This window comes from Diospyros lotus, chromosome 10, assembly GCF_014633365.1.
Source record: "Diospyros lotus cultivar Yz01 chromosome 10, ASM1463336v1, whole genome shotgun sequence".
In the NCBI taxonomy this organism is placed as follows: Eukaryota; Viridiplantae; Streptophyta; class Magnoliopsida; order Ericales; family Ebenaceae; genus Diospyros; species Diospyros lotus.
In genome coordinates this window covers 6,585,756-6,657,844 of record NC_068347.1, presented here as the reverse complement: position 1 = coordinate 6,657,844, position 72,089 = coordinate 6,585,756, and the positions used below count along the sequence as shown (strand labels likewise).

At 37.6% G+C, this 72,089-nt stretch overlaps 2 protein-coding genes across 2 annotated transcripts; one reads left to right on the top strand and one right to left on the bottom strand.

Annotated features, from left to right (window-relative positions):
• The first annotated feature begins 23,926 nt into the window (after nucleotides 1–23,926).
• Nucleotides 23,927–26,221, top strand: LOC127811053 (ABC transporter G family member 10). The gene is made up of 2 exons (XM_052350768.1): nucleotides 23,927–24,767; nucleotides 24,869–26,221. Exons 1-2 carry the CDS (start codon nucleotides 24,173–24,175, stop codon nucleotides 26,017–26,019), a joined length of 1,746 nt encoding a protein of 581 aa, XP_052206728.1. The 5' UTR covers nucleotides 23,927–24,172; the 3' UTR covers nucleotides 26,020–26,221.
• A 1,791-nt stretch (nucleotides 26,222–28,012) lies between these two features.
• LOC127811595 (uncharacterized) lies at nucleotides 28,013–48,078 on the bottom strand. Its single transcript, XM_052351597.1, has 8 exons — nucleotides 47,601–48,078; nucleotides 33,159–33,293; nucleotides 32,697–32,879; nucleotides 32,447–32,508; nucleotides 32,162–32,319; nucleotides 29,834–29,982; nucleotides 29,583–29,726; nucleotides 28,013–28,325 (listed from the first exon to the last, which is right to left on the bottom strand). The coding sequence occupies exons 1-8, from the start codon at nucleotides 47,994–47,996 to the stop codon at nucleotides 28,137–28,139; spliced, it is 1,416 nt and encodes a 471-aa protein (XP_052207557.1). The 5' UTR covers nucleotides 47,997–48,078; the 3' UTR covers nucleotides 28,013–28,136.
• Nucleotides 48,079–72,089: the final 24,011 nt, after the last annotated feature.

Genomic DNA, 72,089 nt, shown 5'->3' with positions numbered 1-72,089 from the left:
GTTGAATTGTAATTAAAAATTGAGGAAAATTTACGGATCGTCACACGGGATTAGACTCGTCACTAAATTTTAATTTTTTATTTTTTAGTGACCAGGTTGACCCCGTCGCTAAATTTTAATTTTTTTATTTAATTTTATTTAAATATTTTTAGGTTTTAGCAACGAGATGGACCCCGTCGCTAAATTTTAATTTTTTTAATTATTTTTTATTTTTTAGCGATAGGGCCTACCTAGTAGCTAAATTTTAGTTTTTTTATTTATTTATTTTTATTTTTTTGCGACGAGATTTCTGTCGCTAAATTTAGTGGCGGGTTTTCTGTCGCTAAAGTAAAAAAATATTTTAAAAAATTAGTGACGGGAATTCTGTTGGTAAAAATTATTTTTCTTGTAGTGCTCTCACTCTCTCTCTCCTCTCTTCTTCCCTTTATTGGCCTCCATATCTCTTGTGACTTGAATCCGGCAACAGAAAGACGCCGAGGCAAAGAAGCTGGTGGGTCGATGCACACCGACAAAGGGCAGAGTCGTGCCTGAGAGGGGCTGGTCCTCGTTGGCTGTTGTCAATAGATTCTATTTTTCCCTTACTCAATGCACATATCAAAACACCATAGAGTGCAAGCTTATCATTCATTTATCATCAAAACTAATAAACATAGAGAGTTTAAGAGATAGACATTTACCACCAAGATTGTAGTTAATAAACACTTTCTTACACTTGGTTGACGAAATGAGGAGTGATCTTCTTGTTCACTTCCTCTTTCCTTCATGCTTGATCCATCCATAAATATTTCTCTTTAAAGTACATTTGGATGACAAGCAACCTACACAAACAACTATCCACAAGCTTTTTGTAAGGCCCGCTTCTGAATATTCGAAATAAGGTCCTTACATAGATGATATAGAACAAAACCGAACTCAAATAACAACTCATTTCATTTCTAGCAACGAAAATTAAATTAAGGTTCAATTACATTCTCAATATCTCATAACTTTAGGCTCGATGGCCATACAAAATGATAAGAGGCTCAAATGCCAATAACATAATAAATTCTCATTATTATAGACCTCACCAAATCACTAACTAGGATCTTTAAAGTTAGGACGCGTCTCCGTACACCACTATTCCTGGGCTGCAGTCCTACTAGACTCACCCCCAATAACACTATTTCATTTACTTGGAATGACAAAGAATATCAAGTAAGCCACAAGGCTCAGCAAGTTTGAGAAACAATAAACAATATATAGGATCCAAGAACACGATGACACCGAGAAGAGTAATCAATGACTCCACAATTATATACAAGATTCATAATTCATGAATTTATCAATTCAATTTAATATATCATGTCACCATGTATCATTATGCAAATGTGCATAAAATTCCAATATCATTATCAATTCTCATAGGCTCGCAAGCCATCATTCAATACATGCAAGAGTGCATCATTTCATTATCAATATCAATTTTTCCGGCTCCCAAGCTATAACTCGATGCATGCAAAAGTGCATAAGTTCCATAAAACCTCACAAATAAATATGGAGTCAACCTGCCAGTTATGGCCACCTCTGTAACGACCCGTTAGGTGCTATCGGTGAGTTATTTTAGGTATTTGAATTTTTGTCATAAATTAAATGTTTGGGAAATATTTTCTTATGTGAATAAATTTTAAATGTTATTATCATAATTGATGATAAGATGAGAAATAAAGAAAATGAAGAAAGAAAATGAAAATGATTGAAAAGTCCAACTTAGTGGGTTAAAGTGAATTGGGGGCTATGAAATTGGGGTAAGCCCAAGTGTAAAATTTTTGTATAATAAATTTAGTGAAGTTGTAAAGTCCATTGGGGTTTATGATGGAGAATGGGCCATTATAATTAATTGGGCCAATGAGTTGGGCTTGGGCCCAAGTATTTATGTGAGTGGAAATGAAAGAAATGGAAAAGAAAAGAAAATGAAAATGAGAGGAGAAATGTCCATAAGGGGCTTGGATATTTAAGTTGTGTGTGTGTGCGCGGTGGAGGGCAATTTGGGAAAGGGTAATTGGAGGGGGTGGTTGGAGTTGGCGGCAGCCTACTCCCACCCCATTCCTTCTTGCTTCCCAATCACTCATTTTCTTCTTCTCTCTCTCCACTCTCCCTTCCTCTTCCTCTCGTTCTTCTTCTTCTTCTCCATTTTGATATCCATGGAAGCTTGAAGTGAAGTTGCAACTGAGTGCATTCTTCTCCTTGGGTTTTTTCTTCATCAAAGGCAAGTTCTCCTTGCACTCTTGTTTTCTTGTGTGTGCAAGTTTGTCATTTTTGTTTATTGTGATGTCAGAATGCCTCATGGCTCTTTACCTTCTCATGGTTAAAAGTATTTTTGGTATTGGATATATATTTTCTCTCAACCATTTGTTATTTCAAAACTTGTGTTGGGTCTTTGTGTTAGTCTCCATGGGGCTTGTTCACCCCATTTTTCATTTAAGGAATCGCATTTGTGGGTTAGGATGCTAGTGGGAATTGTTTTGGGATTGTTTTAGGGTGTTTATTGGCATTTTGAGGGTTTTTGGAGGCTTTTTGGGCGTTCTCGGCCAAGTCGACTCGCCCAGGTGGTCAAGTCGACTCGGGCCGAGTCAACTCAATTTTGGGCGAGTCAACTCGGGCAAAGTCGACTCGGATTTCTGCCGAGTCGACTCGGCCGCAGCTTTGACTACTCTACTCATGCTCGCTTTTTCGGCCATAACTTTTGACGTAAAACTCAGAATTACGATCCATTTGAAGTTTCATAAACTAGACTTCGAGGGATTCGATTTGATATATAATATCATATATTTTTTATATGATTTGAGCTGATTAAATCTTTTCTTAAACCAAATCAAGTGAGAGTGTTAAAGTAAAATTGTTTTTAAATGCTCCTTTAGATATCCCTCAATCCTCTAAATGATAAGATGTGTTTGAAGATATATATATATATATATGTAAATACATGGGATTTATAAGATAAAAATACAATTGACTTGCATAGGAGGTATAATAATAATCAATTGGGAGATTTTTAAGAAATATCCTTGGTTGGTATGTTCATGGAGTCTCATGGGGGAATGCATTGATAACTCCAGATAAATAATTACCTTAAATAAAATGGAGTGGCCATAAAAGGATGTGATTGAAGATATGCCTATGTGCATGCATGGGCTCATGAGTGAATATGTTATTGGCATGTTTAAATGTGCATGATGTGTACATTTCTATATCGGAGCATGTATGATTTACTTATGTGAGATTCCATGAACATTGCATGGCATTACGATTTGCACCCTATTGTTATTATTTTGGCGCAGCGGCTATGTTCCACAAATGGGGAAAGAAAAGGATAACCTTGTTTTTTTACCTTTGGGAGTACTATTCATACTTGTCGATTTTGGATTTTTTGCAATAAACACGAGTTTCCATAAAACAAAAACCAAATATTTTTACATAAACAAATTCTATTTAATTTCTTGTATTTTTCTAAAAAATTATAGGGAAAAGGTCCTCACACGCGCCCTGACGCACCTCGGGAAGGGAGCCCATGCGCTTGCACATGCAGGCAGAACTAGTGCGTGTGCTGCACGCACCGGCTATCTTATCCAGCTTTAGCGAACACGAATTGAACTATTTCTCGATTTTTTGGCCTTTTCTCCCTCGTTTTAACTACTATTCAACCCCCGTTTGTTCCTATGGCTTCCTTCCTTTCCTCTCTACTTGATTATAACCCAAGATTGCTAGTTTTTGATCGTTTTCTAGAAGTTTAAACCCAAATTTTAGCAAGGTGTGAAATTCCAATGAAACTCGACATTTCCTTCTCGTTTCTTCACCAAATTCCTTCTTTCTTCTTCCAAATTTTTTCCCTTACTCTCAAGAATCTTTTCCTTTCTTTTGAATCTCTCAAATTGGCTAAATCTTGGGCAATTTCTCACTTGTAAGCTTAAGTTTCACCCATGGCCTTTATTTATAGAAACTTTTGGCCAATAGTGTTCTTCCACCTTCCATCCCTCCTATTGCCTTGGTTTTAAACCTCATTATGACTCTTAACGGCCAAGGGCTCCCATTCATTCCTCCGGCGACCCCGTTGCAGGTTTTTAAAAATTACACTTTGGCCCAAAGTTTCATATATTTGCACTTTGACCCCATATCATTTAGGCCCTTGGCTATCCTTGAATCTCCCAAATGCCCCTAGGAAGATGTCCTTTGCATCTGATGTTTTTGGTAGATTACAATTGCCCCCTAAATTTTTTCAAAAACTGCACTTTTACCTTAGAACTTTCAAGAATTACACTTTTGCCCCTGAACTTCCATGATCCCTTGGACATATCCAATATCCTCAAATGTATTAATTTCATAAAATATTTTATTTCCTTAAATATATGAATTTTACAAAAATCTCGAGTATTACACTCAACCCTTATTCAAAAAAATTTCATCCTCGAAATTTTATGACTTTTGTATAGTCGAAAAGGTGTGGATATTTCCTGCGTGTTTCTTCCTTACTTTTCCAAGTAAATTCCTCAAAATCATGGTATCACCAGAACACCCTTTTCAAGGGATATTATCTCATTTCATCAAACCCTTATACATTTGGTAGTACCAAGGTAAATGGTATTTTTGGCTCAGTATGCCTCGTTCAGTATGGTTTGCCATAATTTCTTAGCTAAAACACATAAATTCAATTTAGAAATCGAAGTATTCCATCTGAATAAAAAATAAAGTCAGGGTTTTTGACCCATCCTCGATTGTCAACCTATGACCTCACCCTCGAGTCTTCTAGAGTAGCTTGCCAAATCTATTCATCACACGGGAGTAAATTGTTAGGCTAACCATGTAAACATATGTTCCCTTAGGAATCACCTCCATTGTTAACTTGTTAAAAGCCTCCAACAGTCCCCATTTTTGGGCCATCAAATTAACTATCAGAGCTAGGGATGACAATTGCAACCGAAATCGTGAGGAATTGAACTAAAACTGAACCAGTCAACACAGTTAAAAACTGTTTGACTGAGTAATGGTTTGGTTTAGGGAAAAACTAAACACTATTTCAATGGGTATGGTTTGGTTATGATTTTCACTAAATTCAAACTAAAACCCGAACCGAATGTGTGGGTAACCAAACCGAATATACATATATATAATATATATTCATTTATTTAAAATTGAATGTGTAGGTTTGGAGATGTGATTTTCTATCCAATAAGTTTGAAGTTAATTTGTAACTTTATTCAAGAAGAAGGTAACTTTATTAGAGTTTGTCTTTGTTTGTTGTGGAGTTATCAAAATTTTTTATGAATGCTATTTGCAAGAGTTTGTCTTTGTTTGTTGGTATGGATCAAACTAAAAAAACCATGGTTAGAACGAAATCGAATGGTTTGGTTATGGTTTTTAATTTTTAAAACTAATGGGTAATGGTTTGGTTTTGGTTTTAGTAGTTTAAGTTTGATTTGGTTATGGTTTTGGCAAAAATTGAAATCAAACTGAATCATTACCAACCCTAATTAGAGTAGGCTTTCCCTGCTTAACGCATTAACTACCACATTGGCCCTCTCGAGATGGTACTGGATCATACAATCGCAATCCTTCAAAAAATTCATTTACTGTTACTACCTCATATTCAAATCCCTAGAGAGAACAAGTACCTCAAGCTTTTATGATCTGCGAAGACTTCGAATTTCTCCCACATAAATAGTGCTGCCAATTTTTTATTTTTTTAAGGAAAGCACAACTACTGCAAATTTCAAATCATAGGTGGTATCATAGGAGTAGAGGTTAATTTTCTCTTCAATTCATTAAAGTTATAATGCCTCATCAAACTTTGCTCCTTTTCTCATTAATCGGGTAAACAACAAAGCAATGTTAGAAAATTTTCCAACATCTTCTATAATAACCTAATAAACCCATAAAACTTCATACCTCAATTATTGTTTTAGACTACTTCCAATTTTTATTTATTGCCTTGACCTTTGAAGGACTTACAAATAACTTGTCTTTCGATATAACATAACCTAGAAAACTTACCTGAGTTAGCCATAATTCACATTTTGAAAACTTGGCATAAGATTGGTATTCTTGCATTGCCCTTAAAACAATCCTCAAGTGTTGCTCATGTTCTTTCCCTGCTGGCTGAGTAAATCATAATATAATTCATAAATAAAATAATCAATTAATCCAAATATAGTTTGAACACCCTACTCATCAAATTCATAAAGGCTACAGGATATATCCCCGCGGATCTCGTTCGGTGTGTGCATCATATATATACCACATGCCTTCCAAAATCCTTTTCATGTATGCTCATGTATTAAGCACAATACCAAAGATGGGTGACTATTAGTACCAACTTTCCTGGCTAGTCACAACGATCGATAGCTGACGCTCATACATCCAACGATTGACTACCATGACTGATAAACTCATAATTTTATATTTTTATTCTCTTAACATTTAGTCTATTTAGCATGTTTTATGTCTTGAGGTGTTCATTTGTGATGATCTTTTATGTATAAGACATTGGTGACAAAGTTTAATAAATTATGTTTAAATAAATAAATAAATAATTTCTATTCGTATTGTTATATATATATTTTTTTATCTAATTTTATTTGTCCTTATTCATCTTACTTAAAATATGTGTTTATATAAATTTTATATATTAAATATTTTTTTTATAGGAAAGACAAAGGTGAAGCAGGGAGAAGCCTAAAATTGAAATTGCACTTGGAGTTGGAATTTAAGATTGTTAGAGTTATGCCTCACAAGCCAATTATATTTACATGTAATTGATCATACTTTACATTTTGATTCTTTAGGAACAATCAATTATTATTGCAAGGCATTATGTTTTTATTTGTCATTGATGCTTGTCATTATTTATTATAATCCATTCTTGACAAAGTCCATAGATCAAATAGGCTCATGGAATATGGTCGTGCATAGAGATGACGATCATGAAACATATTTCTTACAAGCCTTGATCTTAAATGTTCCTAGTCATAGAGTTATTAGGATTTGACACTAATAACTTGGATAGACTAGCACATATGATGCATGCTCAATTAGGAGAATGTCTCGTTTCATAGACATTGGTGTGGGGACACTAATCCATATATGTGGGTGCTTATTATAAGAATAAGTACACTGAATTGACCCGCTACAGAATTTCTAATGGTTATTTTAATGTTGAATTGGAATTCCTGTGTTGTAATAGTGTAGATTGATCCTTAGACTTGAGACATCATGGTAGTCTTATATTTGACTGGTTACGCTTTGGTTCTTTTTTGAAAACTTAACAAATCCTCATTTGATTCTTTTGAAAACAAGTTGAGATTAATTAAATGAGGATTTGTATTATATATTATATTATATTATTTATATATATAATAATGTGGCAGTGGCGTGAGATTAAAAAAGGAGAGATTAGGGCCGCCATATGCATCATATATATATATAAATAAAATAAGGGCACTTGGGGAGAAAAAGTGGAGGTCGCTGCGCGGCGGAAATTGGCGACAGTATCATACTTTATTATATATATTATATAATAATGGAGGAACATGGAATTGGAAGGAGAAGGCTGGTGCCGCACAAGAAATTGAAGATTTTGGTGAGACTCAGTGGCATAGTGGACACAATTGAAGAAATTGGAGGCGCACAGAAGGCGTTGAAGATTGGAGAAAGCCGCTGCGCACACAATATATATACATATTTTGTATTAAAGCAGCGCACAGGGAGCTCTTATTTTCTTTTCAACTACTGTTATTCTGGGTTTTCATTAATTTCATCATGAACTAATTTTATTTAACTAGGGTTTGAGATGAAGCTTGTTATTAATTCTTGATTTTTATTAATTGGGTTTCTTTCCATGATTTCAGTTATTATTACTTGTTCTTAATGTGATTAAGTGATTTAACTATTATTTAATTGATTTTGTATTATGATTTGAGATCGAGAGGTGATTTTTGTAATAGGTTGAAGTAATAAATTTCATAAGATAGATAGTTGATAAGGATTTGATACTTGAATCTTATGAGGGATAAAGAATTAGAACTTAACAATGAATTTCGATTTGTTATAACTATTGGGAAATAGGTTGATTATTAACAAATTGAGATTTAATTAGGTTAGTAAATCTTGGGAAAGAAACTAACCAATTTAGATATTCATCCCATTGAATTGATATAAACCCAATTGATTGAAAATTAAGACGGATTAATAAGTGGATTTGAAATACCCTAGTTGCCTCCATTTTATCCAAGTTAAGTTATTTTTAATTTGTGTTTAATTTTAGTTTTCATTATTTTAATTTATTCAAATTCATCTCTTTTTATAGTTTAAATAATATTAAAGTTAATCTAATTTTGGTAATTAATCCAATCCTCGTGGGATCGATACTCTACTCATTCATTATATTACTTGCGCGATTTGTACGCTTGCGAATTAGCCTAACACTAACCATCAATCCTAAGTCATTATCACCCAAATATTCTAGTACTTATATCCTCAAAAATTGTTTAAGGATTCCATGAACTAGACTTCCCTCAATTCTGTAACCTTGATTCAAAATTCTAAACTTCTTGCAAAACGTAGTAGTCTTCCAAATTTCATTAATCTTTCCTTATCTTGTAACATAATTAGGCATCTCCCAAACAATTATCACCTAAAATTCTCAAGATTCCAAATTTACAAATTCCTGCAAAATAGTTGTTAATACGAGATTCTAACGAACCATATACAAAAGTAACCCTAAAATCCAATTAGTCTCCCAAGGCTCCAAATTTATCAAATTTCTTCAAACAATTGTTAATGAGGAATTCTAACAAACCATATATGAAAATATCTCTAAAAATCCAGTGAGTCATTCAGGATTTAGCTAGGGGCCTTTAATTTCACCAAATAATTGAAATACACCATACCTCTTCTTACTTATCGGATTCTGCTGTGGTAACCGTTTACATTTTCCCAAACAATTTGTGAGTTATCCAGAGCTCAAAGATTAGTAACATCCGTTAAATGCCATAAACGCCACATATAACTATTTATCCTTATTTGTACATAGGTGTATATGTATATAGACTTCTTATTTCACTACTTTGTCCGTATGTGTACATATATATACAATCCTTAGTCTTGCAACAACAAGATTATTCCTCTTCGATTTTGAACACTGGCGGGGGTGTAAGGAGTCGTTATTCTGGCTCTTCGTCGGGCTCTATTATGCCTGGAGGTGTGTTTCCTATGCCCATATTTGCCTCAACCTCAAGCAAATGGGTAGTAAAAGCTATAAGATCATTGTAAATTCCTTGAGCGAGAGGTTGATTTCCAATATCCTACCATTCTGGGGTTAGTAAAAAAATCAAATAAACTATTTGAAGCTCTACAACATATAGAACCATCACACGGGGTGGAAACTATTCCAAAGCGGGGATAGCCAAGTCTAGAAAAACTCCTAATGCATCCCATGGGTGCATGTATCGTTCTTCTGACAGTGTTGTCCACCAACCCATGATGGTATGCTAAAGTTGGTTTTCTACTATATTTTGGTCTATCCCTGCCACAAATCAAGGTATCCTCAAAGTTAGTCAAATTTAAATCCAAATCAAAACTATATATTCTAGCTCGCTGATGCTCGATATTCGCTATATCTTGATTCATTCCTACCACGAACCCAAAATATTCTCAAAATTAGTCAAATCAAACCCAAATCAAAACCATTAAAATCTAGCTCTGATACCAATAGTAACACCCTGCTTTCTAAACACACACATCGATACTAATACATGTTAATATCACATATAGGAGTTATGGAAGTCTGTACCAACAGAAGCAAATTATCGAACCTGAAAGTTTAACTAAAAGCTAATTAAATGAGACTTCCACTATATATCCTCGGTACAAGTACAAAATACAACATATAATCCTGCAGAATAGGAATACTAAGGAAGGTAAAGTTAGGCCCAGACTCTATAGTGCTTTTGTTTACAAAGTGCTTGTAATACAACCTTTAAGGTATGAAAATATACAAACTTGGGATACATTTACAACGGGTAAGAGAGAAATCAAGCTAATCGTTAGCCACCTATTTGAAGCTCTACAACATATAGAACCATCACACGGGGTGGAAACTATTCCAAAGCGGGGATAGCCAAGTCTAGAAAAACTCCTAATGCATCCCATGGGTGCATGTATCGTTCTTCTGACAGTGTTGTCCACCAACCCATGATGGTATGCTAAAGTTGGTTTTCTACTATATTTTGGTCTATCCCTGCCACAAATCAAGGTATCCTCAAAGTTAGTCAAATTTAAATCCAAATCAAAACTATATATTCTAGCTCGCTGATGCTCGATATTCGCTATATCTTGATTCATTCCTACCACGAACCCAAAATATTCTCAAAATTAGTCAAATCAAACCCAAATCAAAACCATTAAAATCTAGCTCTGATACCAATAGTAACACCCTGCTTTCTAAACACACACATCGATACTAATACATGTTAATATCACATATAGGAGTTATGGAAGTCTGTACCAACAGAAGCAAATTATCGAACCTGAAAGTTTAACTAAAAGCTAATTAAATGAGACTTCCACTATATATCCTCGGTACAAGTACAAAATACAACATATAATCCTGCAGAATAGGAATACTAAGGAAGGTAAAGTTAGGCCCAGACTCTATAGTGCTTTTGTTTACAAAGTGCTTGTAATACAACCTTTAAGGTATGAAAATATACAAACTTGGGATACATTTACAACGGGTAAGAGAGAAATCAAGCTAATCGTTAGCCACCTCTTTTCGTTTTCTTTTTCTTGTCTCTGGGGTACCTAGCAGGTTTGAATATACCAATGTAAGATATGAAACATCTTAGTGAGTGATTCAGAATAAAAGTATGTGCATGCATATACAGTTATGAAACCCTTCTCCGTGGCAGTGACGCATTGATGTTGCAATCATCTTGTCAATCATCATGTCCAAACATCCTGCCCTTCAATGGGCTACGCAATCACTCCCTGATCACACATGATGGCCTTGATGTCAACTAGCCACAAAATGTTGTGATGCGTGCAAAATAGAAAGGATATGCTTTATTCAAAGGAAACATGATATGCAAGCCATCAATCACACACAAATGAAACCGAAGATGGTCGAGATGAAGCAAGACACATACAAGAACCACTCACCTTACTTTTTTACCTTTGGGAGTACTGTTAACACTTATCGGTTTTGGGTTTTCTACAGTAAACATGAGTTTCCATAAAACAAACATCAAATATTTTTACATAAACATATTTTATTTAATTTATTATATTTTTTTGAAAGATTATAGGGAAAAAAGTCATCACACGGGCCCTTACTCGCATCGAGAAGGGAGCCCGCGTGCCTGCACGCATAGATAGAACTGACGCGTGGGCTACACGCGTCGGCTGTCCTCTCCGACTCTGATGAACACGGATTGAACTACTTCTCGATTTTTTGGCATTTTGTCCCTTGTTTTAACTTCAATTCGACCCCTGTTTATTCCTATAGCTTCCTTTCTTTCCTCTCTACTTGATTATAACCCAAGATTGCCAATTTTTAGTTATTTTCTAGAAGTTTAAATCCAAATTTTGGCAAGGTGCAAAATTCTGGCAAAACTCGATATCTCCCTATTTTCTTCACCAAATTCTCTTTTTTTTCTTCCAAATTTTTTCCCTCACTCTCAAGAATCTTTTCCCCTCTTTTGAATCTCTCAAATTGGCCTAATTTTAGGCAATGTCTCATTGGTATGCTCAAGTTTCACCCATGGCCTTTATTTAAAAAAACTTTCGACCAATAGTGTTCTTCCACCTTCCATGCCACTTATTTCCTTGGTTTTTGAACCTCATTATGACTCCCAACGACCAGTTGCAACGATTTGTTCCTTCGGCGACCCTGTTGCAAGTTTTTAAAAATTACACTTTGGCCCGAATAATTACTCTTAATAATACATAATCACCGATAGCAAATTCTAGTTCACGTCGCCGTTTATCTACCTAACTTTTCTTTCCTGGACAATCTTCATACGTGCTAGAATAATTCGAATTTTCTCTATTGTTTGCTCAACCACCTTTGGTCCCAATATTACTATTTCTCTTGGTTCCTCCCAACACAATGGTGACCTACATGGTCGGTCATACAAAGCCTCATAAGGTGGCATCTTGATGCTAGAATGGTAGCTCTTATTATATGCAAATTTTGCCAAAGGTAGATGATCATCCCTGTTGCCACGAAAGTCTAGCACATAGGTTTTTAGCATATCTTCCAACGTTTGTATAGTCGGTTCTGTCTACCCGCCAATTTGTGGATGGAATGCCGTGCTAAACTGCAATTGAGTCCCTAGATTATCATGTAGGGCCTTCCAAAAATGAGAAGCGAACCGAGAGTCACGGTAAGACACAATAGTATATGGTACTCCATGTAATCTTACGATCTCTTTAATATATAATTCAACCAATCGATTTAGGGAATAAGTCTTTTTCATCAGTATAAAGTGTGATGTCTTTATTAACCTATCCATAATTACCCATATGGCGTTATGTCCTTTTGCAGTTCGTAGAAAACCTGTGAGAAAATTCATAGACACATCTCCCCATTTTCATTCTGGTATAGGCAAAGATTACAACTTATCTGCCAGTCTCTGGTGTTGTGCTTTCACTTGTTAGCATACAAGGCATCAAGATACAAACTTTGATACATCCATTTTCATGTTGTCCCACCAAAATTAATGCCGCAGTGTCTGATACATCTTGTTCGTCCCTAAGTGAATAGCATATCGTGCCCCATGAGCCTCAGTAAGAATTTCCTGTCTTGTATCCTCATTATTAAGCACACAAATCTAGTCTCGATACAAGAATAAACCATCATCCCGCTGGCTGTATCCCAAATGAGTAAATCTCTCCATATCTCCCAGAATCTTAGGCAATAGTCTTTCGTAGTGTTGTCACTCCTAAATCCGATCAGTTAACTCCGGTTGCACTTTTACATAAGCATAGAACATAACAAGTTTCTCCTCAGTAGGGATAATAGTTAACTCACTCATGTGTTTCAATAGTTCCCATCCGTGAACCATCATCGTAGCCATGGAGGCTGTGATCAGTTCAAGGCATCTGCCATAACATTAGCCTTTCCAGGGTGATACAAAATCTTGCAATCATAGTCTTTGAGCAACTCTATTAACGTCTTTGCCTCATATTCAGTTCTTTTTGAGATAAGTGGTATTTCAAACTCTTGTGATTGGTGTAGATTTCCACCTTCTTGGCAAAGAGATAATGCCTCCAAATTTTTTGGGCAAATACTACCGCAACCAACTCTAAATCGTGGGTAGGGTAGTTCATTTCATGCCTTATTAGTTTCCTAGAGGCATAAGCATTCACACGACCTTCCTACATTAAAACACAACCCAAACCCACATAGGAAGCATCACTATATATAGTAAACCCTACTCCACTCTTAGGAATATTCAATACTAACATAGTAGTCAGTCGTCGTTTCAACTCTTGGAAACATTCTTCACAAGCCTCGCCCCATTCAAATTTTTCCCATTTCCTAGTCAACTTAGTCATCAGCAAAGTTAAGCAAGCAAATCCCTCAATAAACCTTTGATAATAACCGACAAGTCTAAGAAAACTCCGAGTCTCGGTCACAATTTTAGGTCTCGACCATTCTACCACAGCCTTTGTCTTTTTTAGATCTAATAAAATACCTTCCCTGGAAACTATATGCCCCAGAAACCCAACTTGTGTCTGCAAAAAATCACATTTACTTAGCTTTGCATAACGTTGCTTCTCCCATAGCATTTGTAATACTGTTCTAAGGTGAACCTTGTGTTCCTCAAAACTAGGAGAATACATTAAAATATCATCAATGAATACAATCACAAAACAATCTAGGTACTCTCGAAACACTCGATGCATGAGATCCATGAAATAACCAGGGCATTAGTCAGTCCAAATGGGATCACCACAAATTCAAAGTGTCCATAACAAGTGCGGAAAGTAGTCTTTGAAATATCTTCGTCTCTTACCTGGACTTAATGATAACCCAATCTCAAATCAATTTTAGAGAATATAAGGCTCCCTGAACTTGATCTAATAAATCATCCACCCGAGGAAGATGATACTTGTTCTTTAAGGTTATTTGATTCAGTTGCCGATAATTAATACACAAGCTCATCAACCCATCCTTCTTCCACACAAACAACACTGGTGTACCCTATGATGAAGTACTAGGTTGAATAAAGCCCTTGTCAACTAGCTCCTATAATTGCATTTTCAATTCCTTCAACTCATTTGGGACCATTCTATATAGAGTTTTAGAGATGGGATGAGTCCTGGGTATTAAATCTATCAAGAAATCAATCTCTTGTCAGGGTGGTAAACCTGGTAAATCATTAGGGAAAACATCAGGAAAATCACGCACCATAGGTATCTCTATCAACCCTATTTTATGTACCCACTTGTAGTCACAAAGACTAGATATGCTTCACGACCATATCACACTAAATTTTCTACTTTCATTACATAAATCATAGAAGTGGAACTGACTGGCTTAACCCCGCTATACACAATCGAAGGTTATTGAGCTAACTCAGAATAAATGATCTTTTGTCGGTAATCAATTTTAGCACATTGATGGAATAGCCAATCCATACCCAGTATAAGATCGAAATCTTTAATATTCAATACCATTACATCACCAAGACACTCCCTATCACACACATTGATTTGACAATCCCTAAGGACTTCGCTGCTTAATAAAACCATGTCTCCCGGTCTAACTATTACTAAATGATACAAAAACTGAGTCTTAGGGATATGAACATGACACACAACATGTGGAGCAATAAATGAATGAGTGGAACCTATGTCAAAAAGCACACGTACATCTATTCCATATAAGAAAAGGATACCTTGCACCGTCTCATTACCCTTCTTAGCATCAGCTGCTATGAGGGCAAACACTCGTCCTTGCACATGGGATTTATTAGAAGCTATAGGGTGTTGTGCTAGTGGCGTCTCTATCTACTGAACTGCTCTTCTCAACACAGGTAGTCTCTAAGTAAATTTGGGTCCCTGCTCACCAAATCACTATCCTCTAAACCGAGCTAGGGTGGTTGTGAGCAACTATCCACTCGGTGTCTTTTCTGGCCACACCGGAAACATGTGACATCTGTGTCTAGTCGTGATCATTGTCCCCTGACACTTTGGGAAATCCTTGTGCTGGTGTCCCATCTGTCCAAACAAGTAACATACATTGCCCTCAAAACGGTAAATTCCCCCGTACCTCTTTCCACAAGTATTACATAATGGAAGATTTACCATACATTTCACTGGTTATGCCTCCCATTTCATTTTCTTGCTCCCGCTAGGCCCTTGAGATGTCCCTACTCCCTTCTAAGGTTCTTGACTACTTTTGAATTCATTTAAATCTCCTTCAATAGCATAAGCTCGTTGTACAATAGTAGAAAAATCCAAGATCCTCGCTCCTGCCAGGGCATGTTGAATCTCTTCATGGAGACCTCTTTAAAACTTGTCCGCTTTCTTGGACTCTGTAGATATCAAGTCAGGAGAAAACCGAGTTAAGAAAGTAAACTCGGCCTCATATTGAGCCATTATTCTGCCACCCTACACCAGCTTGATGAAGTCATGTGTCTTCTGTTCCCGTATCTAGTTGAAAAAGAAGTTCTCATTAAACGCTACCTGGAATTCTCCCCATAATGGATCTCAATTCCCAAACTGTTGTCAAACCATTTCCCACCATCGCTTGGCATCACCTCTTAGAAGAAAAGTAGCTAATTACACCCTCAGTCTATTAGTACAATCCATAACCCGGAGATGCCTCTCTATAGATAACATCCAAGTCTTTAAGGTCGCAACATCTATGCTTCCACAAAATTTAGGTGGTCTGAGTGCCATAAAGTTCTTAAGTAACTAACTCCCAGTATGCCACCCGTTCCCTGTGTAACGCCCCATATTTCCCAAGCGTGCGTTAACTGGAGATTTTGGGAATATTTTTTTTTTCCGAGAACAATCATTCAACATACACTCAGCGTAAATTAAACCCCGACAATCCCGATCTACCATCTCAGCATATTAACTTAAAAGAATAAGCTAAGACTAGTAATATCATCATATCAATGTAAGTAGAATCGAAACCTCAAATTTCACATAACCAAACTCACTTTATTCATAACGTAGAAATCAGACTATTGTTCGACATGACATCTTCAAAACAAAATACATAGAGACTCATCTCTCAACAACAACTACTAAACATCTCTAACATAAAAAATATATACGTTAAAGATCACCAACGTAAATGACAGCTACATCTCGATAACCCATTTTCCTTTAGCGCTGTTGCTTTCACCTGAAACTTTTGAATATTTTAGGGACATAGTCCAAATTTGATGTTGAATCATCTAACTGAGAGTTCAAAAATATTTTTGTGAATATATGCAAGACCATGAAATAAACGACAAATCCAAACATGTCCCAGCCCAAGAGAATCTCACATAGCGCTTAACCCATGCCTCAGGAAAAACATAATCTCTCTAAAGGTAACATAATCACATCGACACATTGGTATAAGACAATCCTAGATTAAGAGGGGCAACATCAACACATCTCTCCGACATCTTGGGAACAATCGTTACCACTCCCGACACAGAAGGGTCAACATTAACGTAGGAACCCAGCTTACCACAATCACGTCAGAGATTACGTTCCCACTCAAAAGCATCCCAAAAACACTACCCATTTCCAACACACATGCCAATGCCATAACCACAATATGAAATGATGCATTACGTAAAAACGATATTTCAATGCACATGTAAATAAACATTTTTGGATGAACCATCCACATGAAATCAAATATTGACATGCCAAAACCATTGCATGAAACAAAATCAAGTATAAGGTCGATCCACCAACGATAAACCAAGTTTGAAGTAGAAATTTTCATAAATCAAAACCATTTGTATAAAAAAAGCTAAGTTTTGATACTAGAACCACTCACAATAAACTGAGTTTTTAAGTAAGAACACATACCTTAAAGGTTTATCTCTGGAAGTTACGATTTCATAGTAAACGGCTTAGGTTTATGTAGAAAACACGAGTTTCAGTAAACCTAACCTCCAATATTTTTACATAGATAACATCCAAGTCTCTGAGGCTACAACATCTATGCTTTCATAAAATTTAAGTAACTAACTCCCAATATTGCCACCTGTTCCCTGTGTAACGCCCCATATGGTTTTAAGAGATTACGTTCCCACTCAAAAGCATTCCGAAAACACTACCCATTTCCAACAGTACACATGCCAATACCATAACCACATGAAATCAACTATTCACATGCCAAAACCATTGCACGAAACAAAATCAAGTATAAGGTCGATCCACCCACAATAAACCAAGTTTGAAGTAGAAACTTTCATAAATAAAAACTATTTGTATAAAACAAGCTAAGTTTTGATAGTAGAACCACTCATAATAAACCAAGTTTTTAAGTAAGAACACTTATCTTAAAGGTTTATCTTTGGAAGTTACGATTTCATAGCAAATAGTCTAAGTTTCTGTAGAAAACACGAGTTTCAGTAAACCTAACCTCTAATATTTTTACATAGGATTGATGGGCATTAAATTAGGGGCAAAATTGGAAAATTCCAAGGAAAAATGACCCCTCACGCGCCCTGGGAAGATGGCTCATGTCCCTTCACGCGCAGCCCCTTCCCGGTGCGTGTATCTCATGTGCCATTATGACAACACTGCGTCACTTTCATATTTCAGTCATATCTCCCTCATTTTAACTCCAATTCGACTCCCATTTGAATCTACGGGTCCCCTTCTTCCCCTTCTATAGGAATATTACAAAAAATAGGACTCATCTTACTCTTTTTCTGACTGTTTAGGATGAACTTTGGTGAAGACTCAAAACTCCGGCAAGGGTTGTTCTCCTTCGCTTCTTCTCCTATTACTTTCCTTCTTTTCGCAGAATTTCCTCCCCTCTCTCAAGAATAAGATCCTCACCTTAGAATCCCTCAGTCCTTAACTCTCTTAGAATGATTCGAGAACAACTCATGGGCCTTATTTATAGATTCCTCGGACCAATCACACATCATCACTTGTCCCTAGATAAGCTTTGGACTCCAAAGACTCAAAACTATATTGAAATAGGTTTTCAAATCCAAAGCTAGAATGGAATCAATTTTGAAATCCAAAGTGATCCAAAACTAGAATGGAATAAATTTTGAAATCCAAAACTAATACCCCAAACTTCTTCCAAATGCCATTTTGGCCCTTATTTCAAGTCCTTAAACTTTGATATTTTATCACATGAACTCCTAATTTCATCTTGATTTCATTTGGGTAACTCTCTAATTGCAATTACTGATATTTTACTCTTGAGTAATGAAATGGTTTTGATGAATGTCTATATGAAAATCAATATATGAAAATCAATCTATATGGATTTTGTGAATGAGAAAATGAATTTTTAATATATGAGTTTTGAAGCAAGGTATGAAAACCTATAGAAGAAATATTGAGTATGGTTGAGTGTGATTTGTTTCAAAATATACTTTTGATAATCTCAACTTGTTTTAAAGATAATCAAAATGAGTTTTTAAATAATCGAATAAGGTTGTTTTGAAAATTCAAGTTTTTCTAAAGAATAGTCGACTATCAGGATCTTTTTGTTGACTATGCTTCAAAATAGTCGACTATTTTTTATGTTCTGTCGACTATTTAAGCATCTGTCGACTATTTTAGCATCTGTCGACTATCGAGTAAAAATAGTCGACTATGCCTTTTGATCTATCGACTATTTTTGTTCATGAAATTCTAAAATTTCTTCACATTTCAGCAACTGTCGACTATTCAATTATGTCTGTCGACTATTGGATTTTTGTATTAAAAATAGTCGACTATCAGTATATGTCTGTCGACTATTCTTAATTTTACATGTAAAAATAGTCAACTAATCCTTTTCTCTGTCGACTATTGTGCTTCACAGATTTTATAACGGCTATTTTTTTCAAATCCCAACGGCTCCAAACGGCTATATTTCTCTTCAACTTCGTGGGACACTTATATATACATGTCATAGATGATCAAGAGGATAAAAATGGACTGAAATGAGATGATCTAGCAATTGCAAACAATTTTATTCGAGCTTACAGTGTTTGGGCTTTCATTGTTTTATTTTTTTGTCTCCAAGGCTTTGCTGTTCTATCATTGTAAATTTATTGTTAAGCCTTGTTTTTCATTGTGAGAGAACTTGTAACTAAGAGTGTTAACTCTTAGCTTATCTCTTTCATTTGTATTGTTTCTATTTTCCTAGCTTGTGTAGCTAGAGGGCCCATTAAATTGGGAGGTTGTATTTCCTAGCTTGTGTAGCTAGAGGGCCTACTTGTGTAAGTAGGAGGTTTTAGTGAATTGGTTTAAAATCCTTAGTGGGAGCTAAGGTAGTGGATTAGGCTTGGTTTAAGCCGAACCACTATAAATCCTTTGTGTCTTTTATTCTTCTTGCTTTACATTTGTCATTTCATATGTTCTATATTTTAAATCACTAAAACCTCAATTGGGTTAAAAAGTTTTTCAAGTTTTATCAAGAATTTTTTTAAATATCCAATTCACCCCCCCTCTTGGTGTGTGCCATAGCATCTCCCGTTCTAACAATTACACCCTCAAACATCAAATTAATTCTCATCGAGATACTTAAAATTCAAAATTAATAACTCAAGGCTTACTCGATAAGGACGATTTCGTCTCTACGCCCTCTGAAAACCTTTGTTTCATCCAGAAACCATTTCAGGGTTGATCTTTACATAAAATTGGAGCCCTCTTAGGGTTCCATTGTATTTCTGAAAGTCCCATACGACGATTCAATTTTTCAGCCTGAATCACAATTGTACTGAAAATAATCTTGATTTCGATTTCTTTTAATACTATAAATTCTATCTCGGGACGCTCGTTAATACCTTATCATTTTGCTTAGACATCAAAATTCTAGGGCACTCTCTATGGTCGATTCAGTGACTTATTTTTACTATCAAGCTAATTTTCTGTATTTTAAACTCACTTAACTTATGTGGCAACCTTATGCCAATATGGGGTATTACACCCTGAACCACAGGATTTGATGTTTGTTGCTCATCACTGCCAGATGGATCCCTCTCGACGCCTTAACATGCTTGATCTGGCCTCACTTGATTTACTGTGAGCGTCTCCATAGTCCTCATCATCCCTACCAGAGTCCCTCGCATTTTCGCCATCTGCTAGCACCAATCTCCACTGGGCTCGTCTGGAGACTCACATGCAGGCTCAGCTTGACCTCGAACTTGATTATGGGTTGGTGGTCGTCCCCTACGGGCACTCATCTTTCCTACACAACCATTATATCCAAAAATTTAATTCCACAACCAACCTCACATCCATTCATAAGACATATCCCTAACTCTACCCAACATGCCTATGTATACAGAGACTTGTCCCAACCCTGCTCTAATACCAAACTTTATGACACTTCACCTTTGATTTCCTCGCCTGGGGTTTCGAAAGGCAGGGTTGTCATATGGCAGTAGCTATGGAGGAAGAAAAAGCCGCAAATAGAAACGAGAGATAGAGCAACAAGAAGAGCAAGAGGGGAATAGCCAATCAAGTGACCTTCTCTTTAAAAATCCTCTTAATACAAAATTAGCTCTTTTTTTTCTTCTCTTTCATGTTTCATGCTCGTCCATGCCCCATATATAATCATGCAATCGATCAGAGTATTTAATGCTTGGACGAGACAAGGTGTAACGAAATTCCTATCAACCGAATTGCATGGTTCAATCGACTGACTTGAAAGGTTTGATTAACCGAAGTAGTCACCCTTCACTCACTTCATTTATATTGCATTCCAACCCTAATATTATCAAGTAATAGCCTTTGCACTATACAAAAATGTAAACAAAACCCCTGTTATCCAACAACAATCTCCCATATCCATAGATCAATGTGTCCAATGCATTTAAGCAACCAGCATCACTGTCTGATAGAGACAAGGAACACACTAGGATCAATGGATCACTAATCCAGACAATAATTAGTATGCATACGACTTTCTAGGTTCACAACCATGTAGTAATTGGGACATGTCAACTCCTTAATGTTGGACGATCCCCATCGACCTACTAAAAGGATCTCTCCAAATTCTCAGAGCACCCCGAAAGATCTTGAGTATCCTTTAGCCTAAAACTCAAGACGATCTTAATGGCAATGAAATCTAACTTCATATGAACCTATTAAGGCTCCTTGATTATTGTGCACTATAGTCCTTCCACTGACTAACATCCTAACCTAGTGAGAGTCATGGACTGATTAAACTCACAAGGCTCGGTAACTATGATAGACCCAATACAATGTGATTGAGGTAGCATGTCAAATTCAATTTGACATTGGAACACTTTCCAATCTCATGCTCACCTTGGCTAAGGGATTTTCAATCACAATCACCAACATAGATCACATAGGATGTTCTCCCCATTCAATGGAGGTCAATGGATCCCATTGATAAATATCTGTCTCCATACACCACTGCATAATGACTGCACAAAGAGCATTCCCACCTCTTATACCAGATAGTTTCGCTCAACGAAAAATTCCTGACACTAGTGCACAAGACACAATGTCGCCTTTAGTCAAATGACCGATACACAATCGAGAGCAAGCGACAGATCATTAATCCTCAAGCCACGTGATTTGTTGTAGGCGTCATATTCAGTGGATGTTCTCTAACACCCACCTACATGTCTACTGTATGCATCTCATGCAATGTGGCGTGTGACTCACTACCCCATCCATCAGCATCCCATGCCAAACAATGGTAGTAACCTATGTGTCAGTCCATTCATCAATAAATCATAGTCCCCTTTTGATAAGTCTAAGGACTGTAAATACGTTTAAAAAATCCTAGACGAGATCTAAGTTACACAATCTCAATCCCTTGAGAGTAGGAAGTCTACTAGGAAATCTAAGGACTCATTCATAAAGATAAGATGAAGAGATATGAATGAAAATATGACTTTTATTAACATCAAGGACAATCAACAATGCCATTCATACATACAATGTAATGTAAATCTAGCATCTAGGACACTTAGACTAACAAGTAACCCATGTGCCAGTCTTTAATTGATTAATCATATAGCCCTAAGAAATTCACATATATACAATGTAATGTAAATTTAGCATTCAGGGCACTTACAATAACAACCCATGTGCAAGTGATCTGTAATTGATTAATCATAGTCATTTTATGAGAAATTTAATTAAGAATTGAGAATCACTTTAAGAAATCCTTAATCTGAAATCTTTTATCACATATTCTTAACACTTAATAATAGGACTTCAATAAGAAAATTTAGGGCTCATTCATATGTATAGATTGGAGAGGTATGAATGAAGATATAAGTTTAAAATATAAAAATATATTTTATTATATTTACAAGATTTACATCATTAGTTCTATAATACAATTGTTAAATGTCATCTAAATCCAACATTAAGGGCACTAACACTAACAAATGATAGTTAAACTCCATGGTTTTCCTAAGAGCATAGTAAGTGATAGCTGGGACCCTGATTAGTAAGTTTTAGTGAGCCATATTCAAAGAAAATGGAACAACTCTTCACTGTAGCTCCTCTTTTATCACACTTAGTTAGATGGCCTTACTAAGGTCACCAATAGAACTCTAGAAGTTCATCTTATGTCATATGCCGATGAGCTACCACATACTGGATACACATGCTTCCTTACGTTAAACTATCGTACAACACCTCTCACCAATCAACCATCATGATAACTCCTTCTAAGAACCTTTTTAGTAGGAAACCTCCAAGGCTAATTGACTCTACGTGAAGAATGGAACCATGATTGAAGTAGCTGACCAGCTGATTTTGTTGTAGAGAACTAAACTACTAAAGATCCTCAAGGCCAATCTCCAAAACGCTCCACAGCTGATGAAAGTTTAGCATGATAAACACAAAATGGAAGTGAACTTTGCAATTGGGAATTGGACATGGGTCGAGCTCCAACCTTATAGACAACACTCCCTAGCTAGCTCACAGGAAATAAACACTAATTAAGATCATTTGAAATCTTTGTGATTTAACTTTTTTGTGCAAACGCCCTCCATTATGTATCATTTTTTTTTTTTAGATGACGTGTTATCACTCGCATTCCCCTGTTCGACCCTACAATTCTAGCAGGAGAGGTAAATTAAGGGATCCAGTAGACATGTTTCGACACCTAACACAACCTCAAACGTGAGGGCGATAAATATTTTTCATTTTCAAAGTCGCTCCTTATCTACTGAACTATCTCTTGCTCAGAGCTCGAATACGGGATCTGGAGGCCCAAAGAGCAACACCCCAATGAATTCTTCCTTTGTCAATTAATCTTCGTCGTGGGGCTCCATTATGAACCATTTTACTTAAACCCTTATGCTAATTAATTTAATTTAATTCTTATTGGATGATGCATGTGTTCTCCATCTAATGAGACGTGCACTAGAGGAATATAAGCACTTCCAAAACTCGTATTTGAAGTTAAATCTTTTCAACTCTTTCCTATATGTCATACAATTAGAAAGTCATAGATCAAAATATTATAAAGTGAAAAATTGTATTCGGTCACACATTTTTAGCTAGCATCACAACTACTTTTGCAAACTTGCCCTAAAAAGATTTAACAATTTTAAAGTCTATAATACGACTATTAAATTATATTATATATAATAAGAAGAAGAAGTTAAACTGTTAATGAAGTTGGAGTGTAGAGATGGTAAGGCAACCAACACCTAGACCAACCCCCTGCTCGTGCACAGTCAACATTCAGCTCACCCAAAACCCATCTCAACTCAGCAGCCTGCTTATTTTCTTCCACTTTCCGAACACTTTTTCCCATTCTCCAAACAGCAAGAAACCCTCCCATTTCTTCCTAGTACAGCTAGCAGAAGAGCCCCTCCGGGATCTGGTAACCTTAACTTGTGCCATAACACCATGTTTGGTAGTGTTAGTTCATCTCCTCCAATTTCTATTTTTCACCTCTTCATCTCATCTCTCTCTTCCACAGTTCCTCCCTCTTTCTTTCTCTCTCTTCATGGAATTGCCAGTCAAGTTGCCTGTTTACAAGATAGAAACCAGAAATCTGTGCCACACTGTTTGTTGCAATAAGCCGATTCTACAGGATGTCAACTGTGAAGCCAGGCCCAGGGAAATCACGGCCGTTGCCGGCCCGAGCGGCGCCGGGAAAACAACACTCTTGGAAATCCTCGCCGGGAAGATCTCCCGGAGAAAGTTCTCCGGCGAGGTTCTGGTTAACCAGTCTCCCATCGATGCCAAATGGTTCCGTCGAATGTCAGGGTTCGTTACACAAGATGACGCTCTATTCCCGCTGCTCACTGTTGAAGAAACGCTAGTCTACAGCGCGCTTCTGCGGCTTCCCGGCGGGAGAAAAGAGGCGGCCGGCAGGGTGAGGGTGTTGATGAACGAGCTCCGGCTAGACCAAGTAGCCGACTCGAGGATCGGCGAAGGAAACCACGGGATTTCGGGTGGCGAAAGGCGAAGAGTTTCGATCGGAGTCGAGCTGGTTCATGATCCGGCTGTCGTTCTGATCGATGAGCCGACCTCGGGATTGGATTCAGCTTCTGCTCTTCAAGTCGTTTCACTGCTTCGGTCAATGGCCGTTAATCAAGGTAACGTCTGTAAGAAGCACGAGATTCAGAACAATAAACAACTAACGTAAGACCAAGAGTAGAAGCTATCTAATCTTATTAATTCTTTCTTATGTTAGCAGGTAAAACCATCGTTCTAACCATCCACCAACCCGGTTTTCGTATTCTTGAGCTGATTGATCGTGTCGTTGTGCTTACAAATGGGATTGTGGTTCATAATGGCTCGCTTAAGCTTCTGGAAGAGAGGATAAATGCTGCTGGGTTTTGCATCCCTCGCCACATCAACGTGCTGGAATTCGCCATTGATGTCACAGGAAAGTTGGTTCATGAAGAAGAAGGAGAAGAAAAAGATCACAACCACAAAAGAAGCAACTTTCAATCCAACAACATTGAAGAAAAGGTGTTTATTACTTACCCGAACAGTCGACTCGAAGAAGTTCGAATTCTAGGAGGAAGATTCTGCAAGAATGTGTTCAGAACAAAGCAACTCTTCACCACCAGAGGCTTACAAGCCTTAGTGGCTGGCTCTGTGCTTGGAAGCATCTTCATGAACGTCGGCAACAATCAAGGGCCAGTTGCTCTACAAACCCGAATCGGGTTTTTCGCCTTCACGCTCACCTTCTTGCTTTCTTCCACAACCGAAGGCCTCCCCATATTCCTGCAAGAGAGGAGAATTCTAATGAGAGAGACCTCAAGAGGAGCTTATAGGGTATCTTCTTATGTCATATCCAACACCCTTGTGTTCATTCCTTTTCTCCTTCTGGTTGGCCTCCTCTACGCCTCCCCGGCCTACTGGCTCATCGCGCTCAGGCGCGACATCGATGGCTTCCTCTACTTCTCCCTCGTGGTCTGGATGGTTGTGTTGATGTCCAACTCCTTCACAGCATGCTTCAGTGCTTTGGTGCCCAACTTCATCATGGGGACTTCTGTGATTGCAGGGCTAATGGGATCCTTCTTCCTGTTTTCTGGGTATTTTATAGCCAAGGAGAACATTCCCAGTTACTGGATTTTCATGCACTATTTGAGCTTGTTCAAGTACCCATTTGAGTGCTTCATGATAAACGAGTATGGTGGGGAGCAAGGAAGGAGGAGATGCGTGGAGAGTGAGAGTGGAGTCTGTAATTTATATGGAGATGGCTTCTTGGCACAGCAAGGTCTAAAGGAATCACAGAAATGGAGCAATTTGGTTGTCATGTTGGGCTTCATCCTAGGTTACAGAGTGGTCTGTTTTCTGATTTTATGGTGCAGATGCCATACAACTGGAAGATGGTAGATTATTTTATTATTTCATATATTATTTGCTCGGACAAGTTTTACAAATTTTAAGGAAACACTAATTGTTTTTTCATGTTACATGTTCCTTTTTATTATTGGTTTAATTAAAAAAACAACAAAATTAAGTGGCGACGAACAAATAGGCCAAACCATTCCAGATGTGATGTAACTGATTCCATATTTGAAAGACTCGAATGAAATGTCATCATTTATCTAATCAATAAAAAAAATAACCAATTAGAACAAATTATCCATCACTTTCGTCTTTTTGTTAATGAAAATTATGCCGAGTTACAACTTCTTCTTTTTTTTAATTTAGTTGTTTGAATTTATGTTGGATGAAACAAAGATTAGGATTGCAATCGAGCAAACCTGAGCTGGGTTAGTTTCTTTTTCATGGAAGTCATTTATGTACACAAACTTCATATGGTAAGTTTTTAAATTTTTTTTTTCAAATACTATAATTTTTTAATATATTTAAAAATTACTATAAATTTTTCTATGTCAACATCATTTACTCAAAACAAAATTTTTAATTGCATATAATTTACTGTTGCAAAGAGCGAGTTATTATAAAACTCTTAAAATTGACTTAGACTTGCGAGACATTTAAGGGCGGAGCCAATGTAGGCCCGTGATGACCTTGTCTTGTCACTCATTGAGGCTTACAAAATTTTTTAGTAGGCCTTTACTCATGTTGGGCTGAATTTTTACCTAAGCTCAACTAGTTTAATTATAAAAAAATTTAATTAATAAATTAAAATTATAAATTTTGATAATCTAATTTCAAATCCTTATAAAGAACTATTATAAGGTATTGAATAAATTATGTTAAATTTTAATATATTTATATTACTACATTATTTCTTATTTTTTCCTTTAATAAATTTCATATCATTGAAAAAAAAATTCTGGCTCTGCCCTTGAAAGCATTGCAATTGCGAAGCTGCTTTGCAAGAGTTTCGTAGCAACTAGAATGCTTTAAAAAGAGCAAGTTTTTCTCTCAAAAATTATTTACGCCCAAGTTCTAACTATGGGTGCTAAGGTGGAACATTTGTAGTCATTTGGTAATTAGTTTTAAAATTGTTGTCGAACGAACCCAAGAGGAGTGTTTCTTGTGATTTACACGCAACGGCCCACTTGAGCACTTTACCATTCTTCCATTGATTCCTATTCATATGGAAAATTTGTGTTTCTCATTCACAGATCCATCTTTGTTTATGCTGCTTGCTCTCAGTTTGGTCCTCCTTCTGGTTCATTTTGTTATTAAAAAGGGAGAAGGAAACTCAGTACCAAATGCTTGGCAACCCTTGGTAAAGCTTATTTTTGATTGCGGGTGAACAAACGGACAGAACAGTTGGTCTTTCCAGAGGTTTGTTGACCCCTAGTTAGCTCACCCTGAGTTCATAATTACACCACTTGAACTGAAGTTGAATTTTGCAATCTCACTTACAATTGCAACAAATCAAATTGTGAGCTCTCAACATTGAAAAAAAGATTATGCTATTGATACTCTTTGAACTATACAAAACAGCTGAAATGGCAAAACTACCCTCACTCAATTTACCAAATTACAAAATGCCCTTCTGTTCTTCCTCTCTCCCCTCACCCAACGACCATGGCCGCCTCCTCTCTTCTCTCCCCCCCTTTCCATGGCCACCTCCAGCAATCACCTGTTGTTGCCATCTTGTCGCTGCTGTTGTCTCACACCGACCGTCACTGCATTTATAGAGGCGGTGGCGCGTGAGAGGCAAGACGACGACAAGATGGCAGCAACGGGTGATTGCTAGAGGCAGTCATGGGAAGGGGGGGAGCGAGGAGAGAGGTGAGAGAGGAAGAATAGGGCATTTTGCAATTTTACAAACCGAGCGAGGGTAATTTCGTCATTTCAACTACTTTTTGTAGCCCAAAGTGTAGCTCAAAGAGTACCAAAAGCATTTTACTTGAAAAAATACCCAAGAATATCATTGGAATGGTCAAACATCAAATGCTAATCAAAAGTCACCTATTATTCTAAAGGACTATATATGTATTGTTTACAGGCACATGAAACTGCGCTTGAAAGATCAACAGAGTTTCATCTCATGTTCTCTATATGGAATATAAATATATGTTTTACTTAGGAGATTGATTTAGAACAGAAATCTGACCCGAGTCCCCATTCAACAAGAAAACTTCCAGAGGTACATAAGATGAAGGAGATACAGAGGATGATGGTTCAGATCTGTAGGTGGGTTGCAGTATTTTGCTCCCTTTGGCGCATGGAATAGTGAGAAGACGAGGTCCCGTCCTCATCTGCCAAACCTGCAAGGAGCGCAAGATCAGATCCGTTTAGAAACGCAAATTCTTAAAATGTTCAGAAGATTTAAATGGCACCATCGATAAAGAATAAAACAGTGTTCTCCATAATTCATGTGCATACTCCCAGGAATTTTTTCGAGGTTCAGCAATATCAAAGTTTTTATCATCTGTTTTGTTAATGATTTGCTTGGAATTAGGACTTGTGGAAGGAAAATAAAAGAAATTTACTTAGTTCAACGTAAGAACAATTATGGAAATTTACTTCTTTCAATTTCCCTTCTGTTAAAAAAAAAACTAGTTCCAAAGATAGCCTAACTAACAACGTTTCCAAGGATTAGCCTAAAAGTTCTCCTGTGGGCATTTTTCCAAGAGACCCTATATTTATTAATTTATATATATTCTTAATTGTTCAAAAAGTTGTATTAAAAGTATCTTATATCCACATAATATATTCTACACAAGTCTATACCTATTGTACCATATTTTAGAACATGAGGCATACCACAGGCACAATCCCACTAGTGTAACAATGCATTTCCTAAGACTTTTAGGTATGAAATTCTTGATGCAAAGCATTGTGAATTGCAGCAAATCCTTTTTAACATTAATTGCTAAATTGTATTAATTTTCAGAGTAGCTCATGTTAAAAATCTCACTTCAAGTAGTTATCAATACATTGTTGCCAAAAATGACATCTCCTCTACTTAAAATTTCTTCAAAGGGTTGCTGCTGCTTATATGCACAAGGACATAAATTAACCAGTTTTATCCACAAAGATAAACTTTTGCCCACGCAATTTCAATTAGCTAAACTAGTCATGTATTGAGATTGTTACTATATACAGACCTTATATCAGTTTGTGTACACCGTGTAAACATGTAAAAGGGTCCATTTAACTCTCATATTTATATATAAAAAATTAAAATGCTTGACGTAACCCAGAAAAAAAATAGCTTGATATAGTTATGACACATTCTTTTTACCATCACACATTATTTCTCACAATACCATTTAGAAATAAATCTGAAAATTTGCAGTAAGATTGATCTTGAACTAAGAAAGACTCATTTAAGGTAAAAGGCAAGAGCCTGCTTTGCTCTCATAGCACAAAAATCAGCGTTAAGAAAAAGTCTAATCTAAACAAAAACCATTTGCATATGCTGCTATTTTTGAGATAATAATAGATCCCGAGGCTAGATTCGACACTGAAGCTGAGAGATCAGAAATCCAAGTTAATTTACTAATGCAAAAATTTAGTACCTCAACAATCCCTTTTCGAGGTGCATGAATGGCTAAGCACAGGCAATAATCACCCTTCTCATGTTCATAATAAGCAGAAGTTGGTTCTTTAGTATCTCGATTGACTAGCATTTCCATGAACAGGCAGCTAGCATCACGATATCCCTATTAAAGAAGTGAAGCTAATTAGCTCATAGTAGACAAGGAAAAGAAAAAGAATAAAACAAAAGATGCCAGAGAAGCATTGGATTCAGTGCTTCCTGAGATAATACCTTCCACAACCGAACAACAACAAGTGCCTGAGTGTCTAAAAGCAGTATGCGGCCAAGTGAATCTGTTATTGCTGCCAATGTGCCACTTGGAGATAAGGTTAGATTCTTTCCCTTTCTTGGATGATCCTTCAAACATGTAAGAGGAGAAGCTGCAATGGAGTAACAACAAAATGTAAGTTTTCTTGGTGATTACTGAAGAGAGAGAGAGTAGGATAAATTACTTTTTATTTTTCTGGGAAGTACTGCCTACACTTGATTGAAACAAAGATTGCTTCAAAAGCACTGAATAGTTTCCAAAATTCACCAGTAGTTGGTAAGAATGAGACAATTTTGGAAAGCACTGTGGATAATGAGTGGTCAACAGGCTGGTTAAGTGCTTCTTGGAGATGTGTTGATCATTTAACTGGGGAAGGTTGCTATGAATGAAAGTGAACTGAGGCTGAAGCAGTCTATGGTAGGACAGAGAGAGCTAATAGATATTCTAAGCCAAAGAGCAACAACGGTTATAATATTTCACATTTGAGGCATGGAGGATCTCTTTAGAAGAGTCAGGCCTTTGTAAATTGAAAGAGAACAGTCCAACAACAGGAGTTGGTAGGATGCCCAATACTGAAAGTTGAGCCCATGAGGATATGGTCTGTAGATTCAGTACAAGGGTTGGTAAAAGGGATGAGATGAGAGTTTTGAGCCTATATCAGGTGAGGCTCAGCAGACTGCCTAGACAATACAGCAGGCAGGGCCAGCCCTTCACAGAATTTGAAGCTCATTCCTGGTTCATGGTCTTCAAAATATGGGCTTATGGGGTTTGGACACAGTATTGGCCCATCTGGGCTATCTCAGTAGTTTCCACTGAAATTTCTTTCTTTTGTTTTTTTTCACAAAAAGAACGTTGAGGAACAAAAATCTACAAATAAACACTGTTTATAGAACCATACAATTAAAGCATTATATGATCAAAAATTGAAAGTAACCAAGAAGTGTTGCGTCACTTGTAGAATACACCCATCAGGCAGGCATTTAGAGAGCACATACATTCCATTTTGGTCTTGTGTTTGTGTCCAACACATATTAGACAAGGACATTTTCTGGACACTTCAAGATACACGTCAGGTACACCCATTTTTATTATTATTTTCATTTTTGAACATGTCTAGGACACGTGACAGACATGCATGCCCAAGAGTTGGAGAATTGAAGGACAAGCCAGGATGAGATGTGTGGTAATTTTCGGGGCTGAAATCTTCAAATCTATTAATTTTTTAGGCAAGGACTTAAAGGGACAATTGAGGCTATTTATGTTAAATTGTTAACCATCATTCCATCTGAAAGCTTAAACTATTAGATAGAGGGTTAACTTTACCTTTTATATTATTATTTTTACTCTCATCATGCCCCCTCACATGTGGCCAAGCTTCATTATATAATTGATCCAAACACATGCAACAATCTAAATATTGGGTTAGCGGTGAGGTTAGAACTCAGAACCTTTGCCTACTCTAGTATCATGTTGAATTATTAACGAATTATTAACGATAGTTCTATCTAAAAGTTTAAGGTGTTAAGTAGAGGGTTAACTTTATCTTTTATGTTATTATTTTTACTCTCAACATTTACAATCAACTATAAATAGAGCTATTTTATTCTTTTTCCAGTTTTTTATACATTGAATGTCTTCTATGTTATCTTTTTTTTTTTTTTGCTCAGTGAATCATGTTTATGTTCATTATTTTGGATTTAATAATATCTATATGTCATCATTACAATTATCACATCATTTATTTATTTGAATATCTCAGTCCCCAAGTACACTAAATCCTGTGTGGTCTCTGAAGGCAAAATGCTGAATGCATCAGAAAACATGATTAGAGCTGACAGATAATTCCAGCTGGCAAACAAGACATGTAAGGGGTTGCTCCCTATACTTTTAAACTGATTCATATTATTCATAAACAATGTTCAATGAACTGAAGTTGGAAAGCTGATCAAATTCAAATTGTTGGAGCATTTGAGGCTTAAGTGGAACAACATAGTTGGCATGGGCCCATTCACTCAGATGTCAGTTGAATAACTAGGCTGGTCGTGCCATCTTTTGAGATATGAGGATAAGTGCAACAACATAGTTGGTATGGGCACATTCACTCGGATGTCACATGAATGAAGGTGATGTATTTATAACCACAGATGCTAATACCAAAAGAATTGGTAGAGAATCCAGACAACTCAAATATTTTAAGTTCATCTTGTAAACATTTAGTAGTACAATAAAAAATTTAGTTTAGTCTCCCATTTAATTTGAAAACAACAAACATAAATGGAAATCATTATTACCTTTAGCAAATGATTGGTGTTTTGCCTCTGACCTTTTTGTTGATTTTTGTTCACTGCGCCATATCATTTTTGAAAAAGAGGCTATTGTTGAAAACGTTGCAGGAACAACTTTTGACAGAATAGCTCCCACTAAAGAACCACTTCGGTCCTCTGAAAGTCTTTTTCCAGGGTAAACAAAGTCAAAACATGGTTGCAGAGAAAAATAGAATAGCAATAATGTAAGTGCATCAATAAGAAAGCAAGACTATGATCAGGGTCTATAACGTGAAACCTAGCAATGCTAACCTGAATGCTGAAATAACAGCATCATCTCCAATAGTCACTGCACAGTAATAACGTTGACTTGACTGTGCAACAATAAAAGCAGCTGAATTCAAATAGCAGAATAACTTCAGAGTAACATCAAACAAATATAGAGCCTTCACAGGAATCAAGTAGAAGCAGGCAGCAAGGTGACATCCAAAAAATACTATAGAAGCATGCCACTACTGCATGAAACATGGATATGATCAGATCAAGTAACAGAACCTATCACCTGCAATTCCATCAGTGGAGGTGGCATTATCCCGGTAATTGCTGCATCAGCACATGGGCCATGCTTGCTAACATTCCAGAGCTGGTAAGGTAGTTTTCTATAGGAAATTCCAGGATCATCTGGATCTCTATTTTGATCCCAAAACTGAGGGCGTGTTTCTTGAAACCACTGCTGCAACATACTCTACATGTAAAAAATGAGAAAAAAATAACACATTAGTTCCTAATTAATATAACATTCTAGGGCAATGAAAACAAATAAATTGCTAGGGTTAAGAAACATAAAATATCTGAAAACTTGATTTACTTACACCTTTCTTTTCTCTTCTTTTTCATTTTCTTTTTCTTTTAAAGGAAATAAAAAAAAAGAAAAAACCTTGACAAATTAAGAATAAAAAAAGCATTCCAGAAAGCTAATGTCGACAACAGCTCTTAAAGCTTTAAAGCAAAGAATATCAATTACCGATATGTCTGATCCATCAAAGCGTGCTATTATGCCAGGTATTACAACACAAATTTCCTCAGAGGATGCATCTTGCATGAGATCTCTCTTGGTTACACCGACTCTTAATTTAAGAATTCTTCCAGAATAGACAAACTGTTGGCCACCAAATTAGTTAGTAAGTAATATGATTTTTGTATCATTTGCTAAAAACTAAACAATCTCATGACATATACATACAAACACCACAAATGTTAGAATCACTATTAATTAGAACATATAGCAGAACTGAGAAACAATGTTACACTCTCAAATATAGGGAGGTGGCCAACAGTGAAGCTGTGCCCCAACCTATAGGAGAATAAAATCTTGGTCACTTAAAAAATGAGGAAAAAAGGAGAAGACGAAGGGAAAAAACTGCTTATCTTCCCTGTTTGGTTTTATGGCAGAGAAGGACAAACAGAAAGAAAGAGTCATTTTTTATTATCACTTTCCTTTTGCTTTCTCTCTTATATCCAAACATTTCTCACACAACATGTTTCCTTTCATACCAACCAATGAGAAGTCATTTTTCTTGTTTTCTTCATAACTAAAAGATTAAACCTGTCAAAAGCAAACCTTTTAGGCCATTGCCCAAGAGGGGCTTCTTAAAACACCTGAGAGTCCTAATATTTAATTCTTAATCACTCAAATAAATACAAAACATAATCCCAACAGATCCTTAGTAGCATCCTTGAGACTGTGCTGAACACCCACCCACCCCCCCCCCCCCAAAAAAAAAAAAAAAAAGAAGAAGAAAGAAAAGAGAATCCTGCTAAAGCTTCTCTGACCTCTTGATAAAGGGACCAGAATACAAAAACAGAAAAGGACCATTTGGAAAAATATATGCCCCTTAGAGAGATACTAATTATTTCAAGATGCAATCCTTCTCTCACACCTCTCAACCGCTACTCCAAACTGATTTGTTTCTGAACTTATCTGAGGGAAGCCAAGGATTGGTTGATGGCAGGGAATCAATGCAACAATAAAAAGCAGTAAGCAACTCAATTTTGTCTGCAAAATCCACAGGGATAATCTCTCTCAGCCAAGATAATATACAAGTAAGACACAGGCCCAAACCAGACAAACTCGATCTCAAGATATAAACTTACCCTCTTATCACAAAAATGAAAGGTATTGTTAGCAAAAAGGAGATGAGAAACAGAAACACACCCCTCTATACAAGAACCCATTTGAAAACCAGGGATGCCCCAGCCCCTTCAACCTTACACACCATCAAACTTAAGAGCTTCCGAAAACAACAACAACATATCCAGCCTTTATCCCACTATGTGGGGTCGGCTACATAAATTCTAGACTTCCATGTATTTCTATCTTTTATCATATCCTCATTTAAATCCATATATTTCATATCAAATTTTAATGTCTCTCCTAAAGTCTTCTTGGGTCTAGCTCTACCTCTTTTTGTGACTAATTGTTCCATTTCATCAACTCTCCTCACAGGAGCGTCTCTTAGTCTCCTTCTCACATGACCAAACCATCTTAGTCTAGTCTCTCTCATCTTCTCCTCGATTGGCACTACTCCTACCTTATTACGAATAACTTCATTTCTAATTTTATCCTTTCTTGTATGTCCGCACATCCATCTTAACATCCTCATCTCCGCTACACTCGTCTTTTGCTCATGCTAGTATTTGACTGCCCAACATTCTGAGCCATACAGCAAGACTGATCTTATAACTGTCCTATAAAATTTTCCTTTCAATTTTAATGGAATTTTACCATCACATAACACCCCCGATGCATTTCTCCATTTTAGCCAACCTGCCTTAATTCTATGTGCGACATCCTCATGGATTTCTCCATCTTTTTGAATCACTGATCCCAAATATCGAAAATGGTATTTTCTTTGTAAGATTTGGTTTTCTAATTTTATTATAACATCATCTACTCTTGCATTTTTACTAAATTTGCATTCCATATATTCTGTTTTCTTTCTACTTAATTTAAATCCCTTAGATTCTAAATTGTTTCTCCACAACTCAAGCTTAGTGTTCACTCCTTCTTTTGTTTCATCCACCAACACTATGTCGTCTACAAATAGCATACACCATGGCACATCTGTCTGAATATCTTTAGTGAGTTCATCCATTACTAGGGCAAATAAGTATGGACTTAGTGCGGAACCTTGATGCAGTCCTATTGTAGTTGTAAATGGTTCAGTATCCCCTCCGCATGTTCTGACCCTTGTCTCTACACCATGATACATGTCCTTAAGGGCTTGTATATAGGCTATTTTGACTCATTTCTTCTCTAAAACCCTCCATAATACTTCTCTAGGGACCCTATCATAGGCCTTTTCTAGATCTATAAACACCATATGTAGGTCCTTCTGATGATCTCGATATCTTTCCATTAGACGCCTCAGTAAATATATAGCTTCCGAAACAAGGATAAAAAGAAAGGGGAGAGAGGATTCCTTTGTATCAAACCTCAAGAATTAGAAACAAAACTATTATTGACTCCAATTAACTAATATTAAAAATCTTACAAACAATATGAAAAAATGAATCCAACTTCTCCATCTCAAACCATACCATAGTTGTAAAAAGCTCAAGGCACACTGAGGCGCTAGAGTGCTTAGAGCCTAGGCACGAAATGCAAGGCAAAGGCATGAGCCTTTTGGATGCGAGGTGCACATTTAAAAAATTTATTAAAAAAACTTATACATCATTATTTTCAATATATACCTATAAAGAGGTAAATACAAGCTTATAAACTCATAAATAAAAAATAATTAACACTATTTAACTAAATAATTGGTGTTTAATTGTTTTATCAAATTTCTTCTAAGTTTTTCCGGGTCATTACTGGTTAGATTTTAACAAGTCCATCAAAAAATGTTATGTACTTACCATGCTATGTGTACTTATGTAGTTGTAATTGTAATTGCAAGTGGCAGTAGTAGTAGTAGTGGCAATAGTAAATACAACATAATTTGGTTAGAGCTCTAGTGGATTGTACTCGAGTAGAGCATAAGGATGTAGTACATAAGCGGTTATCAGCTTTGGGCAGGAACTTACGTACGCAGGGAAGGTTATAAATTGTAGCCTACCCCACTTTGGGAAGCATCTAGATTGTTAATGAAATATTCTTGAATTCCCTCTCCAATCCCCCCTCTCTCTCTTTCTACAATTCTACCTTCTCTTTCTCTCTCATTTTCCTTCAGGATTTCTCTCAATTCCTCTATAATTTCTATCAATTCAAAGGAGATCCAAATTGATCATTGCCAGATCCCTTAGGATTTAACAAAAAAATAACAAAAAATTTACATCTGCATGTCAGTGTGAGGCACACCTTAGTGCTTAGGTGCAAGCCTCATAAAGCGAGGCACCCTCAACCGAGCCTTGAGCCTAGGCATGTATAGGCATGCCTTAGGCACACATTTGACAACTATGAACCAAACCTTGTTTCTCAAACTATAGATAAGGAAACTCCAATTAACATGGTCTTACACTTTTCCAACATCAAGTTTACAACCAAGACCAAAGGTGGAACTCTTAATTCTAGAATTTTAACACTTACTAGCCATGGAAGCTACATCTAGAATTCATTGCTCCCTCACAGAAGCATTTTGAAATAAAGATAAGTGCTATAAGTAATAGCGCCCAAATTTCTCAAGAAAAGAGCTTTAGTAAGTAATTTATGGGTTTTTCTATCACGTGTCCTACAAGCACAGGAGGCAAATGTTTTTGGGATGTTTCAAGCAAATTAATGTTCCTAACCACATTTGCCCCCAATGAACTAGTCACCACTTGTCACAACATTGCACGGACAAAGAAAAAATAAGCTTAATAGGAGATATTAAATGCTACCTATCATATGCCCTTGGGGGTATTTTACAAAGACAAACAATAAGACTAAGTGGACAAAAATTCTTACAATCGTCAAAAGTACCTACCTCAAAAGTAACAATAAAAACATATCAAGCCTTAATCCCATTGTGTGGTGTTGAATCTCACAAGTTTTACGCTTCTTGTGACCTACCTAACAAAATCCTCTTCTTTTATTCAGGTTTCAGACCAACTATAAACAGGAATCCATAGGCATTGTTAAAAAATGAAAACAAAAAAGTAATTTTAAGATGTTTTTCAATGACTCATCAAAATCACTAAAGGATGCCCATTGTCCCCATGCCTATTCATCATATGTACAGAGGTCCTCTCAACTACTCTATGCCAGCAGGAAGCAAAAGGACATATCAGGGATCTCAAATTATCCCCCCAATTAACTAGTATCTCACCTGTTTTTTGCTGATGATAGTTTGTTATCTGTAGGTGCTAATGAGCAAAATGTAACCTGCATCCAACAAACCCTGGCAGATGATAAACTTCGACAAATCCTCCGTCTTTTTTAGCTAGAATACTCTAATGGATGTGAGACAACCTATTTGGAACCTGCTACATGTTCAAGACATGGACCTCAATAGCCAATATCTTAGGATGTCATCTTTCATTGGTCAGTCAAGGAGGCATATCTTCAATGCCCTAAAGGACAGAATCTGGAAGCTTATATCTGGGTGGAATGAGAAAATGTTGTCTGTTGATCGGAAAGAAATTCTTATTAAGGCAGTTGCCCAGGTGATCCCAACGTATGTGATGTCATGCTTCTTGTTGCCGATGTCTAACTGTAAAGACTTGGATTCTGTGTTGCAAATTTCTGGTGGGTTAAACTCCGGATAAGAAAAGAATGCACTGGGTGAAGTGGGCATCTCTATGTACAGCTAAGGTGTCATCTTTCATTGGTCAGTCAAGGAGGCATATCTTCAATGCCCTAAAGGACAGAATCTGGAAGCTTATATCTGGGTGGAATGAGAAAATGTTGTCTGTTGATCGGAAAGAAATTCTTATTAAGGCAGTTGCCCAGGTGATCCCAACGTATGTGATGTCATGCTTCTTGTTGCCGATGTCTAACTGTAAAGACTTGGATTCTGTGTTGCAAATTTCTGGTGGGTTAAACTCCGGATAAGAAAAGAATGCACTGGGTGAAGTGGGCATCTCTATGTACAGCTAAGGTGCAAGGAGGGATGGGCTTTCTGTCTCTCATGGACTTCAACAAGGCCATCTTAGCTAAACACGGGTGATGACGGCTATGACACCCAGATTCTCTTATGGCTGGAGTACTGAAAGGAAGATATTATCCGAGGTGCTCCTTTCTTCAAGCTCCCCAGGTTCAAACCCATCTATGATATGCTGGAGTATTTGGTTGGCACAAGCACTGCTTGAAAAGGGATTCGTTGGGGGATGGGAATGGTGCAATTATCAGTATTTCCGAGGATAAGTGGATCCCTCACCCTCACACTTTTCACCCAATCTCTCGGTCTCAGTCACTCTCTCATGACACCTTGGTATCTGATGTAATTGATATAGACTTGAAGCAGTGGAATGAGCCTCTAATTAGATCAAAATTCCTGGATATTGATGCAGAACAGATTCTGCAAATTTTGCTTTGTTCAACATTCCCGAATGATGCTCTTATTTGGAATTATATGAAGGATAACGAGTAGTAAGTGCAAAGCGGGTATCATCTCCAGTCATTTGCTCAGATGCTTCAATATGCTGCTTCTTCAAGTGGGGCAGGCACAAACCAATTACACAGCTACATGCTTTGTGCAATGCTGATCAAGAGACAACTATGCATCCTTTCAAGGAGTGTTGTGTTGCTCAACAGGCTTGGCGAGAAATGGAACTTCCATTGCCCCAATCTTCCTGATCCAGCACTTTCATGGAGTTTTTGATCACTTGTTTCACTATGGAGGTTATGGGCTATTCGTAGTTCTCAGGCTCACCCAGGGTCTGCTCTATCGCTGACCAGTGTGGCTGAGTATCCCAAACACTATGTTGCTGCTATTATTGAGGCAAACTCTAGCCTGCTAACACCCGTCCCTGTGGGTCCTCCAAGATGGAAGCCTCCCCCATTGGGCTTGTACAAGGTGAATTTTGATGGTGCCCTTAATACTCGCATGAGGGTGATGGCTGCGAGATCTATCAGAGATTCTTCGAGTTGTTTGATTGCTGCTACTGCTACTGCTACTGCTACCTTTTTGTGCTGATGCTGATGCTGTTTAAGCGGCTAGAGCATCACTAGGAATAAAGTTGGTGTTGTGGTTGGACATTTTCGACTTCCAGTTAGAGGGTGAATCCTTGGTGATAATCACTTCTCTTTACCAGCACTCACATTCCCTGGCTTCATATGGGAACTATATCGACTCCATTTGGATTGATCTGGAGGTAACTCACTGTACGGACTTCAGGAAGGTTGGGAGAGGAAACAATAAATTGGCACATCTACTTGCTCAGTTACGTACTAAAATGGATAATTCCCAGATTTGGAGGGACGATTACCCCCCATCTGTTTGGCCAATTGTTTTGGAGGATTCTGGTTTTTAATTAAACAATTCTTTTGATTAAAAAAAGTCATTCTTGGAAAAAGATCTCTCAATCCACTCTTGTCAGGCAATGGAGAAAGACTTAAAATCAGAGAGACTAAATCGAAATCTCTGAACAACTGTATTGGTAAATGATTATTGGTAACTTTGATATCCCTGACTTTGGCTTCCAACTAATTTATCCAAAAGAATCCTTCAAACCTCTCTCTTGAGGAAAACTCTAGGTAGTCTCTCATCCAAAGACCTACAACCTACTAGCTTTCTCATCCAACTCATAATATCTTCAAGAATATGATTATCTTTAAAAAAATCTCACCACGAACACCCTTATTCTGATTCTTATGTTCAATTTAAACAACCTCAGATCACCAATTGAAAAATCAAGAATTAGAAAACTTGTATCTCCCCCGCAATTTTAACAAAATCAATAAGCCACAAATTTCCAAACTGAAGGGAGAAGGATCAGAACACATACCCCCACTGTCTGAAAGAATAAGAGAGTGATTAGATAAAATTATAGGAAAAGACAAAGTATTAGTATCCATTAATGTGTCATCCAAGAAACAATTTTTGTAGTCAAAAGAAAAAAAGAAATTCATTAATATGGAGCACATAGACATTCTCTCCCAATCTAAACCACGTGAAAACACCCCCTTCCAAAGGAAGATCATTCAAATCATTAAAGAGATGAAATTCACACACCCCCAACCTCTAATTACACAAGTGGATATAGTTAAAATTATCCCCAATCTCTCCTATCCCTACTCACATATGGGCCATACACTCCCATAAAAACCCACTTAAATCATCATCAACATTTCTAGACTTGCATGAAATAAAAAAAGAACCTGAAGTGAACTGCTTTTTAAATAACCTACTGTCTCATAAAACTAAAGTGCCTCCTGTAGAACCTGAGGTGTCTAATGACTTCCTCAAATACTTTTAACAATACCTAAAGGAGAAGGATCAAATTTAGTATCTCAAGACAAACTACATCCCCTTTTAATTTCTCAACACATGATTTAATCAAAGCTCTCTTAGTTGGTCATTGAGACCCAACACATTCCAAGATATGAGATACACCTTGATGAAGTCAGAAGCTCAATGGCATCCCACTTAAAAAGTAAATTCTTTCTAAAAGAATAAGAACCTAATTTAATTTTCCTTCTCAATTTTTTTTCAAAAAGACTCAAGGCCCCAGACTCAGAACCATTGATATAAAAAATATTCTAACTTACTAATTTTTCTTAAAACCAACTCTAACATCTCTCTCCATTTGAGCCAAAACCAAAAGGCTTAAGAAGCCTGAAGAATCACTCACACCATCATTTACCAACAAACCCCACTAGATAACCTTTAGGCTTTATTTACAGAAAAAAAAAACCTTTAGGCTCTAGAACTGCCAGCACCAACCTTATCAACAGCTGCCTGATTAGAGAGTTGTCTACACACTTCTCAAAACAACAAAACAGGCTTTTTAGTATAATATGTTGTGCCTAAATTAGACTTGAACATAAACATGCTCAAAATGAACTCTGCACAAGTGGCTTGGATTGAAAGAAAGTTGTCTACAACCCAAACGAAAGAATGATCATGTGGCTTATTCCCAAGCAGTCCACATGGTGGTGCTGTTGACACCAGATGAAGAGGATGATTTGTCATGTTTCCAAAGGAAAATTGAGCCAACCAATCATGAGACTCACCTAACATCAACCTAGAGGCAGGGCTGTCCAACAAAAATGGACCCACCACTCTCCTATCAAGTACCAACTCTGGAGTAAGATTCCACCAAGATTCATTTCAATAAAAGATTACCCGACTCTAACCTTAAAAGAAACTAGAGTGTTCCCTATATTGCCTCTCATGAACAAACACAGCCAATAAAAAAATGTTTTTTTTTTTTTTCTTTTCTTGCTGGTTCAAACATTTGTTTCAATGTAACTTATATCTCCAATTGCTCTAATGACTGCATTGTCCAGAGATTGACTACAATGCCAAGTACCCTAATCCGAACCTGATCCACTTTACACTATGTAGCAAGAACACCCCAAAGCCAAAGGCCACCTGAAACAAGCAGAAAAAACTCTCTTGCTTGATTAATTCTCACGAAAAGAAGAGCAGAAAATATATACACAATACATCCTTATCTTTTCTCCCATAAAGTAGGAGATGAGATAGGATATTTTATCTCCTAAATATTAGGATATTCTATCTCCTAACTTATAGAGACTAATTTAAACTTTAAAATACAAGTTTACAATATTTAAACTATAAGACTAAAGGCCTTATCCATTGGTTAACAATCTTCAAATTTGAATTTCTCTTCCTCGTCCAACACTCTGCCTCAAGTTGAGGAGTAAATGCACGTCATCCCCAGCTTGCCAATTAGAAATTCAAAACCTGGTCTTACCATTGCTTTGGTGAGCACATCTACTACTTGATCAGTGGTAGGAATATAAGACAAGACTATCCCTCCTTCAATCTCTCGTTTTATAAAACTTCGGTCTATCCTAACATGTTTCATGCGATCATGTTGGATAGGATTCTTCACTATGCTTATTGCTAACTTACTATCACTGTATACCCTTGTAGGTTGAACCAAGGGTATCTTTAGGTCTCCAAAAAACCTTTCTAGTCAAATTACTTCACACATTCCTTGAGCAATAGCTCGAAACTCTGCCTCAACACTACTACGGGCTACCACTGATTGTTTTTTACTTCTCCATGTCACCAAATTTCCCCACACCTTGGTACAATATCCAATTGTTGATTTGTTGTCTTCACTTGATCCTGCCCAGTTTGCATCCACAAACCCCTCAATTCCTCTTTCCTTTGTCTTCTGAAACATCAACCCCTTTCCAGGGGTTCCTTTTAGATATCTTAGCACATGAAACACGGCATCCATATGTCTCTGTGTAGGAGAATGCATGTATTGGCTTATTTTACTTACTGCGTAGGCTATGTCAGGCCTAGTAAGAGACCAGTAAATCAACCTCCCTACCAACCGTCGGTACTTCTCTTTATTCACAGGGACATCATCTTCTTCTTCTCTTGATTTCCATCCTTTATCTAATGGAGTTCCAGTAGGTCTAAAAGCCATCATCCCGGTGTCCTTTAGCAAATCTATGGTGTACTTCCTTTGTGAGATAAATAATCCTTCTTAACTTCTAGCAGCCTCCATACCTAAGAAGTATTTCATAAGCCCGAGATCTTTGACTTCAAATTTGGATTTTAGCTGCTTCTTTAAGGTCTCAATCCCTTGTATGTCATCACCTGTAACAATTATATCATCAACATAAACAATTAGAATAGATTTCCTTCCATTTTCCAAGGATTTTACAAATAATGTGTGATCGGCTTGTCCTTGTTGATACCCAAATTGAATTAAGGTCATGTTGAACTTTTTGAACCAGGCCCTAGGTGATTGCTTCAACCCATATAGAAATTTCTTCAGCTTGCAAACCTTGCCTATACTAGCCTCCCTTTCAAAACCTGGTGGTACTTTCATGTATATTTCCTCATCCAAATCACCATTAAGAAATGCATTTTTAATATCAAACTGATATAGTGGCCAATCTAAGTTTACAGCAATTGAAAGGATTACCCAGATCGAATTTAATTTTGCCACAGGAGCAAAAGTCTCCTCATAGTCTATCCCATAGGTTTGAGTAAATTCTTAGGCCACCAATCGAGCTTTATATCTCTCCACACTGCCATCAGCTTTGTGCTTTACTGTAAATACCCATTTGCACCCAACTATTTTCTTTTCTAAGGGTCTTCTCACTATATCCCATGTTCTATTATCCACCAATGCCTTCATTTCCTCCATAATAGCTGCTTTCCATTTCGGATCCTACATTGCTTCTTGAACATCTTTTGAAACAACTATATTGTCAACTTTAGCAATGAAACCTCTGAACTTAGGAGATAATTTTTGATAGGATATTTTGCACAGGACCTTACCCCCTTCCACAGGGCTATTGGCATTGCCCAATCTAGCCCATCCTCAGGAACTGTCTCACTGTTAGCATCATGTGTTGGTCTGAAAGTTTATGTGCTATCTCTGGTTATTTCCTTTCCAAAGCTGCAATCATCCTTTGATGGACCAGCTTTTGGTAGAGATGATTGGCATTGCTGCTGCTCCGTTTGGTTCCTTGGTCATCGGGAATAGACAAACTTAGGTTCAGCAGCTGAGTTAATTTGTGGCTGAGAGGAAAACTGACCAGAACAATGGTCAGATGTTTCTAAATCAGCTGATTTTGACTCAAAGGCTATTTCAGGGGCTGCTGGAACTGTTTCATGAAGGGATTCCACTGGCAGTGTATTGTCATAGGTAATGATTTCTCTCCCTTGAGAATACACTGGCAATGACAGTGGAGGGGGTATAGGCACAGATGGGTTGGACTGATAGAATGAGATATTTTCATAAAATGTGACATCAGTGGAAATGTAATACTTGTGGGTCATAGGGCTGTAACACTTGTATCCCTTTTGGGTAGGTGAATAACCAATAAAAAGACATTTTAGGGCCTTAGGATCAAGCTTAGTCCGAGATGTGATGTGGTTGTGAACATAGACAACACAACCAAACACCTTAGGTTCAAGAGATTGTAAGAGAGGAGCATGAGGATATATAGCACAAAGGGTCTCAAGGGGTGTTTGGAATTTCGATGTCTTGGAGGGAAGACGATTTATGAGATAGGCAGCTGTAGGAACAGCCTCCCCCCAATAGGAATTAGGGACATGAGTGGTGAACATCATAGCCCTAGCAACTTCTAAGAGATGCCTATTTTTTCGTTCAGCCACTCCATTTTGTTGTAGTGTGTATGGGCAAGAACTTTGATGCAAAATCCCATGGTCAAGAAGGTAATTATTTATGTCATGAGAAAAATATTCCCTCCCATTATCAGTCCTAAAAATATGAATAGAGACTTGAAACATGTTCAAAACAAACTTGTGAAACCATTTAAAAATATTGCTAACTTCAGATTTCTTTTTCATAAGATATACCCAACAAGCCCTAGAATGGTCATCTATGAAAGTTATGAACCATCTAGAGCCCGAAACATTTGGGAATTTAGAAGGACCCCAAATGTCACTATGAACCAAGTGGAATGGGGATGAGGGTTTATACGGTTGAATGAAATGATGAGCTTTAGATTGTTTAGCAAGAGTACATTGCGCACATGAAAGATTGTGATCTTTATTAATGAAGAATTGAGGATACAAAAATTTTAGGTAAGGAAAACTAGGGTGTCCTAAACGTTTATGCCATAACATAGCTTTGGCATTTGAGTTAACATTTAGAACAACTTTATTTGAACAAAATGGGTTTAAAGGACTTCCTTTCAACCAATAGAGACCATCCTTAGCTTCAGCACTGCCAATCATCATCCCCAAAGCTTGGTCCTGAAATAAACAAAAAGATGATAAGAAGATTACTTTGCAGTTCATGTCCTTGGTAATCCGATTTACAAACAACAAATTGTAGCTTAATCCTGGTACATATATGACTGAATTGAGTTTCAAGTTAGAGACACAAACTTTCCCAAGTCCTATTGCAGGTGCAGTAGACCCATATGCCATAGATATCTCAATCATTGTTTTACATTGCCTATATTCAGTCATACAATCCATAGAACTAGCCATATGATCGGATGCCCCAGTATCTATTATCCATACATCCTTAGAAATCTGTTTTGACATAAATGAGCAGTGAGGATTACCTTGTAAAGCAACTGATCCAGTAGGTTGATGATTAGAAGACCTGATTGAGTTTGTACCTTGGTTTAGCAGCCTGTATAGGGTTTGGATTTGTTCCTTTGACAGATTTAGATCTGTTTTTGATCCCTTTTCCACTGATTTTGGTCCACTCTCTCCGGATGTGGTAGTCATATAAGCTGATCTGGTGCCTTCTCTCTTATTCTTTAGTTTCCAGTTGGCTGGTTTTCCATGGATCTTCCAACATGTCTCTCTTGTATGATATGGTCTCTTGCAATGATCATACCATTGCTTCTCTCTCCCAGCATTCTTTTGAACAAAATCTCCTTGTCTAACAGTGGCTAGGGCAGACTGTTGATGGGATAGGTCATCAGCAGATTGAAGCATTACTTTGCGTCGGCTTTCTTCTCGCCTAACTTTTGCAAATACTTCTCTTAAACTGGGCAAAGGTTTAGTACCTAAAATTCTGCCACGCACTTCATCTAAATCACTGTTAAGTCCATGGAGGAAATCAAATATCCGGTCTTTTTCAACCATCTTATTATACTTAATGCTATCAGCCACATTCCCCCTAGTTATAGTATAGAATAAATCCATCTCATGCCACAATTCTACCAAAGTATTAAAATAATCTGTAACATTCAGATTACCTTGTCTGGTATTTCTTATGGCTGACTTGATTTCAAAAATTTGAGATGAATTCTCCAAATCTGAGTACATCTCTTGCACCGAATCCCAAATCTCCTTGGCTGATTTGTGAAAGAGGTATGTCCTTCCAATCCTGGGCTCCATGGAGTTTATCAACCAAGCCATTATGGTTGAATTTTCTGCCTCCCAAGTTCCATATGTGACTGTTGTCGATGGAGGAGCAGGGGTAGCACCGGTTAAATAGCCTGATTTTCCCTTTCCCTTGATCACCAATAAAACGGATTGAAACCATTTCCTAAAATTACTCCAATTTAGCTTATGGTGAGTAATTTGCAACGGATGGTTGTCGATTGAATGGCTAGACAGGTTTGGGAAAGATTGAGAGGTAGCCGAGAGATGAATCGGACCTGGAGAACTGGTGGCTAAAGCTTCTGTGAGACTAGGGTTTTGATTTGTATCGCCCATGATTTTTAGGAAACTAGCAATCGACTGAGATAGACTAGAGATTTTTCCTTGGCTCTGATACCATGAAACAAGCAGAAAAAACTCTCTTGCTTGATTAATTCTCACGAAAAGAAGAGCAGAAAATATATACACAATACATCCATATCTTTTCTCCTATAAAGTAGGAGATGAGATAGGATATTTTATCTCCTAAATATTAGGATATTCTATCTCCTAACTTATAGAGACTAATTTAAACTTTAAAATACAAGTTTACAATATTTAAACTACAAGACTAAAGGTCTCATCCATTGGTTAACAATCTTTAAATTTGAATTTCTCTTCCTCGTCCAACACCACCATTTCAGTCTTAAAAAATCTAGCAAGATTTCAGAATCTATTTCTTCACTTACCAAGAGAAACAAGAAAAGAAAGAAGGCTTTACATGGATCTTTATACTCCACCTTTAGGGGAACTTTCCACCCGGCTTCTAACAATTTCTTCATTTTCTTTTCCAAAGGAACGGCTCCCAACCAGTCTATAGCTCTCCAATCAAGCAAAAATGCAAAATTTCAACATTAACTTACAAGACTCAGCTTCAGCTGTTACTTGCAGGTCCACATCATTTGCCACCAAATAATCTTCATGCCAAAAACCAATCGCGAAGGAATGATAGCAACTTGAAGAATCACATTGTCAACAAGGAAAAACAAGTAGAAAAAGGGAGAAACCTTCCCTATATTCTGCCTTTAAATTTTCAAACTAAACGAGGGGAGAGGGGAGCTTGAGAAGAGCTGTTAAGATTTATTCATAAAATGGAAAACAGAACCTCCTTCCATCCACTTTGTCATCTCAAATTTTGTCGCTTTGTCCTTCAATCGAAGTCCCATTATTCACTGTTGCCCTGCACTACATTTTTTAGTCACAATTGGGTTCAGAATTGTTACGTTCCCCATCTTTCTGCATTACACGGCTGCATATCAAGGTTTGGATAAAATGGCGAGATTAGTTGTCCATAATCTGTTGCCACTATAAAATAAGAACTTAAATTTGGTATTTCAGTGATATCAAAATCGTGTTAGGTTTATATCCATTCAACAAAATTGAGAACAGGCATCGAACGCCTGCAAATAGATTCAATTACACATATCCATTAGATGGTAATGTATAACGTGGAAACAGTCGGTGTGGATTTAGGAAACCTGCTTGTGAATAAGATGGCCTTGAAGAGAGTAAATCAGCAAGTAGCCGCAAGAGGTGCCGACGGCGAGAACTCGAACTTCGCGGAACACCAGCCACTCAACTGCAGATATGTACTCGGCCTCGATTGGGGAGAGGGTGGGGCGGATCTTGTTAACGCCGGCGGCGGCCGATTCATAATGATGACGGATCTGGTAATGGGATTGGGATTGGGACCACCAGTCTAGGGCGACGACGAGGACCTGGGAGCGGTCGGCGACGGCGAGAGAGTTGGTGGCGAGGGCGGTGCGGATGTTAGGATTATCGACCAGCCACCCATCCTTTCCGGCGCCAAGTTCCCGGAGATTATCCCAGCGGCCGATGCAGCCCAATTCCGTCGTGTGGTTCCGGCGAGCCATTTTCGTTGATCTCAGACCATGATGGAGATCGATTCAGTTTCCAGCTCTCCGCTTTCTCGACAGAGGCGTGCCTATACGGAAAGAGAGGAATTCATAATTAACTTAAAATAGATGTACAAAATTATTTATATCATTTTCACGAGAAAAAAATATTTTCATAATTATATTCTATAACTGCTTTAATGTAAGATATCTAAAATATTCTTAATAAAATTTTAAAATAAAAAACTTATATTATCCTTAATTTCATTTAAAAAAAATATCAGTATTTCTTTCACATTATATTTTTTTCAATATTCACGTTTTGACTTTTTTTATTGTCGAAACCACCCAAACTCAACCATTCTTCTTACATTTAAAATTTTGTTTATTGAGTCATTCAAACTTCTTCATCAACCACAACTATGATCTCATTAAAACTACATTCACTAAGTTCTTTCTCTCCAACAAGCATTCTCAATCGATCTGACGGTATCGATTATGATTTGTTTTGTTTTTCAATTATTTTTATTTTTGTGTTCACATTACTTATTCGCTTCCATGGTAACGCTCGTGTGGGACATTTATAACATCTCACATCGAGTGATAGGAAGAACCGGAACAATTTACTTGATGGGTCTACATGAACTTCCCAGGGGGGTCACCCATCCCTGGATTACCCCAGGTCAAGCACGCTTAACTTGGGAATTCTTTGCCAACATTCAGCCCAAAAGATATCCAGCTGGTGTTGTTTCCTTTCTTACACTATCCTCGATATATATTAACTTCTCTGGGCTCTCGAGGTATTACAACATTAACTTGTATTTAGCATCGTTGTATATTTGAAAAATAAGGCGTTATAGTTGATAACAGAGCTAGAATATAAGATGATGATTTAGCTCTTCATTTGACTAACCCTAAGGATATTTTGAGGTTTCATGATGACAAGATGGGTTATGTGGCTACTTGGGGGATTATAAAGTAGTGATATGGGATGTTTATGGTATATAATGTCACTAATCTTTGAGTCTCTTGGTGGCAAGATAAGTCGTGTAGCAATTTTGGGAGATATAGATGAATGTCAACATGATTGGATGAGTAAGTTGAATGAGATATGATGTCTATCCAATGCTACTAACTTTGAGGTTCCTTAATGACAGGACATATTATATGGTTATTTTTGGGGACCCTAGGAGGTAAAATGATGAAATGAGACGTTTATTTGATGTTACTAATCTTTGTGGCTTTGATGTCAGGATAAGTTACATGGCTATTTTGGGGAGACATGTAATACCGTAAGTCATTATAAATAAATAGTATATTGGTTTAATTAAATTATGTTTATATGATATGTAATTAAATTATTTAATTAAGATAAGATGATACCAGAAATAATATAAGTATGTGACCTTAAAGAAATTATAGAATTTTAAGATAAATAATTATTTTATTTAGTGGTTATATATATAATTTAGTATGTATGTATATGGTATACAATTTATTATATATGTATGTATATAGCTAGATATGTATGTATACATGTAATATATGTATGTATATATATATAAAAAAAATCTGAAAAATCTGGATTTTTGCAGAGCAGCGCGCGGCCAGAGCATGGCCGCACCTACAATCGGCCATCAGGAAGAGGGGGGCATTTAATGCCGAAGTGACACCGGAATGGTCTCTAGGACGCGTGGCCGTCCATGATAGGATGGGTTGCGTCGGATTTGGGCTATAAATAGTCATGTTCAAGTGAAGCAATACATCCGAAAGTTTCAAAGCTTAAATCGGGCTTTCGAGGTAGTGTTTGAGAGATTTGAGAGCGGGGTTTTAGTCCTTGCTTCGTGGGCAACGTTTCTGGAGCATTTGGTGGCCAACAGAGCAGTGAAGAGGGAGATCCAAGCATCGCCGGAAAATCACAACTTCGCAGGAGCCGAGCCTTCAAACGAAAAATCAAAGTACATATTGTGTTTTTTTCTAAAATTTAAGGCCATAATTGGGTTCAGGAGGTCGAAATTAAGGAAGAGAGAAGCTTCTTTCGAAGCTTGGAGGCTCGGCATCATCGCTGGCGGTGAGAAGGCCGCTGGAGAAGACGAACCAGGCAAGCGCATGGCTGCACGCGCCCGCGAGTGGGAAGAAGGCGCGTGCCTTTCATGCGCCCGCAAGAAAAAAGAAAAGAAAAGAAAAGAAAAATAAAAATAAAAGAAATAAAATTTTGTAAAAATTTTATTTAAATTTGGAATGTTGTTTATGACTTATTTTGTGAAAAAAAATTCTGGAAAATGCTAATTTTATTAATTATTTAAGTGATTTTTCTATTATGGAAATAAAGAAAAAATTGGGATTTTAATTTGGAAAATTCCAAGAAAAATTTCAGAAAGATAGAAGTATTAATTAAGAGATATTAGTGAAGAGAAATTGAATAATATGAAATTCTAGATAATTGTTATGTAATTGTTATTTATTTAAGGAATTTGGTTATTATGGAAATAAGGGAAAAATAGGAATTTAGGTTGGAAAATTTCAAGAAAATTCCAGAAACTTAGAAATATTAGATAAGGAATTATAGAGAAGAGAAATTAGGCTTTATTGAAGTCTAGATGATTTTTATGAAATTTGTGGAGAAATAAGGCTTAAATATATATATATATATATAGAAATTATGGAAAATAGTGAACTGATAGTCAAAAATTTAAATTGATGTTTTTAGGAGCTCTTGAGGGCAAGAAAATTGAGAAATAGCCGCTCGGCATGATTTTCGAGACTGACACGTCTTTCGAGGCAATTTAGTGGTGAGTGTACCGTTCAAGACTAGTACAATTATATCTTTAAGAATGATTACATCATATTGACATACTATGAAATGTATCCATCACGTAGATTGCATCCATGACATGACTATGAATTGCAAAAATACACGTTGATGTCATTGACCACTCGCATATGAGGCCATAAGGAGTATGAACTGGCACCGCTGCCTTACCAATGGTGCACCCATACACCCCGGCTTCGATAGAGGTGGCCGCTAAAATGGTAGGCAGCATGGGGGTGCTGTTGACACCTACGAGGTAAGACATTGTATACACACATGACATGGCATTATGTACCCTTACTTAGATGATTCATCATCTAACTTGGGTTTTCGCCCCTGGAACATTCAACGTTCCAGTCGGGACTTGCAGAGATAATTCCGAGATTGGTGATGAGTAGTGACGCGAGACGTCAAGATGCGAGTAAATGTACCATGTTATGTTGTAATATGGATAGTTTAAAAATTGTGTACATTGTATTTATCGTTAGACGCTTATGTATTAACTCTATAATGAATGCCATGTCCAATTATTATTATATGCATTGCCATGAACAAGTTCGATTCAGCTTCCACTTTGTATTTATTTCTAGTATAGATATCTCGTCTAGCACTAGATACGGTCTTAGGGAATTTCGGGATAATGTAATAAAAAATATATATATAGACCAAATTTCCTAGGGCATAACACGCCCTAAAATGTGGGCTGTTACAGTTGGTATCAGAGCCCAAACCAAGTAGAATACCTAGGAAGGAAAACTTAGCTTAAGCCTAGCAGGATGAGAGTACCAATAGGAGGACAGTTAGGGGTACTAACGGAAGTTGTGGTGACAGGATGGCTGGAAATTTTTCAGAGCAGATCTTAGTCGACCATTGGGCACACCGTCTGGGGAACCGGGTCCCACAGCCAAATGAGGGTATCATGGAGCACTTAGTCCAGATGGAAGAAATCCTTGATGATGTACCTCCAAGTTATCGATTTTGGCTTAATCTGGTTCAGCTTCAGATTAACATGATGGTCGACGTTTTGGAGGGAGACCTGCAAGATTTCGCAGATTGGGTGCGGCAGGGGGAGCAGTTTCCTGAATTTCAACTTTATTGCGCACAGATTCGTGAGCTTTTGGTAGAATTATATGAGCCGGTACTAGCAGATGAGCCCGACGAAGAGATGGAGGACCCGCTCGAAGAGGAAAAAGAAGAAGGTATGGAAAAACTCGATCGAGCCAAGAGAAGTAGAAGAGATGACAGATCCAATTGAAGCAGAAGAAGAAGACAACATACCCATATTCTGGGCTAAAGATGACCTTCTCGAGTTCGAGGACACCGATTCTGAAGACGAGGAAGAGACAGAAGTGATGATGAACAATCCTGAAGCACCCTCATACAAATCTGAAGATGAGAAGAATGGTTGGATTTGGAGGTCATCGGGACCGAAGTAGATTTAACGGGAAATATTCTAACTATCTACATGACTTGTATAGTGTCTAAGATCTAAATGACTTATGTAATACCTATGACATTTTGCAACCGAATGTGTAATATCTATAGAATTAATGAAGGATCTACCTTATCGGATGGCAAGACCCTGTTATCTAATCCAGAATGTTATTTTTTTCAGATGGTGAATACCCAAAGGAGATTAGCAGTAGGGCCTAGAACGCCCAACCAGCAAGGAAACACAAGTGAGCATCTAGAAGGCAACTCCAGCCAGGAGGCCGGGAGTAGTCGACTGGATCAAATGGAGCGAATTCTGGGGAGTATGGTGGGATTCATATAAGAAACTCACTCTCGAGACAGCCATGCGATCAACATGCTCGACCTTTATCGTCGACAGAATCCTCCCATTTTTCAAGGGAAGCTTGGCGCGGACCCCAGCGAAGGGGAATTTTGGATCGAGCAAACAGAGAAGCTATTAGACTACCTGCACTACAGGGAAGAAGAGAAGGTCAATTGTGCTACTTTTATACTGCAAGATGAGGCGGATAGGTGGTGGAAGGGAGTCAAGAGGATAATGACCCCTTGGGCCAGGGCACCCTACATCACTTGGGAGCGATTTAAGGAACTCTTTAATGAGAAGTACTTTACCCTGAATTTGAGAATGAAAAAGGAAAGAGAATTCATGGAGTTAAAATAGACCGAGGACATGACTGTCGCTCAATATGAAGATGCTTTTAGCCGATTGATCCGGTACATGCCCATTTATGAAGGAGACGAAAGGATCAAGGCTCAAAAGTTTTTTGGGGGGCTGAATCTGAAACTTCAGAGGGCATTGAGTAGTATAAATACTCAGTCCTACTCAGAAGTAATGCTGCAAGCTTTTACCACTGAGGCCAACCTAAGCCGGATCGAAGCCGTCCAAGGAGAAAGTCAACAAAAGAACAGTCATAAAGCAGGCAAGAAATTGGAACTCCAGAGGCCGAAGTTCAAACCTAGTACTCTGTGCCATAGATGTCAAAAGCAACACCATAGAAAGCCGTGCCGATTTGGAATGAAAGGTTGTTACAATTGCGAAGAGGAAGGTCATCTCAATCAGAACTGCCCGAAGAAGGGAATCACTTGTTACAACTGCTAGCAGATTGGTCATTTTGCAAAGGACTGTCCTAGGTTGCGACTGATGAGTCAACCTCAAGAGACGTTCGAAAAACCCAAAGTACAGCAAGGAAGGGTGTTTCACCTAACGCAACAAGAAACGGTAGAAGACCCAGCCGTAATTGAAGGTACCATGCTCTTATCTGGTATCTCCATGCATGCTCTGATCGATTCAGGGGCAAGTCATTCATTCATTTCACATGCATTTGCTAAAGTATTAGGAGATAAACTAGAAAACTTGAGTTATCGTATGATTGTCTCAACCCCAATGGGGAAGTCTCTAGAGACTTCATCAGGATACAAAAATAGGAAGATTCAGATAGGAGAAGTCGAGTTCCTGGTGGATCTAATCCTTTTGGAATTTTAAGATTTTGACATAATCCTAGGGATGGACTTCTTAACCATGTACAACGCGACATTGGATTGTAAAGCTAAAACATTCTGTCTCAGGAGAAGAGACTTGAACGTCAAGTTTCAAGGGTAAAAGAGGGCAAGTGATCGGAAATGGATCTCGGCTCTAAAGGCTGAGAAACTATTATGACAAGGAGCACGAGGATACTTGTCTTGTGTCCAAGAGAAAGGCAAGGAGCCGTTAAAGATCGAGGAGGTGTGAATTGCAAGAGAGTTCAGGGATGTGTTTCCTGACGAATTGCCCGGATTGCCACCCCAGCGAGAGATCGAGTTTGCAATAGAAATCGTGCCAGGGGCAGGTCCGGTTTTAATACCCCCGTATAAAATGGCCCCTGCAGAATTAAGAGAACTGAAGACCCAATTACAAGAGTTACTGGTCAGGGGATTCATCAGGCTAAGTATGTCGCCATGGGGAGCACCAGTACTCTTTGTTAAGAAAAAGGATGGGAGCCTAAGGATGTGTATCGACTATCGACAGTTAAACAAGATAACAGTCAAGAATAAGTATCCACTCCCTAGAATCAAGGAGTTGTTTGAACAATTACAAGGAGCCAAGGTCTTCTCGAAAATCGACTTGAGGTCAGGGTACTACCAACTGAGGATCAAGGCAGAAGATGTACCCAAAACAGCTTTTCGTTCTCGATACGGGCACTATGAATTTGTGGTGATGCCGTTCGGACTGACCAACGCCCCAGCAGCTTTTATGGATACTATGAATCGAGTCTTCAGACCATTCTTGGACAAGTTCATGATCGCGTTTATAGACGACATACTGATATACTCTCCCTCAGAGGAAGAGCACGAGATGCACTTGAGAGTGGTCTTACAAATGTTGCAAGAACATAAGCTGTATGCCAAATTTTCGAAATGCGAGTTTTGGTTATACCAGGTGGCATTTTTAGGGTATGTTATATCGGCCGAAGGAATATCGGTCGACCCAGCCAAGATAGTAGCTGTGACGAATTGGAAGCAACCTCGGTCGGTTACTAAAATCAAGAGCTTCTTGGGATTAGCCGGCTACTATAGGAAGTTCGTGGAAGGGTTTTCCAAGATTGCAACACCCCTCACCAAGTTAACTCAGAAGGGGGTGAAGTTCGACTGGAGTGAGTGGTGCGAAGAAAGTTTTCAGACACTTAAGGATAAGCTGACAACCGCTCCAGTACTAGCTATGCCAAATGGATCAGGAGGATTCATGGTTTACACTGATGTCTCGAGAAACGGTTTAGGGTGTGTGCTAATGCAGCACAGTAGGGTCATTGCCTATGGATCTCAATAGCTCAAGAACCATGAGCGGAACTACCCGACTCACGATTTGGAGTTAGCTATAGTGGTGTTTGCCTTAAAGATTTGGAGGCATTATTTATATGGTGAGAAGTTCGAAATTTTTACTGATCACAAGAGTCTACAATACGTCTTCTTGCAAAAAGAATTAAACACGAGGCAACGGAGATGGATGGAGCTGTTAAAAGATTACGACTGCACTATTCAATACCATCCCGGTAAAACTAATGTTGTAGCAGATGCTCTAAGCAGGAAAGAAACCACCTGTATGGCCGGAATGATGATGACAGAGTGGAAGCTAGTTGAAGCTTTCAGTTTGATGACGGTAGGAGTAGTTTCCTGAGGAAACTCAGCCTACGCAGCCAGTCTCATGCTGCAACCAGAATTAATGGATCAGATACGACAAGCCTATTTAGAAGACTCTCAAATAAAAATATGGGTTGACGAACTTGGGTAAGCAAAGAAACTAGAATTTGAGGTAAGAGAAAACATCATTCGTTTTCAAGGTAGAATATATGTACCTCGTGTGAGGGAGTTACGGTAAGCAATTTTGGGAGAAGCTCACCGATCTAGATAGTCAATACACCCTGGCGCCACCAAGATGTACCAAGACTTGAGGGCTGTGTATTGGTGGCCAGGAATGAAGAAAAGCGTGGCAGGATACGTAAGTCAATGCGACACGTGTCAGAGAATCAAGATCGAGCATCAGAAGCCAGGTGGAAGTTTGCAACCGTTAGAAATCCCGGAGTGGAAATGGGAACACATTACGATGGATTTCGTGACTGGATTGCCAAGAAGTCCTAAAGAAATGATGCTATCTGGGTGATAGTTGACAGACTATCTAAGTCTGCTCATTTCTTGGCCATGAAAGTAAGTCAACCGATCAGCAAATTAGCTCAACAGTATGTAAACGAGATTGTCAGGTTACATGGAGTGCCTGTAAGTATAGTATCAGACCGCGACCCAAGGTTCACTTCTAGGTTTTGGGGAAGTCTGCAAGAGAATTTAGGTACTCAGCTTAGGCTAAGTACAACCTATCATCCCCAGACTGATGGCCAATCAGAAAGGACTATTCAAACCCTAGAAGACATGCTGCGAGCTTGTGCTATTGATTTTCCAGGTAGCTGGGAGGAGCATTTGCCATTAGTAGAATTCGCTTACAATAATAGCTACCACAGCAGCATTGGGATGGCTCCCTATGAAGTCCTGTATGGACGAAAATGTAGATCCCCGATATGCTGGACTGAGGTAGGTGAACGTCAAATTTTGGGACCCGAGATAGTTCAGAAAACGACAGAAAAGATAAAAATCATTCAAGAGAGAATTAAGGAAGCTCAGAATCGCCAGAAATCCTACGTAGATACAAGAAGAAGGAAATTGGAGTTCCAAGTAGGCGACAAAGTATACCTAAAGATCTCTCCACTAAGAATGGTGACTAGAAGCAACAAGAAAAAGGGCAAGTTAAGAATGGTGACTAGTGGTCGTCCATGATAGGACGAGTCAGGTCGGATTTGGGCTATAAATAGCCATGTTCGAGTAAAGCAATACATCCAAAAGTTTCAAAGCTTAAATCGGGCTTTCGAGGCAGTGTTTGAGAGATTTGAGAGTGGGGTTTTAGTCCTTGCTTCGTGGGCAGCGTTTCTAGAGCATTTGGTGGCCAATGGAGTAGTGAAGAGGGAGATCCAAGCATCGCCGGAAAATCGCCACTTCGCCGGAGCCAAGCCTTCAAACGAAAAATTGAGGTACCTATTGTGTTTTTTTCTAAAATTTAAGGCCATGATCGGGTTTGGGAGGTCGAAATTAAGGAGGAGGGAAGCTTCTTTCGAAGCTTGGAGGCTCGGCATCGTTGCTGGCGGCGAGCGCGCCTGCGAGTGGGAAGAAGGCGCATGCCTTCTACGCGCCCGCAAGAAAAAATAAAAGAAAAGAAAAGAAAAAAAATAAAAGAAAAATAAAAATAAAAGAAATAAAATTTTGCAAAAAATTTATTTAAATTTGGAATGTTGTTTATGACTTATTTTGTGAAAATTTTTCTAGAAAATGATAATTTTATTAATTATTTAAGTGATTTTTCTATTATGGAAATAAGGAAAAAATTGGGATTTTAATTTGGAAAATTTCAAGAAAAATTTCAGAAAGATAGAAGTATTAATTAAGAGATATTAGTGAAGAGAAATTGAATAATATGAAATTCTAGATAATTGTTATGTAATTGTTATTTATTTAAGGAATTTGGTTATTATGGAAATAAGGGAAAAATAGGAATTTAGGTTGGAAAATTTCAAGAAAATTCCAGAAACTTAGAAATATTAGCTAAGAAATTATAGAGAAGAGAAATTAGGCTTTATTGAAGTCTAGATGATTTTTATGAAATTTGTGGAGAAATAAGGCTTAAAAATATATATATATATATATATATAGAAATTATGGAAAATAGTGAACTGATAGTCAAAAAATTAAATTGATGTTTTTAGGAGTTCTTGAGGGCAAGAAAATTGAGAAATAGCCGCTCGGCACGATTTTCGAGACTGACACGTCTTTCGAGGCAACTTAGCAGTAAGTGTACCGTTCAAGATTAGTACGATTATATCTTTAAGAATGATTACATCATATTGACATACTATGAAATGTATCCATCACGTAGATTGCATCCATGACATGACTATGAATTGCAAAAATACACGTTGATGTCATTGACCACTCGCATATGAGGTCGTAGGGAGTACGAACTGGCACTGCTGCCTTACCAAGGGTGCACCCATACACCCCGAATTCGATAGAGGTGACTGCTAAAATGGTAGGCAGCATGGGGGTGCAGTTAACACCTACGAGGTAAGACATTGTATACACACATGACATGTCATTATGTACCCTTACTTAGATGATTCATCATCTAACTTGGGTTTTCGTCCCTGGAACATTCAACGTTCCAGTCGGGACTTGCAGAGATGATTTCGAGATTGGTGATGAGTAGTGACGTGAGACGTCAAGATGCGAGTAAATGTACCATGTTATGTTGTAATATGGATAGTTTAAAAATTGTGTACATTGTATTTATCGTCAGACGCTTATGTATTAACTCTGTAATGATGCCATGTCCAGTTATTATTATATGCATTGCCATGAACAGGTTCGATTCAGCTTCCACTTTGTATTTATTTCTAGTATAGATATCTCGTCTAGCACTAGATACGGTCTTAGGGAATTTCGGGATAATGTAATAAAAAAAAAAATATAGACCAAATTTCCTAGGGCATAACACGCCCGAAAAGGCGGGCTGTTACAAGACATAAGTGATTGTCAATAGAACCTGATGAGTAAGAGATATGTTGAAAATTGATTTTGAAAAAGAAAGGATTTTCTCATCATCTAAAAGAGGGAGATTGATATTTTACTCTTGTATTTGGTTTTGATGATGAAAAACAAAATCAATTTATTCCCTAAGTCATTTGTCAAGAATATGATTTGTCAAGAATATGAAAATGAACCAAGAAATGTTATTTCTCTAAGTTTAGAAGATTAACACATTATAAGAAGACATATAAGAAAATGTTTTCATTTTGAAAAACTATCTACCAGTATTTTGATAGCAAATATTCATTGTTGTTAAAATGATTTTTAATGAATTTCTCAATAAATAGAGGATATGTATTTTGAGAGGTAAATTTGTTAAATCTCAAATTTGTACAAAAGCCAAAATTCTATTTTCTTATGGTTATAGATTTTGATTTTTAGATATTTTTATTGAATTCAAATGGTGTGTACTTTCTTATTTATATTTATGTACTAAAGTAAATGGAAGGTAAAATATAAATTAAAGAAAATGAGGACATTTACTTAAACTAAATAAATGTAAATATATTGTAATGTGGTCATTTATGTATCAAATTCATCTGTTTTCATTGGTCAACTAACAGTATGCTCAATATTGTATAATTCATTTTTAAAACTTTACTTGGTCGACTAAGCTATAGGCTCTGTCGACTAACAACATGCATGTTTCTGACTCGGTTGACTAAGCTATAAGCTTTATTGACTAACAGTGCTTATGTGCTGGCTTGGTCGACTAACTTTTTAAGTTTATCGATAGAAGGATAGCCTTGGTGGACTAAGTATCATGCTTATTTATGTCTTGGTCGACTAAGTGTTCTGTTGTTTTTATGACTTGGTTGACCAACTTATTTTGTCTGTCGACCAAGCTTGTTATTTTGCCTGATTATGTTGACTAATCATTTTTATCTATTGACTAACTATTTTCACATAAAGCAAACAGCTAGTTTTTCAAATCCCAACGGTCACAAATGGCTAGTTTTGGGCAAGGCTCTTGGAATGCTTATAAATAGAAGTCATGGATGAACTTGAGAAGGCTAATGAACGAAAATGAGTTGATCTAAAAATTACAAATCATTTTATTCGAGCTTTACAAGAGTCTTTGCTTTCATTGTTGTATTTTTCTCTCCAAGGCTTCGTTCTATCATTGTAAATTTATTCTTAAGCCTTGTTTCATTGTGAGAGAACTTGTAACTAAGAGTGTTAACTCTTAGCTTATCTCTTTCATTTGTATCATTCTTATTTTCCTAGTTTGTTGTGCTAGAGGACTTGTTCTTTGAAGTAATGGGTTGAAATACCTAGCTAGGTGCTAAAGGGCTTACTTGTATAAGCAAGAGCTTTGTAATTTCTTAGTCTTGAACTAGATGGCCTATTTGGTTAAGTAGGAGGTTTTAGTAGATTGTTTACAAAATCCTTAGTGAGGAGCTAAAGTAATGAATTAGGCTTGACTTAAGCCAAACCACTATAAATCTCTTGTGTTCTTTGTTTATTTATCTTTTCAAGCATATATTATATTCCTCACTTGATTCATATATTTAACCTTTTATTAAAAAAGATTTCATATTTTTTAATTTTGTATTCTCTATTGTCAAGACGAGATTGTCTTTATACGGTTGATACCTTATTGTGCCATTTCAAGGTCTTGAACTTTAATGAAACCGTGGTCTTCATAGACAACATCTCCTTTTTATCAAAATAATTTTTATGGAAAAATAATTTTTATATACTAATTCACCCCACTCTTGGTGTGTGCCATAGCATTTCAAATCTAACAGTAAGTTGGGGCGAGATGCAAGTAAGTCTTTCAATGAGATTAAACCTAGCTGGAAACGTGGGTAACCCACTAGATCATCTTTGGGGACATTTTCATATAATAATTATAGGAATCCCTTTAATAATTATATTGAGAAAATCGAAGGATTTGAGGCATCAGGAGACAACTTAGAAACCTGGATTTTGAAGAAAGTTTGATTTATGGTCCGATAAGAATTAACTAATGCCTTGCAGGTATTTGAGAGATTTAGAATCCCAAGGAATTGAGGTATTTTCATCCTAATATCTATGTGGTAAAATGTGAAGCCTATATACATGTACACCTATGCACAAATAAGGATAAACAGTGATATATGGCTTTTATGGCAATTAACGGATGTTACTAATCTTTGAACTCCTTGATGACAGGGTAAGTCACACGTTGTTTGGGAAATATGGGTACCATGGTGGAATCCAATGAGTAAGTAAGAAAAAGTATGGTACAAGTAAGTATTTCAGTTTTTTGGTGAAATTAAACCCCTAGCCAAAATCTAGTAAGTTATTCAAGATTCGAGGACATCCGATAAAGTTGGATTTTTAGAGACATCCTCATGTATGGTTTGTTAGAATTCCCCATTAACAATTGTTTGTAGAAATTTGATAAATTTGGAGCCTTGGGAGACTAATTGAAATTTGGGGTTATTTTCGTAAATGGTTCGTTAGAATCTCTTAACAACTATTTTTGCAGGAACTTGATACATTTGGGAATCTTGAGGATTCTAGGAATTTTGGAGTTTGGAATCAATAATTACGAAATTGAGGTAAGTCTAGTTCATGGAATTCTTATATCAATCCTGAGGATATTTGGATAATGATGACTTAGGATTGATGGTCAATCGACCCCACGAAGTACCCGGGAAATCCTAAGATTATTGGGTTACAATTTATTAGTTGATTGTGGATAGTTTGAGACCATTTTATCGTTAAGAAATTTTGGGAAGACTGACTGGATTTTTAAAGACATTTTGATTCACGATTTGTTAGAATTAACAAATGTTTTGTAGAGATTTGATGGATTTAAGATCTTGAGGATTTTAAATAATAAGTGCTCGAGAGACTATTCTATAATCTAATTGTTTTATAGGAATTTGAAATATGGGAGATTACCAGAATCAAGGTTATGAGTTTGAGAAAAGCCTAATAGGCACCTAGTTCATGAAATCCTTGTACAAATTCGAGGATATAGGTATTTGGGATTTGTTGGATTAGTAATCTGCTAGGTCCACAAAAATTGAAAGAGTTAGGAAACCTATGATTTCTGGGTTTTATTAGTTGATTATGAATATTTTGTGTAGCGCCCTGCTTTTCTCGAGTGTTAAACGACTTAGGATTTCAGGAATATTTTTTTTTTCCACAACACATAACATAAATCATTTCCTGACAATCCCATTGTACCTTCTCAACATATCAAACTTAAAACCAATAACCTAAGACAGGTAACATCATTATAAATGCGGAAGCTAGATCAAAACCTCAAATAGTACATAACCGAAATCCACTTCATTCATAATATAAAGATCGTACCATCATTTAACATGACATCATTTAAATAAAATACATCATAATCAAAAGTCATGCTACGAACCACCTACAAATCGCCGTCACTCCTCAGCAATTTCTTTCCCTTTTGTATCGCTACTTTTACCTGGAACATTTGAATATTGTAGGGACAAAGTCCAAAATAAGATGTTGAATTATCTAAGTGAGAGTTCAAAACAAGATCATGAACGTATGCATGACATGAAACAAAATTGGCATATCCATGATATGTCCCCCGCCCAAGAGAATCTCACACAATACTTAACCCTAAGTTCCTAACCCAGGAAAATGCAATCTCTCTAAAGGCAACACAACCACATCGACACATTGGCATAATACAGTTCTAACTTAAGAGCAATAACCTTGACGCATGAACCCGGGTATCACCCCACTATCATGTCAGGTATTACGTTCCCACTTAAAAGCATATCGAATCACGTCAACACAAACCCTGGCCACAAGATGATCAACACTATCCCTGGGAATTCACGTCTATCTCAGAAACAATATTATCGCTCAAAGGAACCTGGGGTGGTGTTCACTCGCAGCCCCCATCACAAGTGGGCATTTTCCCTTGGCACACTTCCCTAATGTTATCACTCAAGTGCTGCATCATAAGTTGGCATCCCAATCCCACATTTACAACCAATCACCTTAGTGTAACTTCCCTAGCCACCCAGCCCGGTATGGAACCCTAGGTTGTCATCCCGGCACACATACTCGCCACGAAATATCCCTATACATTGCTCTTGCAAATACCCTTAGGGAATTATGGCTACACTATCGGAGCAACATCCTAGGTTGACATCCCACATGGACAACACAAAAACATGCCAATGCTACATGCCATGATTCAATGCATCATATAAGACAATATTTCATGCACATAAATTAATACAAAATTTGATGCACATGCATAAAACATTTCGGGACGAACCTCTCGCATGAAACCAACCACCACAGTTTAAACCATTTATATGCAACAAAACCATTTGCATAAAATCTAAACAAGTTTAGGATAGAATCAAAATCAAGTTTAGGATAGAACTACTCACAAAAACCAAGTTTTTAATTAAAAACATTCATCTTGAACAGAAATTCGACTTGTGCCTCAAAATACGTGCCAGCCTTGAAAGTATTGCAAACCCTCAAACTTCTTGGCTGAATCACCTCTTGACCAATATTTTTCAAGTAAAATCAATATTATGATTTTTTCTAATTTTTCCATAATTTTTTCTATTTTTTCCTATTTTCCATAAATCCTATTTTATTCAAAATTGCACAAAAATTATTTCATCAAGTATTTTCTCAAATATTTCTCCACAATAATTCATAAAACAATATTTCCAATTTTTTGGAATTTTATGGGAATTTTCCATATTTTTCTCCTATTGTTCCTCTAATTTCCATAATTCATTTTTTCTCAAAAATTACAAAATAAATATTTCTTAAATAATTTCCAAAACTTTTCTCCACAATAATTCCTAAAATAATTTTCTTGATTTTCTAAATTTTTTTTGAGAATTTTCCATAATTTTCTCCTATTTCTCCTATTTCTTTTCTTTTTTTCTATTTTCTTATTTTTCTCACCTTCTCCAATCGTCTTCTCTGGTGACAGGACCTGTAACTTGCTCCGATGCCCAATCCGACTCCACAGCCTTGAAGTACTCCTTGAGGCGATCACAATGAAACCCTCCAACATTCGAAACACTTGTCAAAAAGGCCAAATCGGCTGATTTACAGTTTAGCTCCGGTGACGGTCCGATTTTCCGACGAACTCTTAAAACCCGTTTAAATGAACACGAAATCTCACGAAACTTTTCAAAAATGATCCCCAAGACATGAGGAAAAAAATCCCTCTATCAAAAACACTCAAATTACTCTCAAACACCTTTGATTGAATTCAACTTCAAATGAAAACCCTTGGCCCTTCAATCTCTATTTATAGGCAAACCTCGGCCGCAATCTGCCAAATCTCGGCTATAATCAACCCCCAAGCTATGAATCTAGCTAATGAGTGGCTTAAATTGAGCTAAATCATGCCAAATCTCCTCTGAAAGTTTTGATCACAATTCCAATCACATCACATTAATTTTTCAGTCACATCACGGCCAATGGCCACCATAGATTGACCCATCATGACTTGGAGCACGTCCTTGACCCCTTGGGCGACCTTCTTGACGGTGACGGGTGGCTAGCGGATGGTGATAGGTGGCTGGCCAATGGTGACAGTGCGGCTGGTCAGCCATGGCAATGTTCACATTGCAAGTTTTTGAAATTGCACTTTTGCCCTTTCACATTTTGAAATTGCATTTTAGCCATTTCCAAAAGCCCCTAAACTCTCTAAAATTTCCATTGAGGTCCTTAAGTTCTAATCTCTTCATTTATACTCCAAAGATTTAGGAATAACATCATTTCAACCTCCATCAAGCAATTTTAAGAAATTACACTTTGGCCTGAGTGAATAATTTGGTCGTAAATCCTTTCGTTTCAACCTGAAACCACTTAAGGGTTATTTCTCATGCAAAATTTAACTTTTTTAAGGGTTACGTTGACTTTTCAGAAGTCCCATACGGCAATTCAGTTTTTTAGCCTGAACTGTAATTGTAACAAAAACTATTTTTGATCCAATTTCTTTCAATGTCGTAAATCACGTCTCGAGATGTTCGTCAATGCTATATCATTTTCCTTAGACATCTAGGTTCCAGGTGTAACGACCCGCTCCCATCTACGGGTGTCATCGATAAATAATCGACCGGATTACTCAAGTACAACAACCGACAATGAAGAGAGGGACTATGTTTAATCACGAAACGCCCTAGGTGGGCACTAGGATTCGTCCTTCCTTTCGCTTCATTAAAGGAATTGATCCCAAACATAGATAAGGAAACACTACGAACCAGGACCAGAAACCCGAGTGAGCTTCACCTTTCTTTAACTTGCCTCACAACAAACCAAAAGTGATCTAGGCACAAAACTAGCGCATCAAACATCCACTGAATTCTGGGGATTTATGGGCACATACCTTTTCGATTCTTACCTGATTTGAACCTCGACTCCTCCAACTAAGCCATATACATCAAGCAAACTCACAAACACCTACTACACTATAATGATTATAGAACAACTAGATACATCTAGCACTTAATAATGCTTACATTCAATCACATGAATACATATATGAAAATATAGGAGAATACACAATAACACATCTTGGACAACAATGCTAGTTGCCATTTCATCCTCCTTACGCCATCCCTACTTGCATCTAGACTTGCAACATCTACAATATGAGGTAAAACCTCATGAGTCATAAAGACTCAGTAAGGGTGCAATACATAAGTAAATGAAACATGAGAGAGAGAGAGAGAGAGAGAGAGAGAGAGCGTGTAATGCAAAAATGCAATGCAAAATGGGTAGTCTTCCATGCCCTCATAACCTCTATAGGTTAAGGCATCAACCAACCCTTCCCACAACACTAGTCCTCCATATGGCCATACGTACACTAGAACACATATCATGCAAATGTTGACCACTGCATGCAACTCATAAAGAAACACTTACAAATGCAAGCAAGACCACCACCACTTGGGGTCATCCCTTACCTGGCTCGAAGTCTCTCCTACCTCAGCATGAACTCCAGCCTAAACCTCGAACTCTTCTAGGACTAGTGCCTCCTCGGTAGAACCTAGATACCACACAATAACCCATCAACGTCAGACATTAACCTAATGCCTTCAATTTCACCACACATCGTAAACCACCCAATCACAACTTTCAATCAACCCCACCTAAGGGTTCAATCCAACCAACACTACACAATTTATTATCTCACATAATGAAAATATTTTGAAAAGAATTAAATTAATTACCTCGATCAATCGGGAGGAGAAATTAAGAAAGTGCCTACCTAGCGTTGCCTCCTGAGCTACCACCATGCACCCAAATCCCAGATCTGAGCCTCTGGCACACTTCTCGAGTTTCGAAATAATTTTCAGAATTTTTCAAAATTTTCTACTATTTTCCCCAATTTTCCTCCATTTTCTTATTTTATTTTTCTTCTTCTTCTTCCTCCTTCTTCAACGGCGCGCACGGGCCACTGCTTGCCTGGCCTCTACCGGTCGTTGCTGCTGCCAACGTCAGCCGCTTCTCTTCGTCGCACGACCGTCGCTATCGGCTGCAGGCCACTGCGAGCTACCTCACGCACCTCAGCCTGCGCACTGCAACTGCCATGGTCGGTTTCACTTCAACTGTAGTTGCTGCTGCTTCAACCATCGACGGCCACCGCCTTAGCTGCTCAACCATCCAACTTCATCACAGGCTATCACCAGCTAGTGAGTAGCCCGCTGTCAGCCGCTGCTCCTGGCCGCCGCTTGCTATTTCTGACTTCGGCCCTGCCACTTCAGGTCACTGCAACCGGCCATCGCTTTAAGCCGTCCAGCCACTAGCCATCCTCACACGATCTCTCTTCTCTCAAATGTCTATTTCTCTCTCACAACCACTCATCCAAGCTCTCTCTCTCTCTCTGCTTTTGATACAAAATATCAGAGGAAAGGAAGCTTCCTACCAAGTTTATGCGTACATACCTATATATATACATATGTAAATTACACATTTATCCCTTAGTAATCTCATAATTGCACTTGAGGAATTTTTATAATTGTACTTGGACCCTCCAGTGCTTTAAATAATTACTTTAAGCCACTCCCAAGCTCAATTTCTTCGAAAATTAATATCCAACTTTTACTCGATAAGGTCGATTTAGTCCCTGCATCGCACGGGACTTTTATTCCACCCGAAATCACCTCAGGGTTGCCTCACTCGCAAAACCAAACCACCCCTAGGGTCCCCTTAGCTTTTCAGAGGTCTCCTATGATCATTCGGTACTGCCACCTACTCGAGCTTATACATAATTTATTCTAAAAATTATTTTCGGTCAGACTGCTTCCAGCGTTATTAACCTCACCTCGAGACGCTCACTAATCTCATGTCCTCTTCCCTAGACATTCAAGTCTCGAGGCATTCCCTATTGTCGATTCGATAAATTTTATTAATTTACTTCCCGAAATCAACTTTCGGGCTTCCTGGACCACCCGAGGTCCTTTCAAAATAACTAAAAATTATTCTTTTCCAACACCATGTAATACCAGGTATTATATCAGGGCACTCCTTTCAGTTGATTCGGTCACTCAAAATTGTAAAAATTACACTATAGCCCCAAATCTTTTGGAAATTTCACTTATGCCCTAATAAAAATTATACTTAAGTCCTTTAGAATTTCTCGGGTATTACATTTTGGGATTATTTAACTACTAAGGTTTGAACATTAACCTTGTAACTTGGAGTATGACTATTCCAGATGGATAATGCTTGACGTTCTCAAGAGATTAGAAAAGACATGGCTTGGGGACTCGAGGAAGGAATTTCAAGCCAAAAGGTAATTGTCCTTAATGTCAAAAATTTTATCCTAGAAAATTGTGTAAAGCATGAAACCAAGGACGTTATACATGTAGGGAAAACAACCACAAAGGGTTCATGTGTTTTAACTGCCAGCGGACTGGCCATCTCTCTAAGGATTGACCGCAAAGAAGAGAAGTCAATCAATCCCAGATTAACCAAGGAGGTTGAGAGCCGTAGTGGGGTCGTGTGTTCTAGTTGATAGGAAAAATGCCAATGCCAACCTGACGGTTGTGCAAGATACCTTAAATCCTTTTTAATGTAGTTGTGTGAGTGTTAATTGATCCCCGATCATCCCATTCACATGCATTGGCATATCATCTAGGAAATGATGATACAACATTTGGCTGGAAATGGAATGTCAAGTAGTAAGTTGGAAAATTGTGAGTTGAGAAATGTTATTGGTCAATATATGTTAAATGTAACTTTGAGTATGATTTGTGATTTTAAGGAATTTAGTGGAGGATATTCTCGAAAGTTAATGTTGAGATAAGATGTGACCAATTGAGGATTTAAAAAGAAGATGTAACAAGATTTCTTTAGATCCTGTTACGGATTTTTATGAGTATCTAATGATGACATTTAGGATTAACACGCCTATAACCCTTGTGAGCTGATGACTGAGGTGTCCAAATCATACTTAGATTAATTTGTGACTATATTTATGGACTTATATCTAACCTATTTTCCCAGAAAGATTCGAGTATAATGGAGTGACGGTACCAGGAGTGTGACTATTGCACGGTATCTTGCGTGGGCTTGGAGATTCGGAAGTTTATGCGTAAAGGGGTGGTAGAATTGTGGTTGCATACATGGGTCAGGGTAGGTCGTATCCATGGGTGGAATGATTCCTAGTATGGGCATGTGTTGTGGTATGGGCTTGCTTAGGAAAGCGTGTTTCCCAGAATAGCAAGCATGGGGGCGTGTGTTCCCCAGGTTTGGCTTTTGGGGGGAGAAATTTATTCTAGTTACTGACCTGACCTTCAATTTAGTATGCAGATTGTTGTACACCCCAACAATTATGAGCAATTGGCTCTGGTTTGATTATCCCGAATCTTGCCTTGTTAACATAGGCGCAAATGCAGTAGTGGGTATGCTTTGGCTCACCTAAGAGAAGAGTTGGCCTTCGAAGTGGGAATAAGCCAACATGAGAATAAAAATGTTGTAAGTTGTGATTGTTGTGTGAATCAAGTGTTTGGGTAAATTAGTTAACATTATGTGGAAGTTCATACCCTTACCTTAAAATCATATGAGATACCAATATGTCAAGCCTAATATCATAGTGAAAGAATTTCTAGATGAATTTTCCAGGCTACCCCCTTGACAAGAAATAAGGATTGTCATAAGCTTTCCACCAAGGGACCCTTGTCCATACCACCATACACGAATGGTCCCATCCGAATTGAAGGAATGAAGAGGCCAAGACCTTTTGGATAAAGAATTTATTTAACTTGGTATGACACCTTGAGAAGCACCCATGTTGTTTGAAAAGAAAAAGGGTAGGAGCTTGAGACTATCGCTATTGAATTAGGTGACCATTAAAAATAAATAACTGTTCCCTAGAATCGACAAATTATTTGATTAATTGTAGGGTGCTAAATTATTTTCAAAGATTGATTTGAGATTTGGGATATTATCAATTAAGAAATAAAAAGGATAATGTGGCAAAGACTAGTTTAGATCTTGGTATGGACATTATGAATACTTGTTGATGCCATTTGGGTTAACTAACACACCTATGGCCATTATGGATCTGATACATAGAGTGTTAAAATCATGCTTGGATTAGTTTATGTGTTTATTATGATTTATTCAAAAGGCAGGAAAGAACATGAGCAATAGTTAAGGATCATTCTAGGGATACAATGGGGGGCATCAATTGTACGCCAAATAACTTTCCTAGACCACCTATATCAAGGTGAGGAATAGTCATGGATCTTTCAAAGGTTGAGGCAATATTGCTATAGGAAATATCTTGGAGGATTTTATAGAGTTGCCTTGCCACTTACATAATTAACAAGGAAAGGAGTGAGATTTGAATGGATCGAGGCTTGTGAATGTAGCCTTAATGAATTGAAGGGAAGATTAACTTTTACTCCTATCTTAGCAATGCCGCAGAGAATAGGTAAGTTCTCGATGTATATAGATGGCTCGAAAAGTCGGGTTGGGTTGTGTCCTCATGCAACTGAAAAAGCATGAGTAGTATTACCCCACTCATAATTTGTAATTAGGGGTAGTCATGTTTGCCTTGAAACTTTGGTGGCACTATTTATGCGAGGAAAATTCGAGGTCTTGGGGGTATTTGTCAGAAAGATTTGAACATAAGGCATTGATGGTAAATGGAGTTTTTGACAGGTCATGATTGTGCAATCTGGTACCACCCTGGGAGGGCTAGTGTGATGCCTGATGTGTTGAGTAGGGAGAGCCTGTCTTGATAGCTAATTTGATGGCCCAAGGATGGGAACTTGTGGAGGCTTTTTAGCATGTTGACAATGGATATGGTTCCTGAGAGAACATCTGTTTACATCGTTATCCTGACAATTCATTCTCATTTGATGGAACAGATCCGACAAGCTACAAGAAGACTCGAGGGTGAAGTCATGGGTTAACCCTGACCCTTGGAATTGTATGATTCAAGAATCAAATCTGTGTGCCAAAGGTAAAGAATTGAGATAAATTATACTAAATGGGGCACACCGAGACAAATATACTATCCACCTCAAAATTATATAGAATACTAATATGTTAACTTGAAAATGCTAAGCTAAAGTCTACTGCCATAAATGTGTTGGGGACGAACAAATAACGAGGTGTGTTTGAAAGAGGACGGATAGGTAACTTTTATAATATAAACATGAGCAAAAAGAATTTTAAATGGCAGGAAGAGTCAACAATGACACCTACGCTGCCAACTGCTTCTAGTGTCTATGAGGAATGGTTGTCATCTGGCCCATTATGTGGTGTCGATAGCCAATACATAGTCACAAAGCTGTTGACTGTCTTGAGGGAACTAGTCGACCGCCAGTCCAATCTCATAATCTATTGACTAATGCTTGGATATGGTTAACCAATACTGCCAGTTGATTGGGCAAATATTTTGGGATTGCTTGTGTTGATTGGGATACCAGGTTCCAGTGGTCGGCCGACTATACCATAGTTGCCGATCATTGGACGGATGGGCGCCAACAATTGTCAGACGTGGTGCAACTATTAACTGGTTCGGATATTGAATTCTTGCAGTTACCGAATAGTCCATGGCGTGATGGGTTCAATATTTATGTCAGTTATTTATCAGTAGGTGTTACCTTCAGCAATGTTTAATATACATAATGTGTTCCATATATCTCAACATCGGAAATGTGAACCTGATCCTTCTTAGATAATTCCCAAGGGAATTATTGAACCACAAGAAGAATTGACTTACCCCGAGGAAATTTCGAGGACTAAATTTTTTTAAGGGGCGAAGAATCTAACACCCCAGACTTTTGTAACCTTTTATGTATGTGAAGGAATGAAAATATTTCAAAAATAATGGAAAACACAGGCTTAGAAACGCATTTTTCTAAACTAGGGTAAAAGTGTCGGGTTCTAGGAAGAATGGGGCAAAAGCATAATTCACCAGAATCTTTGGGTATTCGTGTAATAAATCATATTCTCAGGGGCATGAGGGAAATTTAAAGGTAACCTAGGGATTTAAGGGGTAAGGATCAAAATGCAAATAAGGGAAACTTTGGGCCAAAGGTGTAATTTTTGAAACCTTGTAACTGGATCATTAAAGTAACCAAATTGGATGAACGGTCAGTTAGGGGTAATGATGAGGCAAAAATCCCAAGGCACTGAGGTGTCACCCAAGTGGCAAAAATCATCATGATGCATGAATCTCAAGGTGCTATGTGTCGCAACGTGATTTGCTGGGATCTTCTATAAATAAAGGCCTTTGGAAAACTTGTTTTTGAGGAAACTTTGGGGCCACTTTGAGGAGTTAAAAGTGAGAGAGATTCGAAAAAAAAAAATAAATTTTGTCAAAGAGTCGAGGGAAAAATAGCCACGTTGGAAAAATTGGGCCACCATCGAAATCCATGCCAAACTGCTAAAAAACTGCGAGGTAAGTCTAATCTAATTTGATAATCTCGTAGAGGGGTGAAAGAGGGAGATATAAGAAAAAATGGAGTCAAATCAAAGTTAAAACGAGGGAGATATGGTCAAAAAACCAAAAGGAGGTGAGGCTGCACGATTTTTAAGGATAGCTCGTACAGTTCATGCATCGGCAAGGGGCTGCGCATGTGGGTGCGTCAACCACCTTTTGGCAGCACATGAGGGGACGTGCATGCTCTGTTTTTTGTGAAATTTTTCAGTTATGCCCCTCATTTAATGCCCTACAATCCTATGTAAAAATATTTGATATTTGGGTCACAAAAATTTATGTTTTCTTCATAAACAACCCTCTGTGAACACTAACTGTGCCACGAACAGTACCACCGATAGGTAAGTAGCCAAGGTGAGTGGTTCTTGCATATTTTGTGTCATCTTGGCCATTATTTGATTCATTTATATGATTTGTGTGGCTTGAATATCATGTGGTTTTTATTGTATAGCATATTCCTTCTGTTTGTCATGCACCACGATGATGGTGTGGCTAATTGACATCAGGGCCATCATGTATGATTTGGGGAGAAAATCATGTGCTTAGGGAAGGGCTAGGGATTTTTGGACATGATGGATCAGTGGGATGATTGCAACATCTCGACCTCACTACCACACAGAGGGGGAAGTTCTCATGTCATTTTGCATACTGCATATATGCATACATTAATTTCCTTTCTCGAACCATCTCACTTAGATATCATTATCTAACTTGGGTATTTCACACCTCTAGAATATTCAAC

Excerpts from the sequence above, each read along its gene's own strand:
- LOC127811595 (XM_052351597.1), bottom strand. The coding sequence starts at position 47,996 with ATGGCTCGCCGGAACCACACGACGGAATTGGGCTGCATCGGCCGCTGG. Across the intron at positions 32,509-32,696 it reads CTCCACTGATGGAATTGCAG|TCAAGTCAACGTTATTACTG; the intron begins GTGATAGGTTCT and ends ATTGTTGCACAG. Across the intron at positions 29,983-32,161 it reads ACACCAATCATTTGCTAAAG|CTTCTCCTCTTACATGTTTG; the intron begins GTAATAATGATT and ends ACTCCATTGCAG.
- LOC127811053 (XM_052350768.1), top strand. The coding sequence starts at position 24,173 with ATGGAATTGCCAGTCAAGTTGCCTGTTTACAAGATAGAAACCAGAAAT. Across the intron at positions 24,768-24,868 it reads GTCAATGGCCGTTAATCAAG|GTAAAACCATCGTTCTAACC; the intron begins GTAACGTCTGTA and ends TTATGTTAGCAG.